This window comes from Silene latifolia, chromosome 2 (assembly GCF_048544455.1).
Source record: "Silene latifolia isolate original U9 population chromosome 2, ASM4854445v1, whole genome shotgun sequence".
NCBI classification, from domain to species: Eukaryota; Viridiplantae; Streptophyta; class Magnoliopsida; order Caryophyllales; family Caryophyllaceae; genus Silene; species Silene latifolia.
The window spans coordinates 69,467,971-69,540,059 of NC_133527.1; the positions used below are offsets into that span (position 1 = coordinate 69,467,971).

The 72,089-nt window shown below is 40.9% G+C and overlaps 1 protein-coding gene across 1 annotated transcript; it reads left to right on the forward strand.

Moving 5' to 3' along the window:
* Positions 1-28,422: 28,422 nt before the first annotated feature.
* Positions 28,423-55,348, forward strand: LOC141640937 (uncharacterized). The gene is made up of 2 exons (XM_074449615.1): positions 28,423-29,547; positions 55,229-55,348. The coding sequence occupies exons 1-2, from the start codon at positions 28,423-28,425 to the stop codon at positions 55,346-55,348; spliced, it is 1,245 nt and encodes a 414-aa protein (XP_074305716.1).
* The last annotated feature ends 16,741 nt before the right edge of the window (positions 55,349-72,089 follow it).

Sequence of the window (72,089 nt, forward strand, 5' to 3'; positions counted from 1 at the left end):
TATTGAAGACAAAGTTGCAATCTTTGATTAAATAGAAGAATAATCTTCACCAATATTCAATTAACAACCCAATACTAAATGTAAACAATTGATGACAACTAATTCTAAGCTAATCTATGAAGTAAAGATTAAGGAAAGATTAAGGATTTGATTAAGGGTTTGCATAAGATTAGGGAAATAATTTCAGATCTAGGGTTTTGTGTACAAATGATTAAGGGAGGGGGTATTTATAGGTTACACAACAATTAGGGTGGAAATTACAAAGAGGGTATAATGCGGAAGAGGGGCTCCCAGCTGGCTGCCGGTGCCTTGCCCGGCTCGGAGTTCCCTGGAAGAAATGAGCTTGAAATATATCATCAGGTGCTTCTGGCTGGTGGACCGGCTGCCGGTGTTCCACCGACTGGGAGCTCATTTGACTTTCCTCTTGTTTCGTTGACTTTGCTCTTCATCTTGTGATCCCAGCCGGCCGGCCGGCTGCTGGTGCCTTGCCTGGCTGGGAGTTCGCTGGAACTTCTTCACTTTCTTCCTTTCTTCTTGTCCTCGCAGCCGGTTGGCCGGCTGCCAGTGGCCTGACCGGCTGGGAGTTCTCTGTAACGTCTTCCCAAAAATTGCTAATGCTAAGTGAAGGGTGAGTCCCAGCCGGCTGACCGGCTGACCGGCTGTCGGCCTACCGGTTGGGAGCTTCTCTTAGCACTTCTTCCTCATATCTTCATGCTAAGTCTACCAAACTGTCCCGCTTACTCCGATTTCTCCATTTCCGCTGCAAAACCTGCAAGACAGACATAATATCATAGACTAGGGAATCGGAGTACAAAATGCAATGCAAGACATAGAAACCGACTCGAATTGAGTCAGAATGCATGAAAATAGGAAGGAAGTTGGTGTAAGTGAATACTATATCAATAGTCTCTCCAGGTCCTGGCATATCATAATATTATCAACAATCTCCATCCCCTTTATAAATGCACTCTAGTTCTCACTAACAATATCAGGCAAGCTGCCCCAAGTTGTATTTTGTATTCTTGCAACTCGTTTTTAGGTGTAATTTTCATATTTTTATTTTTGTCTTCTTCCTCTTTTAATTGTAGCCATTAGATTTGCTTTTAGGTGAAGGGCCAAGATGTATTGAGAGTCTCTATTTAAAGAGCTCATATCCTTATGTAATTTTCAGATTTGGAGAAATGAAAAATTGAGGTTTTTAGAAACCCTTTGTTGTAACACCCCCACATACCAAGGTACCTTGCCAAAGACCACCCTAACATGTGAAGCTGCTACCATCTCGGTTGCCCGAGGTTAGTATATCAAAAGTAACCATTCAGAAACATTTATTAAAGTATAATGTTTAGCTATTACAACGTCTCAAACAAAACCAAAACGAAAGTGTATAAATCTCAATACATTAAAATCCAAAACATCTAAACTCGTAACAGCGGAAGCTAGACTCAAAGTGATGACATCCCATACTCGTCCCCACAGCTAAAGGTAACCATCAGCTGTCACAATCTGCTCACCATCCCCGAATGGATCACCACAGTTTTATAAAACAACAACGGGGTCAATTCACTGAATAATCAAGATAAGCAATACACAAGAAACAACCACGATAACAATTATACAACCCTTCTCCAATTCCAATCATGTCTCACATCCGACTACACACTTAAGTGTGTAGTCCTGCCAGATTACCCATCGCAATAGATAATCCATACCGCCAGTGGAGGGACCGTAACCTTTCCCACCTAAGTCTCGCTCATCGCAACGAACAATAACCCATGTCCATTAATGTGCACATCCCCCCTTTGTGACGGGAAGCACAAGGGAAGAATCAAGGGCGTGAAGCAATTCCCGAAATTGACTTCACTCAGCCGAGGACGCAACTCACCAATATAGTCAATCCACCACCACTCCAATAATCAAGAAAGACAAACCAACAATGATACTAATCATGCCAATACAATCATAATCATCTTAAATTAATTAAACAGACAACTGAGCAGGGAAACCTTACCTTAACACTGATGCGAAAACAAGTCTACAGCGGAAGCTAGAAACGCTCTTCTACAAATCCTTCACCTAACAATAATCACAACAATACTAATCACAACATGTCGATCAACCATTCCCCCAAATCTAGTCATTAGGGCAAAACCCTAAGAGATAATTCTAATCAAAAGACACAATACTAGTGGCTTATCGACGAAACTAATGCGAAAAAGATGAACGAAATATCACGAACGATCAATTGCCTTGAGAGTGATTAAGGGTGATTAGAGGAGTGAAGAACGTAGTTTATGTTTTGGTAAAATGAATTAGAAACTGTTAAATGAGGTTTATATAATCTTTAATCACCCTTAATCAAACCGTAGAACTTAATCCCGTCAGACCGATTACTCGGTCGAGTACCTGGAGTACTCGGCCGAGTACCCCTTACTCGGCCGAGTATTACACTACTTGGCCGAGTGTTCCTGGACAGTAGCCTGACCAAAAAACACACGACGCCTTACTCGGCCGAGTTAGCCCTATTCGGCCGAGTAACCTAGACTCATAAAACCGTGGTATTACAGTCTTTCCTCCTTAAAAATGAACTTCGTCCCCGAAGTTCACACTCATACCTACATGGCAAGCACGCACACCACTCCACCAACTATCACCGCACAACTCTCATCCTTTATCCTCGGCACTAACGCCCCCAACAACGCCTAACGCCTACCTAAAAACGCAGCTCACAACATAGCATCAACCATAGAGTAGCCCACCTAACTCTATAACTCTATTGAATACCAACAACACAAGTGTAACCAAGTTTGTCTTACTTCGATACTGCTCACTAGCAATTCCAATATCACCACCATCTACCAAGCGAGTTGGTACATTCTTCCACCCTTAAAAGAAATTCGTCCTCAAAGTTTACTCATACTCACTCATAAACGTCACCACCCAATATTGTCAACACTATCGTTACCATACTTACCTACAACCTTACTCCATAACCATACACATAAAATACATACTACAAGCATAACCTTTATCTTTCATAATATTAACCGCAAGTCCATCCTTTATTCCACATTAAGACTCAACACCTCCAAATATACCACCGTACCATAATCATCAAACTCTCTTTGTCGCATCCTACTCCTCTTAAGATAAATGTTACGTCCTCGTAACCCAACTAGTACTAGATCCTTAGTTATTCATTCTCCTTATCACCGTCTCATGTCACTGATAATCGACTATAACCTTAACACCGATAACCATTCCCAGTTCCAAGGCTCTCTCTCTCTCTCTCTCTCTCTCTCTAATTTTATACTCCTAATCATTCCGCACACCACCTAACATATACCACAAAATCCTCAACATAACCACTAGCACAAGTCTCTCACATTACCGCAGAACCACATTATTGTCTATTCATGTACCTATCCCCACCACCTAACTCACGACCCAAAATTGTTACACACCTACTTGATCCTCAAATTCCCTTTTTATTGTCATCAAACCCGTCCATAACTTGACATGATACTAATTCCCAAACACTTCATATTTACTGTTTCGATAAAAGACTATGAACCAACTATAACTTCCAACTCAGTACCTACATGTTCCGCTAATTACTTGCCACAACTATGTCAACAAAAGTCTCATCTAACATAAGATCAAAAGTGTTCCAACCACCTCCCCAAACTATGTTTTTTTTTGGTGAAAGGTTAGCATTCCATTAAAATCAATGAACAAACTATTACAAACTACCAACAAATGGTACAATTTGAAGAACATGGATCATTATAATTAGGAGATAATCATAATTACCCATGCCTTGTCTCGCTTTTGTGGGATTTATCTGTATGCATCCCTTTAACTTTAAGGATTATAACGAATTTATTGTGATGATAACTAGTCATAAAATAAACTGCATAAACAAAAGTAGAGAATGAAGAATCAACCTTCGGTCCTAGAAAAATCGGGCTAAGAACAATATCGCCATGATATTCACCTATCAGTTGCACCCAAGATGATATGAGATATGCCCTTTGTGTTCTTGCTAGAATCGATCCCCAATTTCTGTAAATTGCTTAGGGTTTTCGATTTTTGTGTTTTAGATGAGAGGCAAGAATAGGTTAGAAAATTAGGTTAGAAAAATTCACCTCTTAATCTCCTTTTAAGCGTGTATTAGGAGTGATTAGGGTAGAATTTTCTCTTCCTATTATTCGGCCCATACTGACCGAAATTAGAGAGATTAATTTCTCTTTTTTTTCGGTTTTTTCTACTTACCCAAAATAAGGAGATTAAATTTTCTTATTTTGGTAGTATGCAAAATGTATAAAATGTATTAAATATAAATTGTCATTTATATTATTCCGCATTAACAAGTCTACACACAACAGCTTGCGGTTGATTTATTAATACGGGTCAATAATAATTTATTATGACAATATCGTATAATTATCATTTGCTGATTAAATATAACCGATTAAATTTAATTACGAATTAACATATTAATTCGTCCAAGCTAACATTATATACATTAATTAAATATAACTTATTATATTCAATTTACGAATTGACAGTTAATTCGTCTCAACTAATATTATTTAATCGGCATTAAATAATTGTCTCATCAACACATTGACTAACTGTTTAGTCATATAAGGCATCAATGTGATTACATTTCCATAACCACATCTCTCAAACATATCCTTTAGGTGTGACTTTTAGGGACCAGTTGATCACCGCCATCAGTATGATAATAACGTCAAACTTTCTAGCAAGCCAACCGTTATTAGGTAATCGTTAATTAACTGATAAAATACGAAGTATACCCTTGTGAACCTATAAGAGATTTATAAATGTTATCACACTAATTTGTGGAGGACACAAGCTCCAACAAACTCCCATTTGTCCTCGCAAGTGTATGTGCGATAACCGATTCTCATATCCTAAAATTTCTCCCACTCAATGTAAAACAATTTGCAAAATCCGTATGCACAAAGGTCGTATTTTACAAGTGATATGTATCAAGAGTGGTTTCCCCGACTAGAGAGTAATTTAACTGATAAACGAATCATCATTCGAGCATGGCCATGCATTTCAGTTACAACTCCTCGAGTGGCCCTGGGAAATAACTATACCTGATAAGGGTTGGATATTTTCCTCAACTGGAATCCTGCAGATGTAAGCACAGTATGAAATGACCCAGAAGAAATCTACTTAGCCTCCAGTTACGGCAGACCGTGAGAAAGAAACCAAAGTCACACAAAAACTGCCTTAATCTCAAGAAACAGTCGATAGTCAAAAGAATCGACTCTAGGAACACAATGGATGTCCTATCCACGACCTGGCACCGAATGTATTTAAACATTTAGGACTCCATTACGTTGTCACAAAAAATTTGTCCTACGAGGTATCGTTATAATCTCGCATTTGTGATCGATCAGTCAACCGTTAGACTTATGGCTCGTTGAACCACCATCAATCGACTGCACAATATAATAGCCAGAGTTATCAGCTCATATGGGCGATTACAGACCAAAACAAATATAATGTAATTCAGTTCACTTTGTGGCGTTTAATGTTGTCAGTACAATCCACATGAAAAACAAAATATTATATTAAAACGATGAAGTTATAAATAGTATATGAAAAAGATAATGTATCAAATCCATAATCAACTACTACAACTCAGGAGCGCGTTTAATTCCCATGGAAATAACGTGCCCTTCATGCTTATCAAAATTCAACGGTTTAGTGAGAGGGTCCGCGATGTTATCATCCGAAGCTATCTTGTCAATCACTATCTCTTCTTGCTCCACGTAATCACGGATCAGGTGAGCTTTCCGATGTACATGTCTAGATTTGTTGCTAGACATTGGCTCCTTAGCCTGAAAGATGGCACCTCTATTGTCACAATAGATGGTGATCGGGTCATTCGAACTAGGAATTATCGTAAGTCCTTGTAAGAATTGACGCATCCATATAGCTTCCTTAGCTGCTTCTGAAGCGGCATAGTACTCGGATTCAGTAGTAGAATCTGCTACAACACTCTGTTTGGAACTCTTCCAGCTGACCGCAGCACCATTAAGAGTGAAGACGAACCCGGACTGAGATTTTGAATCATCTCGATCCGTTTGGGAGCTAGCATCTGCGTAACCGATTGCGCATAGCTTAGTATCGCCTCCATAAGTCAATACCCTATCCTTAGTCCTCCGTAGGTACTTGAGGATATTTTTAACAGCTATCCAGTGTGTTTCACCTGGATTCTTTTGGTACCGACTCGTCATACTCAATGCATATTCTACGTCTGGACGTGTGCATATCATGGCATACATGATTGATCCTATTGCAGATGCATAAGGAACACGACTCATGCGCTCAATCCCTTCAGGCGTCGTGGGTGACTGAGACTTGCTCAACTGCATCCCAGACGTCATTGGAAGGTTCCCGTTCTTGGAGTTGGTCATGCTGAACCTCTCAAGAATCTTATCCAAATAAGACTCCTGACTAAGTGATAACATCCGTCGTGATCTATCTCGGTAGATACGGATTCCCAAAATGCGTTGTGCCTCACCCAGATCTTTCATCTGGAAATGGTTCTTCAACCATTCTTTAACCGAAGATAGGAGATAAATGTCATTCCCAATCAAGAGTATGTCATCGACATACAATATCAAGAATACAATCTTGCTCCCACTCGACTTGATATATAAGCATGGTTCCTCGACCGATCGAGTGAAACCATATTCTTTTATCACCTGGTCGAAACGATGATTCCAACTCCGAGAAGCTTGCTTAAGTCCATAAATGGAATGCTTAAGCTTGCATACTTTCTTAGGATGTTCAGGATCTATGAAACCTTCGGGTTGCACCATGTACAACTCTTCCTCCAAATAACCGTTTAAGAAGGCGGTTTTCACATGCATTTGCCAAATTTTATAATCATGAAATGCGGCAATCGCTAAGATTATCCGAATGAAACGTAGCATGACTACAGGTGCAAAAATCTCATCATAATGCAATCTGTGCACTTGAGTGAAACCTTTTGCCACTAGTCGTGCCATATAGGTATCTGGTTGCGCGTCTACAGAACGCTTTGTAAAGCCATTTGCACTGTAGAGGTTTTACCTTATTAGGTAAATCAACAAGATCTCATACGTCATTCTTATACATGGAGTCCATCTCGGATTGCATGGCTTCGAGCCATAGCTTTGAGTCGGAACAGGCCATAGCACATTTATAGGTAGCGGGTTCATTACTCTCTAGGAGTAAAACGTCATTTTCCTCGACCATACCAATGTATCTGTCCGGAGGATGATAGACTCTACCCGACCTCCTAGGTTCCTCAGGAATATTAACCGTGTCATCAGTTGGAGGAACAACTTCCTCCATCCGTTCCTCGGTTGTTGGTTCTGGAATCTCCGACAGCTCGAAGGTTCTATTATTTGTCTTATTCTCGAGAAATTATTTCTCTAAGAACGTCTCACTAGCCGCAACAAAAACTCGATGTTCGGTAGGCGAATAGAAGTAATGACCAAATGTTCCTTTTGGATAACCTATAAAGTATGTCTTGACCGATCGCGGGCCGAGCTTATCCTCGTGTCTCCACTTGACATAAGCCTCGCAGCCCCAAACCCGAATAAAGGACAAGTTAGGGACCGTTCCCTTCCACATTTCATATGGAGTCTTGTCGACAGCTTTAGTCGGACTTCGGTTAAGTATAAGAGCAGCTGACAAAAGAGAAAAACCCCATAATGAATCAGGCACTACCGTGTGACTCATCATGGATCGAACCATATCAATTAAGGTTCGATTTCTCCGTTCGGACACACCATTTAATTGAGGTGTTCCAGGTGGAGTTAACTGAAAAACGATTCCACAGTCTTTAAGGTGTTGATCAAACTCATTTGAAAGATATTAGCCACCCCGATCAGAACGGAGTGCTTTAACCTTTCTACCCAGTTGGTTCTCAACCCTATTCTGGTATTCCTTGAATTTCTCAAAGGACTTAATTTTATGCTTCATTAAGTAGACATATCCGTATCTACTCAAATCGTCCGTGAAAGTGATAAAATATCTATAGCCATCTCTAGCGGTAATTGACATAAGTCCACAAACATCAGTATGTATGAGTCCTAATAGGTCACTAGCGAGCATTCCAACACCTTTGAAGGAAATTCGATTCATTTTGCCAATGAGACATGATTCACACGTGCCATATATAGAAAATTCGAATGCGGGAATAGTCCCATTGTCGACGAGTTTCTTTACATGTTTCTCATTTATGTGTCCCATTCGACAATGCCATAGATAGGTTTGATCTTTGTCACCAACCTTTAATTTCTTATTATTCACGTGTAATACTTCCGTGGTTTGATCTAAGATGTAAATTCCATTCATGGAAACTGCTTTGCCATAAATCATTTTATTGAAAGAGAAAATACAGCTATTATCCTTTATTAAAAATGAAAATCCGTCTTTATCAAGTACGGAAACTGAAATAATGTTCTTAGACAAACTGGGTACATAGTAACAGTTATTTAAAAATAACTCAAAACCACTAGGGAGTTGGATTACATATGTTCCCTTCGAGACAGCAGCAACTCGGCTCCATTCCCGACTGCAGTCCACATCACCCTTTCCGAGAGGTGTGATGTTTCTTAGGCCCTGCAAATGATTACACAGATGAGAACCACAACCAGTATCAAGTACCCAAGTTCCGAAACTTACATGGTTAATCTCAATCATATGAATATAAGATTACATACCAACATGAATGACGCGGCCTGCTTTAATGTCCTCACGGTACACGGGACAGTTCCTCCTCCAATATCCAGTCTTGTGACAATGGTGGCACTCAATGTCACCGCCCTTGCTCTTTGCCTTGCCCTATGAGCCACTAGTCTTACCAGGCCCACTCTTACCATTTCCTGGCTTCTTAAACTTTGGCTTACCTACAGTTAGGTCGCCTGGAGCTTTGCCCTTACCTTTACCCTTGTTGGAAATCATGAGAACATCCTGCTTCATGCTCCCACTCAATTTCATATCCTTCTCGGTTTGTACGAGAAGTGAGTGTAGCTCATGAGGACTTTTCTTTAAGTCATTCATGTAGTAGTTCGCCCTGAAAAGGGCAAAACCATCGTGAAGAGAATGAAGCATTCGGTCAATGACAATGCTCTCACTGATTTTGCAATCAAGTGCCTCCAATTTCTCGACATTCTCAATCATGTTAAGAATGTGTGGGCTAACCGTTTGGCCCTTTTGGAGTTTCGCATCAAAGAAGCGACAGGTATGCTCATAAGTAACGATCCTCGGTGCTTTTTGAGAACTCGTTAGTGAGCATGGTGAAAATCTTGTTCGCACCTTGGGTAATGAAGCGTCTCTGCAAATTGGTTTCCATTGCAAAGATGAGTATGTTCTTTATCGCACCCACTTCCATAACGAAATCACTATAAGCAAGTGACTCGTTAACTCCCGCATTGGGTCCTGGGTTTACCGGTAATGGCTCAGTTAAGTACTTGAGCTTACCGTCAGCAATGGCAGCATTCCGTAGTGCTGCCTCCCGGTCCGCAAAGTTGGACCCATCATTCTTCAGTCGCGTGTATTGATTCATGTTGTCCATAAAAACTTTCCGCCAGGAGTTGCGTCCAAGTGTGGCACTTGGCATTGGGATTTCGTTATTTCCAGCCATTTGTTGTAACAGTAATATAAACGTGTTCTACACTGCGAAAAGAAGAATAAATAATAAGCATGTGCATCGATTTTAATTTAAGTCTAATGCAATACTGTTATAACGCGAAGACTCGTGCATTTATACAATTGACCTTCCTCAAGAATTATATAAATGATCCCAAGACTCAATTATCTGTAAATTGATAAGCCAACCTTTTGGCTAATTCTACTGTTAGAATTCTTGGTCGATAAATTTCTGTAAATTCTATCTTTAGTCCATCATAATCACAAGAAACTTTTCGGACTATAATTTTAAGATAAACTAAGTCAACATAAACTACTTACCCAACGTAGAAGGGGTCATATTATGCCTACCGACGAAGAAGGGATTCATAGTTGTTTGCCCTTATAAAGACTAATCACAATTTCCGTTTTAGAGGAAGATCCCATCAACTTTATTTTAATTCATTTTAAGTGAACTAATATCTAGCATGCGTGAATGAATAAACTAAGGTGATGGCTTAATAAACATGTGACATCTGTATGTCTATGAAAACTAACATACAACCTATATGTGTCAATTTTCATGCATTTTAGTAGGTGGTTTGGTTTTAGGCGGAATATGATGCATTAACTAGCATGTGAATGAAAAGCAATAAGAACGTTAAAACGTAAAACAAAATAAAGTCCTAGTGTGGCCTATCCTATCAAAATGAACATAAATACAACTTTGGAATCCATCCTTGGACCCGAGAAGCTTGTCTTGATGTTCCATCTTGATCGATGTAGCGGGAGTGAGCTCCAATCTCCATCTTTAGTCTTCTCAAAAATTAAAATTTAAAAATTACATAATAAACCTATTTACATTCTAATTTCAAAACCGTAATAAATAAAGAAAACCAAAACGGAGATACGAGATCTCAAATTACATTAAAAATTATGTTCCCATCATTACGAAAACATAATTTGACTAAGGCCACACTAGGTATTACACTACAAGAAACACGCGTTTTTGAGACCGCCTGTAGCGGTTTCAAATGTAGGAAAAGCGGTCTCAAAAGCGCTTTTGCGACCGATTTTTTATTTTTGAGACCGACATAAGGCGGTCCGAAAAGCTGGTAACAAATTCATTTTTTTGGATCCGGTTTGCTAGTGGTCTCAAATTAGCCACCAACAAATGTGGTCTCAAAAGCAGTTGACGGTCCCTAATTTGAGACTGTCTTTGGTCTCAATTAGTCTTCATAAAACAATTTTAAAGTGGTGTTGAGACTGTTTTGGCGGTCTCAAAAATGAACCTCCAGTCTCTATTTTACAACCAATTTGCGGTCTCAAAATTTTAATTGTTGGTCTCAACTTTAACAGATTGTTTGAGACCACCAACGGTCTCAATATGTTAAATCGTAGTCCCAAATCTGTGTTTCATGTTCCAGCAGCTGCCGTTTTTTTCCCTTACCGACCCTGCATAAAATCAATATCTAGCTACCAACACAAATCGGAAGGCCACCAATAAAATTTCAATCCAAAAAGTCTGATATTATAACTAAACCAAAATAATCCATACACTTAGATACTACATATACTTGGCAACTAATCCATCCGTCAAACATCATATAGGTCTACTAATCGAACACTTAACACATAGTTAACGTCTAATAACTTCTAACTCACTTGCATTGTAGCACCTCCATTACCACCAAACGGGTCCTCATCGGGGTTAGGACGGGGAGTAATGTTGTTGTGGCAACTAAATTGTTGTTGCATTAGTTGAAATGTTCCTCCATTTTCTTCATCATTTCTTCTTTTTGTGCTTCCAATCTTTGGTCAAAGAGTAAGCGGTCATCTTCACGCGCTTTCTTTATTTCTTCATTCGCTTTCTCTAATTGTTCACGCGCCTTCTCTGACTGTTGTACTCGTTCCTCTAATTGCCTCACCACTCCAGGACAATAGGAAGTAGCAGCCATAGATGATGTGCGTTTGTTTCTTGTCGTCTTCTTATAGAACAATTCATCAGCGCACCCAAGTCCGTATACTTGTCCTTTCTTTCGCCCACCAACAGCTTTCAAAAAGACTGCATCTTTTTTTACATTCTCTGAAACTTGATTATCTCCGTTTTCATTCTCTGTGTCTGCATTCTCTAGCTCTCCGTCTTCATTCTCTCCGGCTTCATTGAGCTTCTCATTATATTTGCCCTACGAAAACGCATATTAATAGGTATATAAGCATAATAAATATAAGGCGATAAATAAATCTCAACAATTTAAAGGCGTACTCACATAAACTTCTTTGTCTTTCTTTGATTTTAGTTCTCTTTTTCCAGTTGCAGCATCCACTACGACACTATGAATACGAAAGAACAAGTCTGGAGCAGCAGGTAACTTCCCTTGGTTTGCTTTAGTCTGAAATGTAGTAAACAAATAATTGGCCAGTCATTTATTTGTTAACTATCAGGTCTGAAACACTCTTACAAATCGCAACATCAGCCAACTCTTACAAATCGCAACATCAGCCAGGCAATTCTTACAACCGATTGCAAAAAAATACGTAAATAAATCCATTCAACGATTCATTCAACTAAAATAAAATGCATCAACTAAAAACAATTAAACATACAAGACATAATTCTTTAATTATGTAGATTAATTTTATCCAAACCACCTATTTAATTGATCAAATTAAGTGACAATTCCTCAATTAATCACATTAAATTTAATCTTAATTCATATTAAACTTGTAATATGAATTTAATCCATCAATATTTTAAATTTCTTTAAAATAATTAGGTATCTTAAAATTGTGAACCGTTTCACAAAAATTAATCATACATTGTAAATGTAATGTATAATTAATATTGGCCAAAACAAACAAAAACAACAAAAACCCCTTTTTTTTTGTCTCGGCAAAACAGTAAAAAAAAAACAATTTTTTTTTTATATATATTTCCAGCTCGGCTGAAATAAAAACAGAAAACCAAAAAAATTTCCTCCTTCGGCAATTCTGCAAAAACCGAAAGGAAAAACAGTTTTTTTTTTCTTTTTTTTCTTCTTCACGGTTTGAGCCAAATAAAAAAACAGAAAAAAAAAATTTATTTTGGCAAACCCTAAAAAAATAAAAACAGAAACTTTTTTTTTCTTAGGAGCTCTCGGCAAACCCTAAAAATGCCTCTTTTTTTTTTCTTTTTTGCGGCAAAAATGCCCTAAAACAAAAATCAATGAAGGAAATCGTCTATAGTTGCTATTAGAACATGATTAGCATATGAATTAATGAAACATGATTAACCATATATGCCAAAAACTATATAGCAAAACAATTTTTATATCATCAACATGATGATTCCATTTACATTTTAACTTAATCTGCATTAAATCAAAATCTACCAATTCTTCATATGATAATTTTAACTGATTAAAACAAAAATATGAAAAATTAAAATGGAAATAGATCATCAAACAAAGGAAAAAAAACGGCTGAAAAAAAAAACAATTCTTCTCGGTCAAAAAAAAATTTCTGTCGAACCAAATTTTTTTTTTTTTCGAAACCCTAATTTAGTTTAGATCCAATTTTATGAAAATCATCAAAATAAAATTCGTGGCCTTGTCTCTAATACAACTTGTGGGATTTATCTGTATGCATCCCTTTAACTTTAAGGATTATAACGAATTTATTGTGATGATAACTAGTCATAAAATAAATTGCATAAACAAAAGTAGAGAATGAAGAATCAACCTTCGGTCCTAGCAAAATCGTCCTAAGAACAATATCGCAATGATATTCACCTATCAGTTGCACCCAAGACGATATGAGATATGCCTTTTGTGTTCTTGCTAGAATCGATCCCCAATTTCTGCAAATTGCTTAGGGTTTTCGGTTTTTGTGTTTTAGATGAGAGGCAAGAATAGGTTAGAAAAATAGGTTAGAAAAATTCACCTCTTAATCTCCCTTTAATCGTGTATTAGGAGTGATTAGGGTAGAATTTTCTCTTCCTATTATTCGGCCCATATTGACCGAAATTAGAGAGATTAATTTCTCTTTTTTTTCGGTTTTTCTACTTACCCAAAATAAGGAGATTAAATCTTCTTATTTTGGTAGTATGCAAAATGTATAAAATGTATTAAATATAAATTGTCATTTATAGTATTCCTCATTAACAAGTCTACACACAACAGCTTGCGGTTGATTTATTAATACGGGTCAATAATAATTTATTATGACAATATCGTATAATTATCATTTGCTGATTAAATATAACCGATTACATTTAATTACGAATTAACATATTAATTCGTCCAAGCTAACATTATATACATTAATTAAATATAACTTATTAAATTCAATTTACGAATTGACAGTTAATTCGTCTCAACTAATATTATTTAATCGGCATTAAATAATTGTCTCATCAACACATTGACTAACTGTTTAGTCATATAAGGCATCAATGTGATTACATTTCCATAACCACATCTCTCAAACACATCCTTTAGGTGTGACTTTTAGGGACCAGTTGATCACCGCCATCAGTATGATAATAACGTCAAACTTTCTAGCAAGCCAACCGTTATTAGGTAATCGTTAATCAACTGATAAAATACGAAGTATACCCTTGGAAACCTATAAGAGATTTATAAATGTTATCACACTAATTTGTGGAGGACACAAGCTCCAACAGCTTTGACATTACATTTTGAAGCCAAAACAAAGATCTAAGTTTCATTATGCTAAAAATATCATGGACAACCCTATCAGGATGAGAAAGGGCTCCATCAACAAGGACTATATTCTGCTGTCGACACACCATGTAATAGGCTACTTGAATCCAGGCTATATAGTAACCATTTTTTTAACCTTTGACCATGGCTTGCTATGAACCCATGGTAAAAGAGCAGTTGTGGGGAAACTAATGCAAAGCTTGAGACTAATCATCCCCAGAATTCTTTTGGCGTACTGACACTGGTGAAACAGATGCAAATGAGTCTCAGTACACAGTCCACACACCAAGCAATCCTCATCTTACATATGCCCAAATGAAATAATCTGTCCTTCAACCGCAGGGCCTCTCTTGCAATCAACCAGTTGATGAATGTGTGTTTTGGCACACACCAGGAGTTCCAAATATACTTGTACCAAGTAACCGTTGGATAATGCTGCCTAATCCAATGGTATCCACTAGATACAGAATAACCAGCAAGATTTGCAGTCCACACACCAGCATTAAAACCCAAAGAAAACTTGTTTTTGATTTTGCAGATTGTCTTCCAACTCCATGCCACATCTGGTTTATGGGTGTAGGAAGGCCAAGCAGCTCATTTGATGTAAATATGATTGACCCATCTTGTCCATAAAGCATCAGGTTTAGAGTGGATCCACCAAGCAAGCTTGCCAATGGCAGCAACATTCCAATAATAGTTGTTTCTAACTCCAAGCCCTCCTTCACACTTGGGAGCACACAATTTATCCCAGCTGACTGGAGGTGACCTCAAATATTCTGTAGAACTATCCCAAAGATAATTCCTACAAAGTGCATCAATCCTTCTGAGGACACCCTTGGGAATAACAAAAATAGTAGCCCAGTAGCTGTACAAGGATGTCAGTACAGCATTAACCAAAGTTAGCCTGCCACTATAAGAAAGTTTCCTTGCACCAAATCCTCTGATTCTGGAAGTAACATTATCAATAAGGACTGTACAGTGCTTGAGAGTGAGTATGCCGGCAACAATAGGCACACCTAGATATTTGAAAGGCAGGGTACCTTCCACAAATCCAGACACCTCAATAATATCTGCCTTCACTGAATTTTGAACTCCATTAAAATATATGTTAGACTTCATAGAGTTCATTTGCAACCTAGTGGCTACAGAGAAAGTGGCAAAAGCTCTCAATAAAATTATGATTAAATGAGTATCACCTTTGGAAAAAAGAAGTAAGTCATCAGCAAATAGAAGGTGAGATAATTGAAGATGACCACACAAGGGATGGAATTTGAAAGGCATTGTGGTGGTTTCATGGTCTAATATCCTGCTCAAATACTCCGTAGTAATAGTGAATAAGAGAGGGGAGATGGGGTCCCCCTGTCTCAAACCTTTTGCCCCTTTGAAGTACCCAAAGTTCATTCCATTCAAAACTAGGGAGTAAGATGCAGTTCTTACACAAGTCATCACTAAATCGGTAAAAGTATGAGGGAAATGTAGAGCAGAAAGCATTTGTTCTTACACAAGTCATCCCCAAACTATGTTTCTTCAACAAGGTATCACTGTAACTATGACAACATCGACCACATGTGCAACTCTCTTCCATATTATACTCTAGTAATCAGAACAACAATCTATATGCTTATACTAGATTGACATAATCTTTTAAAAGTTCATCTCACAAGTACCCCACCTACTTCGCCACAACCGATGACGGCATCGCAACACTACCACCAACAGTCGCACTGCAGCGCGAAAGTACCCGCATCGCAACACAGAGTACCGTGCCCAAAGCACAACCCGGAACACAACAACCACATTAGTAAAAAGTAGTCCTGACACAGCGATCATCTCATGACTCATCTAACCACCCATTACCCTTTTGTCGATATCGTCTTACTGGATCACAAAACAACACGTATTACACGGAACAACCAGATCACAACTTTACGAATATCATACCATACCACTACTCATGAGGTCAGAACCTCACACAATTATTTACACCCATCATAAACCCATAAACAAATCTAACTAGTTAACACTAGTAGAAAAACATTAAATTGCGGCTCTTTATTTGAGGCATTTTAGCCAAACACCAGCAAATAGAAATTGAATTTTAATTTTTTTTATAATACAGAAAGTTATTTGAGGCGTTTTTTGAGAAAACGCCGCAAATGGAACAATATGAGGCGTTTTCTTCAAAAACACAGCAAATAAAGACTTTCACCATTTTTAAAAGAAAAGGCAACTCGCTCATTCAATCATCTGATGGGAGTGGTGGGATGCAGGGTCAGCAGGGGAGGAGGTTAGGTGTTGGTGGTTGGCTTGTTGGGGAGGGTAGTAATCCAAATCAAGAAATGTACTTTAGTGTGGGGGAAGACTTTGAGGGTCCTAGGGATCAGGTTGCTGGTGTTCCTGGTTTGTTGCAACAAGTGCAAGCAACTGATTCATATGTTATTTTCGCTGGGATTAGTCGTCAAAGGAGGACACTGGATCGTGATTTAAGGCTGCAGGAGGCAATTTTGAACCGTGTGGAAATTGATATTGAATGGGCAAGGGTTCTTGATGATGATCGTGGATATAATCAGACGTTTGATCCACCATTTGAGGGGATACCCATAACATATCATTATCCGGAGGTTTTTTTGGGTGAGAATAATGTACCTGTGGGAGGTAATTTGGACCCAATGATTCCTGATGTCGCTGGTAATAGCCCAAATAATGCTATTGTCATAAGTTCTGACAGTGAAGAGGAGAATTTTGGAGGGGAAGGGGAGTCTGACTCTTACCCTAGTAGCTGGATGATACAACCAGGTGATGGGAGAACTCCCTCTAATCAATCCTCTCCCTTTCATCATAGCTCTGCCATTAATATTTTGAAAAGCTCTGAATATATGGAGGACGTGACTGGGGATGAGGTAAATACTGAACTGTGTCTCAATGGTCTCCCTCAATCTGTGGAGGGGGATGCGGAAGTTGCAGACCAAGGTGAGGCGACAGAGGTGGTTCTCTAAGTTACTCCAGCAGCAATCATCAGGAAGGACAAAGAATTGGAGGCCCAATTGGCTACTGTTAAGCCATTAAAAGAGATTTGGAAGGACGTGCAAGGTGGTCACCTGTCTGGTTTGGATGCTGGTGAGGGTTCAGTTTTGAAAAAAGTAAAGTTGTTTGATTTCCCGTCTTATGGAACGCCTTCTGCCAAGTTAATTGCTAGGATGGATGATGGTCAGAAGGCTGCCGGTATATCTGATAGTTTTCTGGGTTTAGCAGACTGCTATGCTAAGACTGATGTGGAAGGGGATTATAGGGAGGCAATTGTAGCTGCGAGGAAAAGAAAATGTTGTTCAGAGGTTAATGATGGACTGGTTCCTGAAGAGGCAGTTGAGACCTTAGGTAATGCTAAGAAGTATCTTTATCAGTTGGCTAAAAAGAGATGTTTTGGTGAAGCGTTGCAGGTTCATGAGGCAGTGGGTGTTGGGGGTTTCAGAGTGGTTGTTTCTGATATGGAAATAGAGATTTCAACTGATTCATCGTATGCTAGTAACACTGGTGGTTTTGCGGAGGTTGGACCAAGTCAACCTCCTGGTTCGGTATGATTGGACTCACTTGGAATTGTCGGGGTCTCAATAATGCGCTCGTCCCGACAATTCCCAAATTAAGGGCGCTAATAACTAATAAGTATTATGATTTTGTTTTTTTAGTTGAAACTAAATGTAATGTTGGTTGTATTTCTCCTTTGTTTAGGCATTTTGGTTTCCATAATAATGTAGGCATAGATGCCAATGGAAACTCGGGGGGGCTTTGGGTAAGGTGGAGGAAAGAGGCGAAGATGCGCCACATTTTGACTTATAATAATTTTATCGTTTTATTAGTCGAAAAATGTAATGGTCGTTTATGGTACTTGGTGCTTTTTTATGGTGCCCCTTCCTTTCATTTGAGACAGCCAGTCTTTGAGGATTTGGAGGAATGCTTGTCTGCACTTGTTCATCCATTCCTTATTTTGGGAGATTTTAATCAAGTCGAGTTTGGAAGTGATAAACTAAGTTTAAACACAAGACCGATTAGTGGGGCAGTGGAGTTCAATCATTGGAAAATTAATAATCAGTTGGTGGATATTCCATTTAAAGGACCACGATTCACTTGGTGTAATAATCGTAAAGGTTCTAAGCGAGTATATGAAAGGCTTGATAGAGCGCTTGGTTCAAAGGATTGGCTTATGTTGTTCCTGGAAACGGGAATTAAACATTATCCTAAACAAATATCGGATCATGCACCGATTGAATTGGATTTGCACCTCGCACGAAATAAAAGTAACAAGCCTTACAAAATGGACGCTTGGGTCTTAGAGTATGATGAGTTTATTTTTTCCTCAATTATTATCGTACTGTTAATTACACATGATAATGATCTTAATGTTGGATTTAAATGTTGTTTAGGAATAATAATTCGTATTAATGGCATGCTTAGAGTGTTAGCATGTTTTGATTAATGTGTTCATTTCATTTAAATCGCAAGCATAATTTTGTAAAGATGATTTTATATGCTCATTTGAATTTGTGTTTTAATTTGGTCGATAGGAATATGTGTGGCTAGATCTACGTTTTAGGTTTAGTTTTAATCGATAAAGCATGAGTTTTTATTAATTAAGCATGTTTATTTAGTTTAATTCATATTAACTAGCATGTTTAAATCAATTATAAAATAATTTGTTTTAATCGCTTGATTAATCAATTTTCGGCTCTTTCTCCGCATGTCACGTTCTTTTTGTCAATTTAAGGTCAAGAATTGGTCCTAAATTGTGCATAATATGTTTATTGCCATGTTTGTTTGATTAATTATGAAGTATTTATTCACATTTGTTTTGTTTTAGATTTGCAACATATAAATTTGTGCTTTGCAGGTTTAAATTGTAACTTGACCTAATTAACTTGTAGAATGCATGTTAAATGAATTAGACATAATCACTTACGTCATACATTACTTTCATCTTAGGTGTAAATTAACTTCTTTAAATCTAAAATGAATTCATCTCCTCTATGACGATCTTTATCGCTAGTTAGAATGTTATAGACATGGGCCACATACCGGTCTGCGGGCGCGGGCCACCTACCAGTCTGTAGTCATGGGCCATCTGCACATCAAGCCAATATGTGGACATGCAGCGGTCTTTTGAAAGCCACGCTCGGTGGCGTAAAAATGCTTTTGACCAGATCATTTTAGATCGGTCAGTTTCGTCTCGGTCAAGGTCTCGAAACGATGCAGAGATGTTCAGAGTCGCCACCAAGCAATTATGGGATGCCTGGAAACCGTTCGAATCCACTTTATACCTAGGTCAATCAAGGAAAAAAGCGGTGCTTGCCATAGGTACTAAAGATAATGACTCGTCCCCCTTTAGCATCTTATCGCTAGAATGACTCTCGTACGCCCTAGATAAGGCCATCCACTATCCAAAGGTTCTGAGTAAGGGGTGAGGGTACGTATTGGGAAGCCCTTTAATCGGACACCCAATCCCGCCCGCGTTAGCGACCTCTACTGATCGATCGTGGTTGTTTAAGTGCAAGAGTTGATAAAACGGTTTAAATGCATGAATGCGCATTCAAAAACTTAACCTAACATGTAAGAATTTCCTAAGTCGGTTTGTTTATCCAAATATCAAGAAAATGATGTCGAGTAGGATTTAGATTGATTTGCATGTGAATACGGAAATTAAACATCCATTTACCAAATTCGGATTATGATGCTGAACACGATCCATTTGTTTGAAAGAGGGTGTCAAGTGACAAAGTATAAAATGCAAACTCGTCAATCTAATCCGTCACGTATTCGGGTTAACTGTAATCGGGATCATCCTAGACAAGTACCAAAACAAGACAGAACAGTGCCAGGCAGCCCCATTGGGGCGTGAGCCATTAAGCGAGGGCAGAGGGCCTGTCCAGGTTTTGAAAAATGAAAACAGACGACCTCTTAGGGCGTGAGTTAGACGACGACCCAAGGGGCGTCCCCTGGTTGTTAAAAAGGTTGTTTAAAAATGCTTTTGTGATTAAATTATTTGCATGACTCGGAATAATTACTATTATCTTATATTCGTTGTCGTATTTGCAAGTTTCAAAAGTATAGGTTACAAATAAAAATGTTAAATATTTGATATGAACTAATATGTAAGTTCATTTCTTTGTAGTTAGTCAAGTTTGTCATCGAACTCGGATTAAACCGGCATGGTATAAAAAACCAAGGATGATTATGAATTATGACTAATATGTTTGCAAGTGTAAATAAATCAGAAAAATGGTAAATAGAAGAAAAAGGGGTTAAAACACCCTTTAAAATGTATTTAACCAAATAATATCACCGAGTCACGGATAAAACCGTCATGGTATAAGGAACCAAGGGTGATTACGATTTATGGTTAAAAAGTTTGTCATAAAAATGAATTAAAATGGTAAAACCGTAAAAAAAATTAAAGGAAAATGTCGCGGAAAGATGAACAAAAACACGGCTGGATTAAGGCCAGAGAGGGCATTGAGGCGCGAGATCCCCTGCTACGCAAGTGGCCCCTGTCTCAGGCCAAAATCCGGTTTTGGTTCATTTTCCTATTTTTGGATCGTGTTATGCATTGTTCATGCTTATAAACTCATAAAAACAGCAAAGACATGAAATAAGTGGGTTGTTTACACCCTCAAACTTACGTGTATTGATGTTTGCGAGGTAGACGTGTAACACCCTACGGTAATTGAAGATGTCCATTGATAGGCTTAAATGATTAGTGCTTAAGGGATTGAAAGTACTACTTATATCAAAAAGTGCACTTTCTTTTATGGTCATCCATGCGAGAGAACTCCAAAGTTAAGCGTGATTGGCTGTGAGTAGTCTTAGGATGGGTGACCTCCTGGGAAGGTTTTCGGGATGCGCATGAGTAAGGACAAAATGCACTATAAAGGACCCGTGTTGATCTGTGGGCCATGTACACAGCCTAGTGAGCTATCATAAGTAACCGCTCCCGACCCGGTTTGGGCCGGGGTGTTACAAGTGGTATCAGAGCAACCCTGCGGCCGTGTGGTGATGGGAGGCAGTTGTTATACGCTCCTGGAGGCAGTTGTTATACGCTCAATTGTGATCACCCACTTAGCGGGGGAGGATTCTGGGTTAGCGGTTATGCTCCTAGACGCAACGAGGACGTTGCGTTCGTCAAGTGGGGGCTATTGTAACACCCCACGGTAATTGAAGATGTCCATTGATGTAAAACGTGATCGAGTAAACGTAGCTAAGTATCGTGAGTTTGTGTGATTAAAGTTGCAGCGGAAATTTGTTATGTTTGTTGTTGTAAATCGTGAAAACAGAATAGAAACCGGGATATAATAGCTAAATCTTGTTCTAACCTCGCGAGGTTATAGCTCGATTTGCTATAACTCAACCTCGCAAGGAAGAGTCCTAATCTAATCTCGGAAGATTAAACACGAGTTTTACCTAAATGTAAACTTCTTATTTTATTTCTGAATAATCTGAAAAATAACGCCACAATCGGTCCTTATTTATAGTCCTACTCGATGTCACAATCTGACTCGAGATCTAATTCCTCAACTTGTCTTCCAAGCTATCTTTCCTAAACTAACTAAGAAAGCTTATTTAATTATAACTAAGCTACAACCAGATTTGTGGAAACTAAATAAAACTAGAATTAGGAAATAACATAGCTTTCCTAAACTTATTCGAAAACTAATAACAGTATTAAATTAATTAAGCTAATTCTACACAGTTTAGGAAAACTGTGTAACATACACGGCTGGAATTCCGCGTTTCCTACACGGCATTGGAAATCGTGCCTTCATTGCTTCCTCCTTTGTTTCACTCCCATTTCAGCATTGTCACATAACTCGAACCTGTGATGCTCGGACTCGGATACGAGGATCCGACACGGACACGGATCCGAGGGTCCGATCCTTGAAATCTCAAAAACGAGGCCTCGGATACGAGGATCCTAATTTGAATTTGGACTCGGCTAATGCTTTATTTTTTTGAAAATAAATTGATTATTAGTTAAAAAAAAGTCAAAGAAAAGAAAGGAAAAGTAGTTTTTTCATGTTTAACATGAATGAAGACTTTATTACAACATTAAATTCATGTCAAGATCACTCTTGATATAGGGCCGCTGTACAAAACAGACGTTAAAAACAAAACACTCTCACACCGATTTCTCATAGAAGGATCCGTCAAGGATCCATGTCCGGATCCGTGTCCGGATCCTGTCCACCGGATCCTCAGGGTCAGGTGAAGAGTCCGAGCATCACAGACTCGAACCCATTTTGAAATCTTTTGTTATTTGAGTTACATTTCGACTAATGAGTACCTCATTTTCGTTATCTTCCAATGCTCCCGCATCATTCATTCCCTCTTTTTTTTAAAAAAAATTTGACCTCAAATTTTGAGCCACCTGGATCAAAAACGACCCACAGAAACTTATCCATGACTGTAATTGCGACCCTAAGTAGTGTTCCTTCCAGCTCTTTGATGGCAGTACCTCCCTTGCATCGGATATGACTTTTGAATCTCGTGTCTTTGTGCCTTCCACCCCACCTCCCTCCTTGCACAAGTGTAGAAAAACTGAAACAATATTTGCTTTTGTTAGCAAGACCACTGTGAGCTTCCACAAAAACCGAATTTAAAACCAACAATGCTGATAATCTTCAACATATAGCTTCTTGTTAATCGCTTTATCAAGCGGAGATTGATAAGGTTCTTTGTCGTGAAAACTTGAACAATCATTACCATCTAATAATACCTTACCCAACATCAGATTAGCTTTGTTAGGTTCATGAATAGACGGATTTGAAAATTCCTGAAACGAGGTTACATTAACCTTATCCGAGGTTATAGTACCCTTGGTTGAGGTTTTAACCTCGGATAAGGTTATAGTACCCTTGATCGAGGTTATAGTACCCTTGGTTGAGGTTATAGTACCCTTGGCTGAGGTTACATTAACCTTGAGTTGTTCATCCCTGCCTTCTATGTGCTCCTCGCGTTCATGATTATCATCATCAAAAGGCTCAATTGGACCATCTTGAAGATGCATATTTTGAACCACTGCTTCTGGTTGGTCATCGTCACTCATTGGATCGACCTTATATGTGATAAACTCACCCTCTCCTTTGGTTTCATCGTTCTGGATTTTACACTCTACTGGACTGTTTGGTAATACAAAACAAGGCAACATCTCACCCAATTCTTGTAGCATTCTTAGGCTCCGTGACCACACTCTTCCCCTTATCCTTAGGCTCTTCTTTTTGTGGTCCACTCGGGCTCATAGTATGATTGTTATTTTCGAACACAAAATCTGATTTCTTAGACCAATCTTGATTTCTGTATGCATTCTTACCCTTGTCATGTTTTTCGAATTTATGAGCCAGCCTGCAAACATCGTTAAATCCATCATAATTCTGGATTTCCACCAGTTGTGCTAGGCTCGAATTGAGGCCACGAATAAAACGCACGGTTCTCAATTCTTCCTTCTCTTCCAAATCGCAAACAATGGACATCTTTTCAAATTCCTTGATGTAGTCGGTTACAGACATACTTTCTTGCGCTAAAGATTGGAGCTTTAGGTAGTTTTCTTGCTCGTAATCTTTGGGCAGAAACCGTTTCATTAGATGCTTCTTCAACTTAACCCAAGATTTGATCTTTGGTTTTCCTTCCTTTTCCTTTGTTTCTTTAGATTCTCGTACCACAAAGAAGCGTACTTTGTAAGTTTCAGAATTGCTACTTTGAACTACTTCTTGTCGCCATATTCTTTGTACTCAAACACCTTCTCGGCTTGTCGTACCCAATCTAAGAATTTTTCTGGATCCATGTCGCCATTAAAATCAGGAATATCAAGCTTTAAACCTCGATCATCATCGCTCTTGTTCCTCGATTTTTCTTTTGGCTGCTCATCCTCTTCAGATCCGGATGGACTGTCTGAATCCCCTTTCTTCTTTCTCTCTTTGTTCTTTAACATAGCTGTTATCTCCTTTAAAACATAAGACATCTGAGCCATCCCCGTTTTTAACTCGTTATGACTATCTTCCCATGTTTTTGGAGTACCATCTTTGTCGTTAACCATAATTAACGACTTCCCAAGACAGATCTATTAAGGAATAAATCTGAATCTTGCTCTGGTAACCAATTTGATATAGAATTAGGTCGTTTAGAACGAACGAATTAGGGTTTGTAAAATTTGCAGCAGAATAATATTTAAAACGGATTTAAAATCTTGAAAACTAATGAATAACAGGCTGTTTATGTGAGGATTTTTGTGTGGATGATTGGAAACAAGAAGTAGATTGAATGATGTGCGTGAATTGGAACAAGATAACCGGGTAGGATAATGGATCTCGTTCTAACCTCGCAAGGTTATAGTTCAACCTACTATAACTTCAACCTCTCAAGGAAGAAATAAAAACTAACCTCGCAAGATTAATTTGACAGCTCACAATATGTAAACTTTTATTAAAAACTCATAATATGAATAATCTGTGGAATAGGCAGCGAAATAGCTCCTATTTATACTATTACATGATAGCCTACTCTTACTTGAATAATAAGAAAACCCTAAATTCCTAAACTAGCTAGGAAACCTTATTTAACTAATAATTAAACTAACAACCAGATTTTAAGAAAGCTAACAATACTAGGATTAGGAAAATAACAGTTTCCTAATTTTATTCGAAGACAGTAAATAACAGTTTCCTAATTTTACACAGTTTAGGAAAACTATGCACAACTCACGGGCTGGAAGTCCGTGTCATTCAGCTTCATTGCCTTCGTCTTCTCCGTTCCATAATGCTCCCGCATCATACTCTCCTTTTTTTTAAAAACAATTTGCCCTCAAATTTCTTCCACCGGGATCAAAAACGAACCACACATGTTTAATTATGATTGTAATGACGATCTTAGGTAGTATCCCTTCTACCTCCTCCGTAGCAGCAACTCTTAAGCATTATTTATGACCTTCGAGCCTCTCGTGCTTGTGCCTTCCACCCCGCCTCCCTCCTTGCATAAGTATCTTAAAAACAAAATAACACTTTCCAGCAATAGGAATACCAAGAACCGAACTCAAATGAGAACAGCACCGATAGTCACCAAGCTTCTTGTCAATCGATTCATCGAGTGGTGATCGATAATTTTCTCTACCTCGAAAATCTGAGTAATTGTTGACATGTTGTAGTTCATTACCCAAAATCAGATTAGAACTGTTTGTTTCACCCTTGGATAGATTCGGATTATTAACCAGACCCTCTTCAACCTCTGTCTCGTCTTCTTTAATAGCAACATCGAAAGACTCGATCTTTTCTTCTCTAATCAGATCAGCCTGGTTTTCTTCCTCTTCTTCATTGACTACTTCGAATAACTTCGGATCTGGTTCAATCTTTACCTTTGCGTTCTTTATTTCACAAGATTGAATAAGTCCACGTTCAAGATTGTCTAAATTGTATGAAACACGATTCAGCCTTTGTGCTAAATCTTTCAATAATAAAAACATCTCAAATTCCTCGCACTCCTTCAAAATTTGTTTGAACTTTCTTCGAGACATGGCAGCACAAGTGGCAAAAGATAAACCCTAGGACCGTCTGGATTAAAGGAAATCAAGAGCCGAAGCTCTGATACCAATTTGATATAAAACGTGATCGAGTAAACGTAGCTAAGTATCGTGAGTTTGTGTGATTAAAGTTGCAGCGGAAATTTGTTATGTTTGTTGTTGTAAATCGTGAAAACATAATAGAAACCGGGATAGAATAGCTAAATCTTGTTCTAACCTCGCGAGGTTATAGCTCGATTTGCTATTACTCAACCTCGCAAGGAAGAGTCCTAATATAATCTCGCAAGATTAAACACAAGTTTTACCTAAATGTAAACTTCTTATTTTATTTCTGAATAATCTGAAAAATAAGGCCACAATCGGTCCTTATTTATAGTCCTTGTAGATACCCGTATCCGTCGATATTGGAATTTATAGAGAACCCGACAAACACCCGATGATGATAGGACACATGTATTCTTTAGTTGTCATTGTCATTATTTGGGCTCGTTTTACGATGTAGAATGAGCGTTGTCGACGAAGTATTTTATTAATTTAAATGATATTTAAATTAAATGTTTTTTTAAAGTGAATTCATTTTATTGTTTTAATTTGAATTTATTTTCTTAAATTTATTTTATTGAAAATAAAATATATTTTTTGATTTGAAAAATCATTCTTTATTTATTTTATTTGAAAAATCAATTTAAATCGTTTTATAAATCGTATTTGAAGAACTCGTTTTTTACGACGATTTTATACGCGATTTTGAGCTCGTTTTCTACTTGATTTGGGCTCGATTTTCGACGCACTTTCGACCCAACCTCCTCTCCCATAACCCGTGTTTGATTCTTAGCCAAAGACTATCCCGAACCCTTTGTTTAACCCATCCAATCCCCGTCCAAAAACAGCCCATACAAACACCCCAACCCGCGTTAGCTCTTCCCCTCCTTCAACCCGTTTTGTGTGTTTCAAAGCTTGACCCACACCCGCCACAACCAACCCAATTCTTGCTCCTCATTACCCAAAACAACCCATCACTAAACCCACCACGAAACCCATCCAATTCTCGTCCCAAATACTCCATAAACAGCCCGCAAATAACACAAGCAGCCCCCCTGTTTTGCGTGCTCAAACCCGAGTCCAAAACCCGCTCCAAACACCACCTAAACCCGTGCCCATTAACCCTACACCATACCCTAGTATCCTACCCATATTACCTTAGCTTAACCACCATGCAAACCCCCCATACAAACCCTAAAAACCCCACGAATTAGCTGATGGACAGCAGCTATGCAAAGGGAGCCCGACTGCTTGTTGCCCTATCAAACCCTACTTTAATTCCCTATAAATACCCCCTCTCCACCATACATTCATTCCTCTAAGTTCTCCATACATACTACCGTCACTTACAAGCTTTAAAATCCAGAAACAAACCTTAATTGCCTCTCAAAAACCCTCGATAAAACCGACACACAAAACTGAGAATCAGTTTGTGTGTCCTCTTTGGAACCCTTCGTTCAACCCTCAAACCTCCATCAAAATTCGAGTTTCTTGTTCCTAATTAACCACACAATATCCATCTACATCTTAGACAAATATTCACGAGCCAAATTGCCCTTGAGAGTACACGAATCCCCTCGAAAAACAGAGTGACATACACTCTGTTTTCGCGGCTTTTCATGTCTGTCCAGTTCTGTTTGTGCTCGTTTTTTGTGCCCAATAATTCAAAACGAGCAGGGAGTGTTTTAAGATCTTTGTTCTTCTCTATTTCTAGTTTTCAAAATATCTTTTAAATCTAATTTTCACCGTGAAACGAGTGAGAAACTGCAGTTTGAAAGTTGCTGTCCAGATTTGCAAAAAAACGTGTTATTGCTTTGTTCCTTCGTCGACGACGGCCTCTCGAGATAAAATCTACGATCGATTACGACCCAAGACGGTGTCAACGATACATGTAGGTTGAGGGTGCATCAAATCCTCCTCTTCTCCCTTTTATTTCGTTCTTTTTATGTTTGTTTTTTATCGTTTCTTTTTATTTTGTTTATCGTTTTTTTATCGTTTGATATCGTTAACTACGAAATTAGTTTAGTCCGAGTATGAGTTAAAGTACCACCATGAACACCCGCGTTGACTTGAGATGGGAAAGAAATCCGCCACATCGGTCGGTCGTATCTCCCGTCTCATTTACATATCCTCGTGTTCAAGGTAGGGCATTAATAAAACGAATTCTAACTTCGTTCCTCGCTTTTGACCCCTCGTTTTCTTCGTTCAATTCGACCTACCCTAGGACCCGTTGCATGTTAGTTCGACCTCTTATTGTTAACATATGACTTATTTAGACGACATTAGATCAATTAAATAACCTAATTAGACATGTTAGGTGGCTTCGACACAAGCATTAAAATCGGTTAACAATTCTTTAATCTAATTGAATGCATCTCGCCTCTTTGTAGGAAGCTGAACCTTACTCACCTTTGCTTTGCGGATGATCTCTTAGTATTTTGTAGAGGGGATTGGGATTCCATGATAGCTGTGATGAGAGCCATTTCTACTTTTACTGCAGCTTCAGGTTTACATATGAACAAAATGAAATCAAATGTGTATGGCAATGGGTTGGAGAGTGGTTTGCTGGAGAAATTTGCTAGTGTTACTGGTTTAAAGATAGGTAAATTACCTTTCAAATACCTTGGGGTGCCTATTTCAGCTAAGAAATTATCTACTCTTGATTGTAACATTTTGGTGGATAGGATTGTGGATAGAATTAGAGCATTGGGGGCTAAGAAATTATCATATGCAGGTAGGCTTGTGTTGATTAACAGTGTGCTTGGTACTCTCCATAGCTACTGGGCAAGGATATACATCATTCCATCTAGTATTATGGCCAAGATAGAGAGTACTTGTAGGAGTTTCTTATGGAAGGGGGATGCTCATTCACACTCTAATGCTCTTGTGTCTTGGAAGCAAGTCTGTTTGCCAAAAGAACAAGGGGGGTTAGGAGTGTGTGATATCAGAAGGTGGAATGTGGCTGCAGTAGGAAAGTATGTCTGGTGGGTGATGGATAAAAAAGATCACCTATGGGTAAAGTGGGTGCATTGTACCTACTTAAAAAGTGTGTCCTGGACTGATTATAAACCTCCTCAAAGTAGCAGCTGGGCTTGGAAAAGAATTTGCAGAGTTAAGGACCTTCTTATTTCTGGTTATATACAGCATGACTGGTTAGAAAAAGATGCTCCTTACTCGATTTCTAGTGGTTATAAATGGCTAGGTACTGAAGCTAGTAATGTTCCCTGGTATAAGCATGTCTGGATCACTGCAGGTATCCCTAAGCATCAATTTATTAGTTGGCTGTATGTTCAGCAGAGGCTTCTAACCAAGGACAGGGTTCAAAGGTTGTTTCACAGCAATGATACAGAGTGTGCTCTGTGTGGTGAGGAGGATGAAAGTCATGATCATCTATTCTTTCATTGTCCTTACAGTAGAAAATGCTTGCAGCAGGTACAAGAATGGAGTAACCTGGCAATTCCTGAGAGGCAAGTGGTGAGCTGGTGGCAGGCTCATGACAAGAGTAAGGGGGTATTCACCTCCTTGGTAGTGATGGCTTTGGTGTATCATATCTGGTGGGCACGTAATCACTGTAGATTTCAACAGGTGATATGGCGACCAGAGGTGGTTGGAACTCGGATTAAACTGTTGGAGCTTGTGTCCTCCAGTTAGTGCGGATAACGTCATTGCACATACACTTGTACGGACAAGTGGGAGCTTGTTGGGGTTGGTGTCCTTAACAGTTAGTGCAAGGACTTATAAACCTCTAAAAGGATCAAAGGGCATACTTTGGTATTATTATCAGTTGATCCACGTTTATCAATAACGGTTGGCTTGCTAGATAAGTTTGACGTTATTGTCATACAGATGGCGGTGATCAACTGGTCCCTAAAAGTCACACCTATAGGATACGTTCGAGAGATGTGACGGTATGAAAATACTGTCATGTAGATGCCAAAATTGACTAACCAGTTAGTCCGAGTTATTTGACTAAGTAATTAGTCAAATACGTGATGTTGAGATATTATATTTAATACGGATTAAATATCATGGGCTAAGGCGAATTAACCAGTTAATTCGTGAAATTAAATATACGTGATTTATATTTAATTAAATGTATATTAAAATAATTATACAATACTGTTTTTGTCGGACACGTATTAATAATTCACTAACCCGTATTATTAGCGATGCCTTAATTTCCGATAACCGATAACGATTTATAATACAAACCCGTCATATACATTTTAGTAATTAACGAACCGGACCTCGAGTTAAAACCAAGAGGAAGTGGAAGCCCACTTCCCTGTGGGGGTCACGGTTCTCGGCCGAATAGGAGAACAAAAGGAGACCTCCTCCTTCTGTTAAACCTAATCATCATTTGAGAGAAAATTAGGGTTTCGAAAGAGTATTCTTCTCTGTAGAAACCGAGATCTCACATCTCGACAAAACTCACAACAGTTCTCCCTATATTGCAAGGCAATCGGAGAACACTGTTCTAGCACAAGGGCATATCTCGGACAAAGTCTTGGGTGCAACAATTAGGAGGGAATCTTGCTTGATTTCTGTCTTTACGCCGCACTATAAGGACCCGAGGTTGATTCTAATTCCTTATCGTTTCTATGTTTTGTATTTATGTTTTATGACAATACTCGCATGTTAAATTTTACGTTATAGTCCTGCAATTTAAGGGGTAGTATACGGATATTAACCCACAAGTGGTATCAGAGCGAGGCCACGTAAATTTTTATATGTGTTTTTCATAAAACGATTTTTGAAACGATGTTTTTGTGCTTGAAAACCCGTGCCCAGTATACACGGCAGAATTTGTTTGAAACCGTGTCATGTATTACACGGCAATTTCATCTTTTTCGTTTTGTTTTTGTTGAAACCGTGTCATGTATTACACGGTTTTATCATCTTTCTCGATTTGGTTTTATGCATGTTGTTGTTTTATACAGAGATTATAACAATATGTCATGTTTTATCAATTATCAAATTTGTTTTGATGCGTTTTGATCGAAATTTCAATTGATTTTGTCTCGAAAATCAGTTTTCACGAGGGTTTGGGATTTTTCAGAAATTTTTGTACTTGATCGAATAAAGTTTCAATCGATCGAGTGTTTTTTCTGCTTGTTTTTGCTCGATCGAGTCCCTGTTGTACTCGATCGACCCTGTGTCATAAACCTTTTCTCGATCGAGTCCCTGTTGTACTCGATCGACCCCTTTTCTAAACCCTGCTGCTCGATCGAGTTGTCCTCGTACTCGATCGAGTAGTTTTGCTGATATAGGTACTCGATCGACCTCCAGTTTAGTCGATCGAGCACCTCCTGATTAGCATACCTCTCGATCGACTTGCAGTTCAGTCGATCGAGCTCCCCTGTCCCTCGATCGAGCACTTATGTTCCTGGATCGAGGGATTTCGTCTTTAACAGCTTTGAAAATTTGTTTCTTTTGATTTAAATTTTCTTTTGGCTTAAATATGTACTATATCCGAATATAGTACACTCGCTATGATTGTGAAACGGTTCACACACGTACCTTTAAGTTATTTTAAATTGTATTTAAAGTAACGGATTATAATGGATTAAAATTAAATGATAGAAGCGGTTTTATCACACGAATTTTAATCATTAAAAGGTGGTTTGGATAAATTTAACATAATTACAGAATTATGTCACGAATGAATTTGTTTTAGTTGATGCATTTTTATTTATCGTTAATTTATGAATGCCGTGAATGCCTTTTAATTACGTATTTAATTTTACAAGCGATTGTAACTTAGTGTGGCCTTAGTAGAACGTGTTACCGTAATGATGGAACACGGTCTTGGTTGTATTTTGAGATCTTGTATCTCCGTTTTTGTTTTTTCACTTGTAATTACAGTTTTAATTAGAATGTAAATAGGTTTATATTTTGTAATTTTAATTGTAATTTTTGAGAAGACTAAAGATGGAGACCGGATGCTCACTCCCGCTACTTGGATCAAGATGGAACATCAAGACAAGCTTTTCGGGTCCAACGGTGGATTCCAAAGTTGTATTATGTTCTTATACTAGGATAGGCCACACTAGGAAAATTTTATTTACGTTTTTGCATTCCTTTATTTATTTTCGCAACGATAATTTGCATCATATTCCGCCTAAAAACCAAACCACCTAATTTATTGCATGAAAACTGACACATATAGAGGTCACGAGTTAGTTTTCATTGACATTCTCATGTCACACGTTTTAAGCCATCATCTAAATTAATTCATTCACGACAGACGCTAGTTATTCGTTCACTTAAAAATGAATTATAATTTAGTTGATGGGATCTTCCTCGTATAAACCAAAATTGAGAACAGTCTTTATAGGTCAAACTCCAATGAGTCCCTTCTTCGTCGGTAGGCATACTATGACCCCTTCTACGTCGGGTAAGTTGGAACTGATTGACCTATTTTATCTCAACACTATGGTCACTCGTACGATCCTGTGATCATGGTGGACTATAGATAGGATTTACGGAAATCTATCGACCAAGAGTTCTTCCGGAAGAATTAGCTAAACAGTTGGCTTATCAATTTACTGAAATTGAGTCTTGGGATCACTTGTATCATTCTTGAGGGAGATCAATTATACAAAGTGCAAGAGTCTACATGTTTAAAATGAATTTTAAAATAGACTTAAATCACCTCGATGAGTTGCTTATTTCGTTTTGTTTTTCTTTCTTTTTCAGTGTAGATCACGTTTTAAATCGCTTAACATCAAATGGTCTGGTTCAAGTGATAACCCAATGCCAAGTGCCACATTGGACCGTGAGTCCTGGCTTAGGATCTTCATGAATCGGATGAATCGGTCTACTCGATCAAGAATGATGGATCAAACTTCGCGGACCGGGAGGCGGCATTACGGAATGCTGCCGCTGCCGACGGAAAGCTCAAATATCTACTTGAGCCCATGCCGCCACACCCGGTTCCCACGGCCGGAGCTAACGAGATCGCTACTTATAACGATTTCGTCATGGAAGCGGGTGCGATTAAAAACGTGCTCATTTTTGCAATGGAACCCAATTTGCCGAAACGCTTCATAGCCCAAGGTGCAAACAAGATTTTCACCACGCTCACTAAGGAATTCTCGAAAGCACCGAGAATCGTGACCTATGAGCATACCACTCGCTTCTTTGATGCGAGACTCCGAAAGGGCCAACCGGTTAGCCCACACATTCTCAGCATGATTGAGAATGTCGAGAAACTGAGACCTTTAATCAGAACATCAGCGAGAATATTGTTATCGACCGTATTCTTCACTCACTCCACGATGGTTATTCGCAATTTCGAGCGAATTACTATATGAATGATTTGAAGAAAACTCCCCATGAATCGCACTCCTCCTCGTACATGTACCGAGAAGGACATGAAGTGCAGTGGGAGCTCAAACAGATATTCTCGTTGTGTCAAACAAAGGGAAAGGTAAGGGCAAAGCTCCGGCAAAAACCTAACGAGGGTAAGGCGAAGTTCAAGAAGTCGGGTTCAGGTAAGAGTGGTCCTGGTGAGTCGAGTAACTCATCAGGCATGACAAAGAGCAAGAGTGAAAACATGGAATGCCATCATTGCCACAAGACTGGGCATTGGAGACGCACATGTCCTGTTTATCATGAGGACTTAAAGGCAGGTCGTGTTAAACCTGTTGGTATGTCTTCTCTCTCTTCTACTTTTATTCATATGATTGAGATTAACCACGCAAGTTACGGAACTTGGGTACTTGATACTTGGTTGTGGTTCTCATCTCGTGTAATCATGTGCGGGGGCTCAAAACATCGAACCCCTCGTAAAGGGTGAGGTGGACCTGCGTGTTGGGAATGGAGCAAGAGTAGCTGCCATCTCCAAGGGAACATATGTGATCCACTTCCTAAGCGGATTTGAGTTATCATTATATGATTGCTATTATGTACCCAGTCTTTCTAAAAACATTATTTCTGTTTCTGCGCTTGATAAACTTGGTTTTTCATTTGTAATAGAGAATAATTCTTGCATTTTCTCATTACACAATATGATTTATGGCAAGGCAGTCTCCATGAATGGAATTTATGTTTTAGATCAGACCAACGAAATATTACACGTAATGAATAAAAAGTTAAAGGTTGGTGACAAAGATCAAACGTATCTATGGCACTGCCGTATGGGACACATTAATGAGAAACGCGTAAAACAGCTCATCAAACATGGAGCTATCTCGGCCTTTGATTTTCAATCATTTGGCACGTGTGAATCATGTCTCATCGGTAAGATGACTCGGATTTCCTTCAAAGGTGTTGGAATGCGCGCTGCTGACCTATTAGGGCTCATACACACGGATGTATGTGGTCCTATGTCAATCACCGCACGAGAAGGCTATAGGTATTTCATCACTTTCACGGACGATTTGAGTAGATATGGCTATGTCTATTTAATGAAGCACAAAAGTGAATCCTTTGAGAAATTCAAGGAATACCAAAATAGGGTGCGAACCCGTTGGGTAGAAAGATAATAACACTGCGTTCGGATCGTGGTGGCGAGTATCTTTCTCACGAGTTTGATCAACACCTGAAGGACTGTGGGATTGCCCTACGCTTAACTCCACCGGAACACCTCGGTTGAATGGTGTGTCCGAACGGAGAAATCGAACACTACTTGATATGGTTCGATCCATGATGAGTCACACGGTTTTACCTGATTCATTATGGGGTTATGCTCTTATGTCACCGCTCTAATACTTAAATCAAGTCCGTCTAAATCTGTTGACAAGACTCCATATGAACTATGGAAGGGAACGGTCCCTAACTTGTCCTTTATACGGGTTTGGGGCTGCGAGGCTTATGTCAAGTGGAGACACGAAGATAAGCTCGGCCCGCGATCGGTCAAGACATACTTTATAGGTTATCCTAAAGGAACACGTGGTCATTACTTCTATTCGCCAACCGAACAACGCGTTTTTGTTGCGGCTAGTGCGACATTCTTAGAGAAGGAATTTCTCGAGAATGCAAAGAGTGATAGAACCTTCGACCTGTCGGAGATTCCAGAACCAAATACCGAGCAACTATTGGAGGAACCAATTCCTACAATCCCGGCTGCGGTGAATATTCCCGAGGAACCTAGGAGGTCGGGAAGAGTCTCTATTCCTCCTGGACGACATCGGTATGGTCGAGGAACATGACATAGATGACGTTCTACTCTTAACGAGTAGTGAACCCGCAACATATAAAGGTGCCATGACCAGTTCGACTCAAAGCTATGGCTTGAGGCCATGCAATCCGAGATGGACTCCATGTATGAGAACAACGTGTGGGATCTTGTTGACTTACCCGCTAAGGTTCGTCCCCTTCAATGCAAATGGCTTTACAAGATAAAGCATTCTGTGGAAGGTCAACAAGATATCTACAAAGCACGACTAGTTGCTAAAGGTTTCACCCAAGTGCCAGGTTTGCACTACGATGAGATTTTTGCACCCGTAGTCATGCTGCGTTCCATTCGGATTATCTTAGCGATCGCCGCTTTTCATGACTATGAAATTTGGCAAATGGATGTGAAAACCGCCTTCTTAAACGGCTTTTTGGAGGAAGAGTTGTACATGGTACAACCCGAAGGTTTCATCGATCCAAGTACATCCTAAGAAAAAGTGTGCAAGCTTAAGCGTTCCATTTATGGACTTAAGCAAGCATCAAGGAGTTGGAATCATCGCTTCGACCAAGTGATAAAAGAAAATGGATTTACTCGATCGGTCGAGGAACCATGTCTATATATCAAGTCGAGTGGGAGCAAGATTGTCTTCCTAATATTGTATGTTGACGACATACTCCTGATTGGGAATGACATACCTCTCTTAACTTCGGTGAAAGTATGGTTGAAGAACCATTTCCAGATGAAAGATCTGGGAGAGGCACAAAGAATTCTTGGCATCCGTATCTATCGAGATAGATCACGACGGATGTTATCTCTCAGTCAGGAGTCTTACATAGACAAAGTCCTAGAGAGATTCAGCATGACTAACTCCAAGAAAGGGTTCCTTCCTATGTCTCCAGGGGTGCATTTGAGCAAGTCTCAGGCACCAGAGACACCGGAAGAGAAAGAGCGCATGACACGGATTCCTTATGCTTCGGCTATAGGATCAATCATGTATGCCATGATATGCACACGTCCGGACGTGGCATATGCATTGAGTATGACAAGTCGATTCCAACAAAGAACCAGGTGAACCACATTGGCTGGCTGTCAAGAACATTCTTAAGTACCTACGGAGGACTAAAGATTGGGCTTTGACTTATGGAGGCGAACAAAAGCTATGCGCAACCGGTTACGCAGATGCTAGCTTCCAAACGGATCGTGATGACTCGAAATCTCAGTCAGGATTCGTTTTTACTCTTAATGGCGCTGCGATCACCGGAAGAGTTCGAAACAAACTGTTACAAAGAGATTCTACGACGAGTCCGAGTACTATGCCGCGTCTGAAGCAACAAAGGAAGCGATATGGATGCGTCAATTCTTACATGGACTATCTGTAGTGCCTAGTTCGAATGACCCGATCACCATCTATTGCGACAATAGTGGTGCCATCTTCCAAGCTAAGGAGCCAAAGTCTAGCAACAAGTCTAGACATGTACAACGGAAAGCTCATCTAATCCGGGATTACGTGGAGCAAAAGATAGTAGTGATAGAAAAGATTGCTACAGATGATAACATAGCAGATCCTCTCACTAAAGCATTACGACAAGATAAGCATGAAGGGCACGTAAATTCCATGGGAATCAAACGTGTTCCTGAGTTGTAGTACTCTTTTATGGATCAGATTCATTCTCCTTTGTACTCTATACGACATCATCGTTTTGATATTTTATATATATATTTTGTTTTTCATGTGGAATTGTACGACAATTTTGAACACCACAAAGTGAACTGAACAAACATCATATCTTGTTAGTCCTTAATTGCCCACATGAGCTGATAACTCTGGCAATTATTCTGTGACGTTGGTTGATGGTGGGTTCAACGAACCATAAGTCAACAAAGTTGATGACCAATCACGAGGCGATTTATACGGATATTTCGTAGGACACAATTGTGACATCGACGTGGAGTCCTAAATGTTTTATAACATTCGTTGCCCGGTCGTGGATAGGACTTCCATGGTGATCCTAAGAGTCGATTCTTAGACTATCGACTGTCTCTTGAGACTACGGCAGATTTTGGGTGACTTTGGTTTCTTTCTCACGGTCATCCGTAACAGGGGGCCAAGTAGATTTTTTCTGGGTCATTTCATGTTGTGCTTAGATCGGAAGGAGTCGAGTTGAAGGAAATATTCAGCCTTTATCGGTACTCGATATTTCTCGGGGCCACTCGAGGAGTCAGAATCGAAATGCATGGCCATGCTCGGATACGGATTCGTTTTATCAGTTAAGTTACTCTCTAGTCGGGGAAACCACTCTAGATACAGATCGATTGTAAAATACGACCTTTGTGGATCCAGATCTGCAAATTGTTTTACATTGAGTGGGAGAGATTTTAAATGAATATGAGAATCGGTTATCGCACCTACACTTGTTCGGACAAGTGGGAGTTTGTTGGAGCTTGTGTCCTCCAGTTAGTGCGGATAACGTCATTGCACATACACTTGTACGGACAAGTGGGAGCTTGTTGGGGTTGGTGTCCTTAACAGTTAGTGCAAGGACTTATAAACCTCTAAAAGGATCAAAGGGCATATTTTGGTATTATTATCAGTTGATCCACGTTTATCAATAACGGTTGGCTTGCTAGATAAGTTTGACGTTATTGTCATACAGATGGCGGTGATCAACTGGTCCCTAAAAGTCACACCTATAGGATACGTTCGAGAGATGTGACGGTATGAAAATACTGTCATGTAGATGCCAAAATTGACTAACCAGTTAGTCCGAGTTATTTGACTAAGTAATTAGTCAAATACGTGATGTTGAGATATTATATTTAATACGGATTAAATATCATGGGCTAAGGCGAATTAACCAGTTAATTCGTGAAATTAAATATACGTGATTTATATTTAATTAAATGTATATTAAAATAATTATACAATACTGTTTTGTCGGACACGTATTAATAATTCAGCTAACCCGTATTATTAGCTGATGCCTTAATTTCCGATAACCGATAACAGTTTATAATACAAACCCGTCATATACATTTTAGTAATTAACGAACCGGACCTCGAGTTAAAACCAAGAGGAAGTGGAAGCCCACTTCCCTGTGGGGGTCACGGTTCTCGGCCGAATAGGAGAACAAAAGGAGACCTCCTCCTTCTGTTAAACCTAATCATCATTTGAGAGAAAATTAGGGTTTCGAAAGAGTATTCTTCTCTGTAGAAACCGAGATCTCACATCTCGACAAAACTCACAACAGTTCTCCCTATATTGCAAGGCAATCGGAGAACACTGTTCTAGCACAAGGGCATATCTCGGACAAAGTCTTGGGTGCAACAATTAGGAGGGAATCTTGCTTGATTTCTGTCTTTACGCCGCACTATAAGGACCCGAGGTTGATTCTAATTCCTTATCGTTTCTATGTTTTGTATTTATGTTTTATGACAATACTCGCATGTTAAATTTTACGTTATAGTCCTGCAATTTAAGGGGTAGTATACGGATATTAACCCACATAAACATGAGGTTATGGCTCGCATTGGGAGCAAGAACAAATCTAGGAAGAAATTGATATGGACTTCTCTAAGTAGTTGAGTTTTTTGGAGTCAGAAATTGTGGTGAAGAGATGCAATGTGCACTCTTAAAATTGTTGTTGAGTTGATAAACTAGTGTGTAATAGCTCATTATTATTAATAGAATTCTTACATTCTACCAAAAAAAAAAAAAAAAAAAAAAAAAAAAAAAAAAAAAAAAATTGAATGCATCTCTCTTTTCACATGATTTCTCGCTAGTATAAGAGTGCGTGATTAGCACCTTCTTATTAACACTCGACGAGTTAATTTAATTAGCGAACTTGACCTAATTAGACCCTTTAGGCCGTGTAGAGCACTCGGTTTTAGGCGAAGCCTTCTGACCTCTTTTATAATCGTTTTCTAATGTACATCCCGTATCGCTTTGCAAATATATCTAACCTAATGAATCTAACCTAAGGATTAGGGTAGGCTAGGATATGTAGGTCGTGTTTGGCCGTGTTTTTGTAGTCCTTTTCTCGCTTTTTTATCTTTATCTCATTATTTCGTATCTTGTAATTATTTTTGTTTATCGAGTCGTGTTTTGTAATTTGTTTGTAATTAGGTTTCCGCTATCGAGTCAAATGATTTCTAAAAAACCTTAGTCTTGTTTGGTTAGATGGTTGTGCTCCAATTCATGTAAGAGCGTAGTAAATCGCATGTTGTTTAAAGCGACATGGCCCGATTTATGCTAATGCATGCTTTGGTGTGACCTAATGTCTAATTCGATAAGATTAAGCGAAAGCACGCATTACGAGGAGTGACCCAAGGCCGTGAGTCATGTAAACCGTGGGCCACCCCTTTGTGCACGTTTTCCTAGGCCGAATGGCCATGTGTCATGTATGGTGTCGTACATAGCAATTGTATTTAGATCGAGTTGTATCTCTAATTTCTCGTTGTGTCGGCATGAAATGCCTGGGTTGTAATAGGGTAGATCCCAACGGCTCCCCCATTCCCCTTAAGCCTTGTTTGCTCTGTTTTGTATGTTGTTAGATCAATCAACCCACATGCTAAATTACAACTTTGACAAAGTGAGTTTAGTTGCATCTAAATCGACATAGAAACCTCACATGTTAGGGTTTTAAAACGATGTTTGCATATCATATATCGTAGTAGCTACGACCTTGTTTGAAATCCGATACTTGACTTAGTAGAGGCCGTTATTGACGGGCGGGGTTAGGTGTCCTTATGGGCTTCCTAACGCGTACCCTCACCCCTTACTCAAGATCTATGGTTTGTGGATCCGTCTAAATATCATTGGATTACGAGAGTCATTCAAATCGAGTGATATAGGGTACAAGTCTTTATCTTTAATCACTCGTAGTCGATTGGCTTTATGCTTTTCGATGAAAGGTGTAAAGTTGACTTGAACGGTTCCAAGTTCTCATAAAACTTGGTGGCGACTCTAATTTGTCTTAATTCGATTCGAAAGAACCTCGAGTTGATTATGCCTAGTGTGGATCCCGCGGACGCAGTTCCCGCGGGCGTTGTCCACAGTTTGGCGACTCTGCTGGGGAAAAGAGGACTAGTTACACTTTGTTTCTAGGGTCTTTTCCTCCGAGGTGAAACTTGAAAAGAAAGTATTGGAAAGTAAAACATTACTCATAGTGCTACGATTCATGCATAAACCCTTAAGGACTTTCCCGGGCCGTCCCAGCGTTTCTTTGGGATGCGTGGGGGGCGACGTCCCACTATGCCAGGAACTCGCACATTGCTTGCTTCCGCTCCGCCTCGTCGTGGTTCTTGATGGTGGGGATGCTCTTCTAGGTACTCTACCTAAAGGCCCTTGCTCTATAAGACCCAAAAAGGATGGAGGGCATAGACCTTCTTGTAGAATACTTGCCGAGACTTAGAGATGTCTAGGAGCATACATCCTTATAATATGAGAATGACAATGTGCGAAATGAATTTCCCGAGTCTTTTCAAATTTTCCGTATCGATTTCAAAACCGAACTTTTGAACAACTTACTTTCAAAATAGCATGGTTTTAAAAACGCGGAATGCTACCCTAGTAGGACTAGATTTTTCGGCCCTAAATAAGCTTTTATAGCCGGCATGCTGCCCATTTTAAATCTCATTTTCAAATCGATTATTAGTTTTTTTTCAAATTCAATCCAAAATATTTCTCGAACCTTAACCAAGCATGAAATGCGTCGAGTCGTGTCTGGGTCCTGGCCGTGTTAGGCTAGGCGTGTTTTGCCCCGAGAGTCTAGAACACGACCTCGTTGGGTCACCCAAGCTCACCTCTTGGGCTTCGAGTCATGTGGGTCGACCAATTGGTCTAGGATAGTCCACAGAAACGTCCAAGCTAGGCCATTTAGGGCGTTTCACTTAAACCTATGGGCTATGTTAGTCCAATCAGGGGTTTAGTCACACCGAGTCCAGTTTAGACTCGAGCTATGACAACTTGAGTCATGTCGTCTTGTCGAGTCTAAAATGAATCGAGGTCTAAATCCAACCGTGAGTCGAACCTTTTGGTTAATCAGTCTTAAGTCGAGTCTTGACTTGAGTCAAGTTGGTGTCATGTCCTTAAGTGTGCAGGGGCTCTTACTTTTAAATATTGACTCGGTTCGGGGTTTTCTTGTAGAAAGGCCGCCAAAAACCCGACGTCAAGCAATGGAAGATGCTGTTAACAAACTCACTGAGTCCGTGAACCTCATGATGACCAGAATGGATGCAATCGAATCTAAGCTGGGTGAAGATTCCTCTTCATCTACCCCACCTCGATCGATCCGGGAGAAACGGTTCAAATTCATTGAAGACCGTCTGAAGCTCTCCCAGGGGAAGAACATCCACTACGAAAATGCTAGGGCCTATGCCCCAGTTCAGGATAAGTTGCCCATAAACATGGTACTCACTGATATCCCAATGTTTAAGGGCACATAAGATCCAGTCCACCATGTTAAGGCCTATAAGGGGTACTTAGTACTGAAGGGAGTACCTGCTGACATGCTCTCTGAAATTTTCGCCCAATCTCTGGATAAACACCCGAAGGCGTGGTTCTACAATCTGGACCTTAAGAACTTCCCCACTTTCGAAGATATTACGGTGGAGTTCTGTAAGCACTATGCTGACAATGTCGAGATTCAAACCAACATAAGAACATTGGAGGTGATGACACAGAAAGAAAAAGAAAGCTTTACTGAATTCCTTGCAAGATGGAGCGTTGAAAGCGTGAAATTAGCCAAGAAGCCTGACGAAGTTGAAATGGTAGATAAGTTCGTAAAGAATCTACGACCTGTTTATCGTAATGCTCTGAAATACCAGAATTTTGGCTCTTTTAAAGAATTGATAAGAATCGGGATAAAGGCAGAAGATGATGTCATAAGGGCAGAGGCTGAAAGGCCAAAAGGATACCAAGGGGCCTCGTCATCTAAGACAAAAGCCCCAGCAACGACCCATATTGATAAAGCCATCAATCTCTTAGAAGGGCAACGAAGAAGTCGCAGCGCCAAACCCCAAGGGCATTCACCGATATCGGATGCACTTATACATACGCTCTCCAAAGGCTCATAGCCCAAGGAAAGCTGAAGCCTATTGGTCCGACTCCGGACCCTCCCGCTGATCAACAAGGTAAATGGTATAAACCAAATGCCTACTGTGCCTTTCATCAAGGGAAAGGCCATGATACTGAAAGGTGCTATCGACTGAAGCACGAAATCCAAGACATGATTGAGAATGGAACACTCCCAATCCCAACTGTTAAACCCAATAACATCACCAATCCATTTAGCGATCACGCCAATTTTGTTTCTGTCGAAGACAATGTCGATTATTCCCATCTTATCCGCCCATGTCACTTAAAAGGGGTGTTTATCATGAAAATATTTGTGGATTGCTTTGAATTCTTGCCAAACCCGAAGAATGAAATTCAAGTCGGGAGTCTTGCTCTAGAATGTACTCCTCTCATTAACAAAGTTAATAAAGGACAATTCGATTCACCAACCTACATCACTGGCGTAGATCCTCAGAGGACTACCTCGGGATGGAGGCAAACCATCACAGGGATCAAGGACAAGAGCCGAGCATCTAAGTTGACAACTGAACAAGGGAAAGCTCAAAACTAGATTTGAAAATTATGAGTCGGATCTGTTTTCTTATCTTAGTCGAGTCGAGTCTAGGACTTTCTTTTCTTGAAGTTGAGTCGTTTGTTCCGCGATGACCTAGGGTGTGTCCTAGGAATCGTTCTTTCGAGTCTGTTAAGCTTTTGCCATTCCAATAAAAGGTTGCAGTTTCGTTTCCCAATATGTCTTGTTTTCAATCCTCAATCATTCTGAAAACATGATAAAATGCACAACACACTCAAAGGCATCCCTGGGGTAGAAATATGTCCCGTTTCAAAAATCTAAGGTACACTAAGATCCCGTGTTTGATTCCTTTACCTATTCCATGTCTGGCGTTAGAAAACCTCCATCAAAACCAGGCTTATGACAGGCTTTTAGATGATTCTAGGACGAACCCGGACTAGCTCCTTGTTTTCCATATCGATGACGGAAGGCAAGCCTTTTTCCCACAGAATCATCCCCTCTCGAAGAGAGAATATATCAACCCGTTCTAACAAGGAATTGTTAGTTCTTACCCAAATTAGTTGGCGAAGCCCAGTTTTCAAGGTGTATCCATTTATGACTAAGAGAATGAATAGAAGATCATTTTCAAAGAGAAAAAAAGATGAAAAAAAATGAAAAATTGAGAAAAAGAGAAAAATTGGAAAAATGAAAAAAAATGAAAAAATGAAAAATGAAAAAAAAAAAGATGAAAGAAAAAGAAAAAAAGAAAAAATATGTTGAAGTTATTGCGGAATGCTTTTTGGTTGAATGTCGAAGTTACGGAAGCCATAAGTCAAGTCAAGTACCCATAGTTAAAGTTCAATGGGCGAAGCCCAAAAGCTTAAGTAGTAACCTCTTTACCCCTAAGTCCTTCCTGAGACGATTCTGGGGATAGTCGGGAATTTTGAGAATCATTCCGCTTGTGTTGTTATACCTAGCCTTTAGGGTCCAGACATGGAAATTTGAACCCACATCATTTTTCAACCCGTTTGCACTCGTGGTTCATCAAACCCGAGACACCCATTCCAACCACATCAGCAGCCATAGCCCTTGGCCTTAGCACCACAAAACAAACCTTCAGAATGATGGTTAACCATTCCAACTTGCTATTACCAAGCTCCACATCCCAAAAGATCCAAGCCTTTTACACCTAACCCCAGACACGGGATTTAACGGTACCTTACAGGCTAGAATGGGATACGACATGATACCTTAGGTGAAACCTTCGAGTGTGTACACACAATCAATATGCCAAGTTTATGCACCTTGATCGAACTACGTCGGATTTGATTTCGCTCCACGCGAATACGTGGCGATCCTTGAAATAAGGGATTCAATCCACCCATCATCCAAGTTGTCATCTTGTCGGTTTCTTACGGGTCTTAACCAAGTCCAAATGAAGCCACCTTTGTTTGAGTCAGTCTTAGCACTCGATGTAGGCTAGGATAAGGATATAGGTTCGGATGAATAGTATCAAGTCTCAGAATGAGCTTTATTTAACGGTTTAGGCAAAGATGCTGAGTCACATAGATGTGGGTTTTTGCTGGGAACAGAAAATATGAAAAACCCGCTGAAAAGAAAGAAGGCGTGGAAGAAAATTAGTAAAAGCCCTCTGAAAAGAAAGAAGGCGGTGGCAAGAAATGATGAAAACTCGCTGAAAAGAAAGGAGGCGAGGAGAACAGTGACAGGATGTTCCCAACAATAGTGATGTGTGATGTCTAAGTGCTTTCATAAGATCAGTCTGTGTTTAGTGTCGGGCGAAGCCAACGTTGGTGCTCCGTGAGTTTAATCCACCTTATCAATGCCAAGTGATCTTGATTCCCGTGTGCCCTCGGGAGCGCGGCCAAGCCATACGATATCTCCGTCCCAAGTCCGACAACCTTGTGATTCCCATTTGCCATCTTTTGGCGCCGGAACGGCCAATTTACATTTTTACCCCCAACAAGTCCATAATTGAATTAAAACCCGTGCACACTTAGGGTTTTATTTTCCTTTTTTGTTTTACGGTAGCGGGCTACGCCCACGTTGTTTACGGGTCATACGGAGTGTCTGAGTCGTATTTCATGCTCACCCATCAAGGTTCGATTTCAAAAAATTTCAAAATTTCAAAATTCCAAAAAAATTTTGCGAATTATGGATAGATGATCCAAGTAGTGGAATCTTTTCGGATCGATGACCCCAATCTTTCGAAATTCAAATTTTAAATTCAATTTTTGAAGGGTCGATGGCCCAACATACCAAGTGATGTTAAATTTAAACTTCGGGTCGATGGCCCAATTATTCAAAATTTTCAAATTAAATTTTCGGGTCGATGACCCAATCTTTCAAATAATCCAATTTTAAGATCGATGATCCAAATGTGCTTATGTGATGATTATTGCTAGTACGTTTTTGTGTTTCAAATATAGCAGGATATGCTTCAACTGGGGGCTCTAAAGTCTTCGACTTTAGAGCCATTGCAAATCAGGGGCTCGGCCGTTGGCTTCGAGAGACCATTATCAAGATGTAAAGGATGACATCCACCAAGAATTCAATTCGATACAAGAGTATGAAATGGAAGAATTCCGTAGCTGAAAGCAAATGATGAAAGCGGCGGCAACCTCCTTGGAAAGTCCCGTCCCATTTAGGCACCTGCCAGCAGATGATAAGCTTTGGGCAAGTGTCAACAGATGATGAATTTCGGACAAATGCCAGCAGATGATAAACTTTGGGCAAGTGTCGCAGTTGCCGAACTACGACGCGGGTTTGATTCCGTCAGAAACGGATACGTAGGCGCCTAAGGATAAGGCTCAATCCATCATATATGCAACTTTATGGGTCGACGACCAACAACGGTAATTTGACAAAAAAAAGCATGAGTCAATCCCCAGCGAAGTTTCAGGTATGATCTCTTCTTATGGCTGGCGAGCTTATATACGCAAGTCTAATGGACTATAAACGACCCGCAGAATCCTCAGGTCGAGAGGGACCTGGGGTATACTTTGACTTTCGCCTTGTCCAAGCCTCAGTCAAACTGGGGGCTCTGTAGATACCCGTATCCGTCGATATTGGAATTTATAGAGAACCCGATAAACACCCGATGATGATAGGACACATGTATTCTTTAGTTGTCATTGTCATTATTTGGGCTCGTTTTACGATGTAGAATGAGCGTTGTCGACGAAGTATTTTACTAATTTAAATGATATTTAAATTAAATGTTTTTTTAAAGTGAATTCATTTTATTGTTTTAATTTGAATTTATTTTCTTAAATTTATTTTATTGAAAATAAAATATATTTTTTGATTTGAAAAATCATTCTTTAGTTATTTTATTTGAAAAAATCAATTTAAATCGTTTTATAAATCGTATTTGAAGAACTCGTTTTTTACGACGATTTTATACGCGATTTTGAGCTCGTTTTCTACTTGATTTGGGCTCGATTTTCGATGCACTTTTGACCCAACCTCCTCTCCCATAACCTGTGTTCGATTCTTAGCCAAAGACTATCCCGAACCCTTTGTTTAACCCATCCAATCCCCGTCCAAAAACAGCCCATACAAACACCCCAACCCGCGTTAGCTCTTCCCCTCCTTCAACCCGTTTTGCGTGCTTCAAAGCTTGACCCAAACCCGCCACAACCAACCCAATTTTTGCTCCTCATTACCCACAACAACCCATCACTAAACGCACCACGAAAGCCATCCAATTCTCGTCCCAAATACTCCATAAATAGCCCGCAAATAACACAAGCAGCCCCCCCTTGTTTTGCGTGCTCAAACCCGAGTCCAAAACCCGCTCCAAACACCACCTAAACCCGTGACCATTAACCCTACACCATACCCTAGTATCCTACCCATATCACCTTAGCTTAACCACCAAGCAAACCCCCCATACAAACCCTAAAAACCCCACGAATTAGCTGATGGACAGCAGCTATGCAAAGGGAGCCCGACTGCTTGTTGCCCTATCAAACCCTACTTTAACTCCCTATAAATACCCCCTCTCCACCATACATTCATTACTCTAAGTTCTACATACATACTACCGTCACTTAAAAGCTTTAAACTACAGAAACAAACCATAATTGCCTCTCAAAAACCCTCGACAAAACCGACATACAAAACTGAGAATCAGTTTGTGTGTCCTCTTTGGAACCCTTCGTTCAACCCTCAAACCTCCATCAAAATTCGAGTTTCTTGTTCCTAATTAACCACACAACATCCATCTACATCTTAGACAAAGATTCACGAGCCAAATTGTCCTTGAGAGTACACGAATCCCCTTGAAAAACAGAGTGACATACACTCTGTTTTCGCGGCTTTTCCTGTCTGACCAGTTCTGTTTGTGCTCGTTTTTCGTACCCAATAATTCAAAACGAGCGGGGATTGTTTTAAGATCTTTGTTCTCCTCTATTTATAGTTTTCAAAACATCTTTTAAATCTAATTTTCACCGTGAAACGAGTGAGAAACTGCAGTTTGAAAGTTGCTGTCCAGTTTTGCAAAAAAACGTGTTATTGCTTTGTTCCTTCGTCGACGACGGCCTCTCGAGATAAAATCTACGATCGATTACGACCCAAGACGGTGTCAACGATACATGTAGGTTGAGGGTGCATCAAATCCTCCTCTTCTCCCTTTTATTTCGTTCTTTTTATGTTTGTTTTTTATCGTTTCGTTTTATTTTGTTTATCGTTTTTTTATCTTGTTATATCGTTAACTACGAAATTAGTTTAGTCCGAGTATGAGTTAAAGTACCACCATGAACACCCGAGTTGACTTGAGATGGGAAAGAAATCCGCCACATCGGTCGGTCGTATCCCCCGTCTCATTTACATATCCTCGTGTTCAAGGTAGGGCATTAATAAAATGAATTCTAACTTCGTTCCTCGCTTTTGACCCCTCGTTTGCTTCGTTCAATTCGACCTACCCTAGGACCCGTTGCATGTTAGTTCGACCTCTTATTGTTAACATATGACTTATTTAGACGACATTAGATCAATTTAATAACCTAATTAGACATGTTAGGTGGCTTCGACACAAGCATTAAAATCGGTTAACAATTCTCTAATCTAATTGAATGCATCTCTCTTTTCACATGATTTCTCGCTAGTATAAGAGTGCGTGATTAGCACCTTCTTATTAACACTCGACGAGTTAATTTAATTAGCGAACTTGACCTAATTAGACCCTTTAGGCCGTGTAGAGCACTCGGTTTTAGGCGAAGCCTTCTGACCTCTTTTATCATCGTTTTCTAATGTACATCCCGTATCGCTTTGCAAATCTATCTAACCTAATGAATCTAACCTAAGGATTAGGGTAGGCTAGGATATGTAGGTCGTGTTTGGCCGTGTTTTTGTAGTCCTTTTCTCGCTTTTTTATCTTTATCTCGTTATTTCGTATCTTGTAATTATTTTTGTTTATCGAGTCGTGTTTTGTAATTTGTTTGTAATTAGTTTTCCGTTATCGAGTCAAATGATTTCTAAAAAACCTTAGTTTTGTTTGGTTAGATGGTTGTGCTCCAATTCATGTAAGAGCGTAGTAAATCGCATGTTGTTTAAAGCGACATGGCCCGATTTATGCTAATGCATGCTTTGGTGTGTGACCTAATGTCTAATTCGATAAGATTAAGCGAAAGCACGCATTACGAGGAGTGACCCAAGGTCGTGAGTCATGTAAACCGTGGGCCACCCCTTTGTGCACGTTTTCCTAGGCCGAATGGCCATGTGTCATGTATGGTGTCGTACATAGCAATTGTATTTAGGTCGAGTTGTATCTCTAATTTCTCGTTGTGTCGGCATGAAATGCCTGGGTTGTAATAGGGTAGATCCCAACGGCTCCCCCATTCCCCTTAAGCCTTGTTTGCTCTGTTTTGTATGTTGTTAGATCAATCAACCCACATGCTAAATTATAACATTGACAAAGTTAGTTTAGTTGCATCTAAATCGACATAGAAACCTCACATGTTAGGGTTTTAAAACGATGTTTGCATATCATATATCGTAGTAGCTACGACCTTGTTTGAAATCCGATACTTGACTTAGTAGAGGCCGTTATTGATGGGCGGGGTTAGGTGTCCTTATGGGCTTCCTAACACGTACCCTCATCCCTTACTCAAGATCTATGGTTTGTGGATCCGTCTAAATACCATTGTATTACGAGAGTCATTCAAATCGAGTGATATAAGGTACAAGTCTTTATCTTTAATCACTCGTAGTCGATTGGCTTTATGCTTTTCGATGAAAGGTGTAAAGTTGACTTGAACGGTTCCAAGTTCCCATAAAACTTGGTGGCGACTCTAATTTGTCTTAATTCGATTCGAAGGAACCTCGAGTCGATTATGCCTAGTGTGGATCCCGCGGACGCAGTTCCCGAGGGCCTTGTCCACAGTCCTACTCGATGTCACAATCTGACTCGATATCTAATTCCTCAACTTGTCTTCCAAGCTATCTTTCCTAAACTAACTAAGAAAGCTTATTTAATTATAACTAAGCTACAACCAGATTTGTGGAAACTAAATAAAACTAGAATTAGGAAATAACATAGCTTTACTAAACTTATTCGAAAACTAAAAACAGTATTAAATTAATTAGGCTAATTCTACACAGTTTAGGAAAACTGTGTAACATACACGGCTGGAATTCCGTGTTTCCTACACGGCATTGGAAACCGTGCCTTCACTGCTTCCTCCTTTGTTGCACTCCCATTTCAGCATCGTCACGTAACTCGAACCCATTTTGAAATCTTTTGTTATTTGAGTTACATTTCGACTAATGAGTACCTCATTTTCGCTATCTTCCAATGCTTCCGCATCATCCATTGATAGGCTTAAATGACTAGTGCTTAAGGGATTGAAATTACTACTTATATAAAAAAAGTGCACTTTCTTTTATGGTCATCCATGCGAAAGAACTCCAACGTTAAGCGTGCTTGGCTGGGAGTAGTCTTAGAATGGGTGACCTCTTGGGAAGGTTTCCGGGTTGCGCATGAGTGAGGACAAAATGCGCTATAAAGGACCCGTATTGATCTGTGGGCCATGTACACAGCCTGGTGAGCTATCATAAGTAACTGCTCCCGACCCAGTTCGAGCTGGGGTGTTACAAGTACTTTAGAGATAGTTTTCTCGTTGTGACTACTCGGGATCAAAGAAGTTTAAAAGAGTGCCTTAAAAAAAGATTTTGTTTTGAAAATATGTTGTTGAAAAACATGTTGATTAATGTTGAGTTGGTAGAATGGGTCGGTCGAATGCACGGTGACGGTACCAAACAAAATTTGTAAGGCTTGTGTTTTCGATCGGTAGGTCGAAACCACGTGTCGATTTTGTGACTTAGGAAGTCGAGTCTAGAAGTTTAAGGGAGATGTGAGGGGGCAGACGTTCGTGTGAAGATTATGGGGTGTAAAGGTTGGTATTTATAGAGAAATGTGGGGTGGTAGGTCGGTTGAGTTTGCTTAGAGGCTAAGCAGGAAGCCTAAAGAGGCGCGAGCGACCCTGCTACGCATTGGGGTGCCCCGTCCTTTTCAATTTGGGCGTAGCCTTTCCCCTATCCATTGTTTGGTTGGTTTGATTTGTGGTAATCAAATAGGATGTCGTGTAACAATATGGGCATCTAATAAGATGATTTTGGGTGTTACTTGAGGTAGGTTTTTTGTGTGCTTCACTCGGGTTTGACCCGTGTGAGTTGGGATTTGAATTTTGAGTCGGGTTTTGGCCCGGTGTCAGTTTTCACTCTAATTAGGGTCATTTTAATGGAAATGACACGATAAAGACATTCATGGCATTATTTTAGACATTTGAGACTCGGGTTGACTCAGGTCAACTCGTGTTGTGGGTTTCTGAGTCGGTTTTGGGTCCGAAGACGGTTTTAGCACTAAATAGTGTTGTTTTGATGCAAATGAAGTTAGAAAACCATTTTTGAAATCATTTTTCATATCCGAGTAATGCATTAGACCATCTCATATATAGCCAATCCACGCACGCATATCAAAAATACATTATAGTCTGATATCATCGGGTGGTTTTTCGAAGGTGTAGATATTGGGTATCTACAGAGCTCCCACTTTGACTGAGGCTAGGACGGGGCAAAAGTCAAAGTATGGCCTCCAGGTTAATCGAAGATTACAACCTGAAGACCATTGCGATGTCATGGCGACTCAAAAGGGTTTGAGCCAAGGACCTGCCGTCGGGATGGGCGACGTCGAGGCGTCTCGGGGATGCGAGTCAAGGACCTGCCGTCGGGAACATTTTAGAGTCTATTGACTATCGATGCGTGTCGTTTAAAGTCCGTTAGACTACGTATAAAGGCTCGCCAGCCATAAGAAGGAGTCATACCTGAGGCATCTTCGGGATATGTCCTTGAATTGTTCGCACGCAAAGGCTCGCCAGCCGTGTTGAAGGTGCGTTTTGAGGCTCACCAGCCATGTTGAATGCGCGTTTTGATGCTCGCCAGCCATCGATGGTCGAATGATCGACTGTGGGAAATAGGCTGAAACATCGGGCTTATTTCAAGATATTGTCTGGTAGTGACTTCCAAACAGGTTGACATTGATAGGTTCGGCTAGGGAGCAACGAACTCCAACTTGCTGGGGTCCTAAATGAACTCCGTGGGGATAAATCATCTAAGCAAGGCTCTTTGGAAAACCATTTAGGGAGAGCGTTGCGTCAGGATCATGAACAATGTTGCGAGGATCTTTGAAAGACCTGTGTGACTACCGTTTGAAAATCGGCACTCGCTGAGGGGTTGGAAACTTCTCAGGACTCTTTGGGGATATGAGTTGCCGCTCGTTGGGAGGTAGCGTATGCCATGTAATCGACGGGGTTAAGGCCCTTGGATTTGATGGGTCGGCGTTTCTTGGGAAGAACCCAGTACTCAGTCGGAGTGCATTTTTCTTCTCAAGATTATCTGCATGGTTAGTGACAACACAAATTCGCAGTCGTATAGACAAGCATGTAGCACACAAACATATAGGCACATAAGCACATAAGCATGCGGGCAATTAACATATAAGCAACTAGCATATAATATCTCACGTGAGGGGAGATAGAAGTTTCGAAAGTTGTGAAGCATCCGTGATTTGATAGATTGGAGACACATGACCATTGTGACATTAACTCACATGGATGCAAAGTGACAGACAGACGGTCGTGAACATGACACAAACTTAGGTATCGACACGACACGGGGGTGACTCTGACAGACTTTGCTCATATAAGTGCAACTCCTAGCCAAGAAAGGACGACAACGTGCATCAGATCCCTGTGGTAGAAGGTCCGTTCGGCTGAGCAATATGAATTGATTATCTTCTCTAGACATCCTCGCCTTCGTTTGCTTGCTTGAGATCCTTTCTCGAGGCATGATGATTCGGAGAGCGGAACCAAGACCTTGTCATCGTCCAAACTGAGTGCTAGGGTAAAGGTTGTTTATTTTGGACTGTAGTTGAGACTCAAAAGATGTTTGATAATAAAGGACGGGTGGCGTCTCGAAAGAGAAGCTCCCAGAGTGAGAAGATGTGAATTTGGCAAAAGGAGGAATGGGCGACGTCTTAAGGAATAAGCCCCAAGTGAAGATGTATAGCTTTAATTTTTGCAGTTGGGTGGGCTGCTTTTGAGGATTGATGTTGATAATTGAGATTGAAAGGGGTATGCGGTTGTGTCCTTGTTAGAGGACTGCCTACGTATTCGCGTGTTTGCGAAATCAAGCCAGGTCGTAGTTCTGAGCTGTGTACAATGGGTTATAAATTGAAGGTTTGAAAATTAAATGTGTTTGGGGATGTGGTTGTGTCCTAGTAATAAGACTGCCTACGTATTCGCATGTATGCGAAATCAAACCAGATCGTAGTTCTGAGTGTGTGTTGATAATTGAAATTGAGGTGTATGGTTGCGTCCTTGAAGGACTGCCTATGTATTCACGTGGTCTGAAATCAAACCAGATCGTAGTTCTGCGTGTATGTTGATAATTGATTTTGAGGTGTATAGTTGCGTCCTTGAAGGTCTGCCTACGTATTCACGTGGTGTGAAATCAAACCAGATCGTAGTTCTGCGTGTATGTTGATAATTGATTTTGAGGTGTATGGTTGCGTCCTTGAAGGACTGCCTGCATATTCACGTGAAGTGAAATCAAACCAGATCATAGTTCTGAATGTGTGTGCCTAAGCTATCTATTAGGACCTTAAAGTGTGAGGGTCACGACGGTAAATGCCGTTTGGTGACTCGAAAATTGATTTGAGAGAATTTCCCTCGATCATGAATAGAAGAGGTGTAGTTTATAAAAATTTTCCTTATCATGTGACCACACTAAAAACTGGACCCTAAGGGTAGATTGGGTATGTCCTGTTCTCGGTAGCAAAGCATTCGAGGACTCCGTATGTGGACCAGGGTGAAAATGGCTTCGACATTATGGAATATGGAGCTTGGTAATAATAGGTTGTTTGACAGATAAAAATCTGGAGCTAAGGGTCACGACGGTAAATTCCGTTTGCTGACTTGAAAGTTGATTGGAGATAATTCCCTCTTGATCATGAATCGAAGAGGCATAGTTTGAAAAATGTTTCTTGTTACGTGAGCACGCTAAAAAGTGGACTCTAAGAATGAAATGGGCATGTCCTGTTTCGGGGAGCAATGTTTTTTGAAGACTTCGTATCTGGGTCAAGGTGAAAATGGCTTCGGCATTTTGGAATGTGAAGCTCGGTAATAAGAGGTTTATTTGACAGATAAAAATCTGGAGCTTATATTTGTGGTGATTAGGCCGATGGGTTACGGCTTGTAATGTGGTGCGGAATGGGGTCTCAGGCTTGATGTGGCCTAAGCAGGAAATGGTTGGTAAACAATATGGGATCAAAATCCCATGTCTGGACCTTAAAGGTTAAGGTGTGATATTACGAGCTTGAGGGAATCCTAAGAAGCCTAGATAGTTCTCCCTATAACAGTCTCTAGAAGGACTTAGGGGTGAAGCGATGTTGGATATGATCTTGAGGGGAATCCTCAGGATCGTAGATAGGTCTCCCCGTAGCAGTCTCTAGAAGGAGTTAGGGGTGAAGCAAAGTTGGTTATGATCTTGAGGGGAATTCCCAGGATTCTAGATAGGTCTCCCTATAATAGTCTCTAGAAGGACCTGGGGGTGAAGCAGTGTTGGGTTTGTTGTTAGTTGACGAGTCTTGAGCTCTTGTTTTAACTCTTTGACATTAGGTTTTGGTGTTTTTGTGTTTTGGACTCATCGGTCCGGGATTTGGTGTGTTGGACTCAATGGTCCTGGGCTTTGGACTCATTGGTCATGGACTTGGTGTTTGGACTCACTGGTCCGGGATGTTGTGTGTTGGACTCACTCGTCCGGGGTTTTGTGTCTGAAAAGTAACGGTTTTTAATTCCGTCGTTTAAGTATTAGTGAAGATAATGAATTTGAATTTCGCTATTTCATTTCTTGAAAAATGACGGTTTTTAATTCCATCGTTTGAAATTGTGGGAAAATAACGAATTTTGAATTCCGCCGTTCCATTTTCTTGAGAAATGACGGTTTTTAATTCCGGCTTTTGAAATTTGTGAAAATAGTGAATTTGAATTTCGCTATTTCATTTTTTTTTTGAAAAAGGACGGTTTTTAATTCCGTCATTTGAAATTGTGAGAAAATAACGAATTTGAATTTCGCTATTTCGTTTTTTGTTTGAAAAGGACTAACATTTTTGTTAGACGTTTGTTTGTGTTTTTAGGGATTGGTAGGCTTAGATCTACTCGTTCTTTGTTATCCTTCGTTTGAGGAAGGTAAAGGTGCAGACGGGGATGTACCCGGTGGTGAGAGGTCGATTCTCTGTGATAGGATGTTTTTGTGGGAAATGGGCTTGCCTTCCGTCATTGATCATGAACAAGGAGATGTTCTGGTTTGTTATTTGGGTTTGTCATAGAATCCCCTTGATAAAAGCTCGTTCGAAATTGGATGCTAATGAAAGGTTTCTATTGCCAGACAGGGAATAGGTAAATAAATGGACGTTGAGTTTTAGGGTCCTTTGGTTACTCGGAGTGGAACATCACTCGAGTGTACTCACGTTGAATTGGAACATGTTGTTTGTTTTAAATCAATTCTCAAATCGATTCTCGTTATCAACGGGAAATGGTAAAGGGGAGAATATATGATAGTTTGGAAATCGTGCTTTTTATTTAGATAAATAAGATGTTAGCACAGACTCGATGAATAAGTGTGACTCATGGGGACAGCCCCTAGTTTGTCACTTAGGAATAAAAGGATAGACACTAGGATAGAATGAGAAAGCCTAAGACTTGGACTCGGACTCAACCGTAGATACGGACTCCTAATCATCACTTTCCTCCTCGAAGGTCTCCTTCGCAGCATCCAGTGGCTTGAATGTCTGGTCTTGAGCATTGACCCACTTGAGCACTTCACTCTTGTTGTTTGGGACGATATGGGGACAATAGTCCATGAGACTTCCATCTCCTTGCAGAATTAGATGTTCATTAGGGTTGTTTTCATCACTTGGTTGGCTTAAGGAAGGAACTATCAGTTCATGGTTGTCGATCATATTTTGAATAGCATGTTTCAATTTGAAACATGTTTCAGTATCATGACATTTCCCCTGATGATATTGGCAATAGACACTGCCATCCCAGAAACGGGTTTTCCTGCATTCAGGCGGGTCCGGATTGGGCCCGATTGCTTGTAGCTTCCCTTCAGTCATGAGCCTTTGAAGAGCTGCGACAAGTTATGTCGAGATTAGTGAATGTCCTTTGAGAACGTTTGGCTTTGCTATTTGACTTGAGACATCCAGGAGGATTGTCTTGACTGCGGGGTGCGACTATGATTTTGCCACCTTCAATCATATCTTGGATGGCATGCTTGAGTTTGAAACAGGTTTTGGTGTCATGGCCCTTGCCTTGATGGCATTTGCAATAGGCATTTTCGTTCCAGAAACGGGTTCTTTTGTGTTCATGTTTGTCTGGAGTCGGACCAATGGGTTACAGCATTCCTTCTGAAGCAAGTATCTCCAAAGCAGTGTCATATGCTATTCCCAGATCTGTGAATACCCTTTGATGTTTTCCCATGGTTCCAACATTGGCGTTTTTTGGGGTGTTTTTGTGAGTTTTGTTTTTGTCAACCCTGAGCGGAAATAGGATTTGGTTGTTGTCAATGGGAAGTTTTTGGGATGTTGCTTGGTATTTTGAAGGGGATTTTGGTGAGGCAATTTCATGTTCATTGTTGGTGGGTTCATGGGTGTGCGAACCATTAGATGACTCCTCATTTTCAACAGTTGTTGGTTGGTGAATCATGGGTTGGTCTTGTCCTTGATGGTTAGCTTCATTTTCGGTATTACCCAACCTTTTCTCCAAATTAGCTACCCGGGTGTTCAAATCATCGATAGCCACTTGCAGCTTCGAGAATATGTTGTTGATGGAGACGGAGAGCATCATTATAGCGCTTCGTATGCCATCCTCATCAATTGCATGAATTTTCCCATCGCCGGGAGAGATGAGTGAGAGCAGTCTAGGGAAGATACCTAACCGTGTTCAATAGGGTTTTCTGGAGGGTTGTTCTTGTCATTTGTTGAGGGAGGTTATGGTAATTCGCCCTTTTCAATCATATCATTGATGACACCTTTTAGGGGGAGACACATTTGAGTGTCATGTCCGCGACCTTGGTGATATTGACAAAACAGTTTTCCGTTCCATCTACGTCCTCACTTATAAGGTAGACGGTCTGGAGTTGGACCAATCGGTTTGAGCATTCCTTTGGAGATTAGCCTTTCCAAGGTTGTGGCATAAGGCATACCCAAATCAGGGAAGGAACTATGAGGCCGTCTGGTTTTGGTTGGCGGAGCACCTAAGGAATTGGCTTCAGTGGTTTTGGTAGCCCTCCAACTGGGGTTGGTTTTGTCATTGGCAAGTAGTCGGCTTTCAAGGAGCTTAACCCTTTGCTCAATATCAGAAGAGGGATAATTATCGGTTATCATTTTGTCCTCAACTTGGGAGAGACGAGTGGTCAAGTTTTCCATGGTAGCTAGGAGTCAAAGGACCATGTTGTTGATTTCGGCGGAAATCATGGCGGATGTTGATTGATCGGCTTCTTGAGTTCCTGGTTGGCGATTGAGGCACCCAAGGGATTCCTAATTGACATAACGATAGGCATTATAACTTGTCTTGGCAAGGGATTGCACAAACAAAGGCAAGTACGACACATATGTATAAAAGAAAGTTATGTCGTGAAGACGCGACGCTGTGACTAGGTTATGAGTTCATTAAAGATCGTGAATGACCTCTTGTGTTTGAACTCAGGGTGTATGACGTTGAATTTAGACTCGAGTGTTGACTTTGGCATATTGATGCCTAGACAGACAAATTCTGACTCAGTTTGGATTTGCGTTGTTGGCGTGACGCCGTAGGACGAGACGCGTACACAAACTTGACCTTTGACCCGTAATATAGGGTAAATGCAGGTTTAAAACCCGAGATGTTTTTACTCTGCTAACGCCATTGGAGATGTCTCGACAATTAGGCGACACAACCTAGGCCAGAAGGTAGGTACTAACTTCGGCGGACACTCATCGTCATTTAGACAACTTGACTCAACTCGAGACTGAATGTAATACCTCGTATTTATTTAAGTATAACTAGACCGAACGCAAAACCCACTCGGCCGAGTGCTGATCCACTCGACCAAGTGGAAGAGCGAATACCCCAATACAGTAGGCTGGAAGGCCTGGAAAGTCGGTCACTCGATCGAGTGACCATCCACTCGACCGAGTTGAACCTCCACTCGATCGAGTGGGCTTCCACTCGACCGAGTGCCAGTCTAGTGAGTTTTATACGGGAATTTTTTGGTGAGATGTCGCTTTCATAAACCTATCTTTTTAGATTTCCCCCACCAAAACCTCATCCTAAACAACTATTCACCACTCTCTACATCCCCAATTATCTCTCTAAAATTACCCAACTTCAATCCTCTCAAAACCCTAGTCTTTCAAGAGGGGAATTCTTGCCATTTGTTCATCCACCTTTGGTAGTAAGTTAACCTAGACTCTAATCTCTTGATCTTGTTTTAATAACTTTACTTAGTTTAGTTGTCTGACCATAATTAATTAGGGTTTAAGAATTTAAGAGGGATAATTAAAGGGTTTAGTTAGTGTGTTTATTATAATAAATTGTAGTATTGATTATAGTAATTAATATGTGTACGAAGCTTCATTGAGGAGCATTTCTAGGGATTAGCTTGTGGAATTGTGAAGATAAGCACTAGGTAGGGTTTCCCTACTTAGCTATTGTGTTATGAGTGTTTAATTGTACATTTACTATCATTAATTACATTTATCTCATAGTAGTTGCATTATAACATGTGTTGGATAATTAAGGTTTGGTACATATTGTGGTCTCATAATGATTTTGGGAAGAATGAGCATGGTGAATGACTCTAGCATTAATTATCTTGCACTATAACATGTTAATGAACAATTAAAAGAAGAGAAAATGAATTAATGAAGTTATGAGCATGAATTGATTGTTGTATGAATTTAATGGCATGCTTGTTTGTTGATTATTCTTGTTGTTGGTGAATTGTTGACATTGGAGATTGTTGGAGGAGAGGGTTGGTGATGGTTTTGGAGGTGAAAGGCGGTTGGGAAACCGTCTTCCGCTCAAGTCTCCATTGGAGCTTCCCACTCCAAGGGAATGTGCACATTAGTACTTGGGTTATGGAGGGACCCATGCGGTGAGGCATGTTGTCTGGCAGGGGACTCGAGTCGCACTCGGGCCTGGTACCACGGATGTGTTTCGAGTACCTTAGTAGTTTATGTGATGTCGTGGGCGTGTCCCGATCACGGTTGGAGGAGATGAGTTTGGTGGATGTTTGTCATGTTACATACCTCATCAAATTAGTAAGTTAGTTGCATCTCTTGATTATTATTGAACATTCATATCATTGGCTAACACTTGGGTTTGAATGTCTGTGATGAACCATATGGTGATTTCCGCCCATATGGGGAGCAGTGTCGACAGGTGCATGTGTTGAGTGGCGGGCTTGGGAGCGGTCTACCTCGTTGTCGTCATTTGTTCTTATCTAGTTTTTGACATTTAGACTCCATTCGATTTGGTTGTATTAATGGGATGATTTTCATATCCCTCCCTTGTGGTCACTTAACTCTAGAACTTAACTATTTATGTTATCTAAATTACTTCTTTACTTGTTGTTCGCACTACACTCTTGGGAAACCAAGGCTTGTGATACCTCCATATGTTGGGAATTACCTAGAGGAAGGGTCCCGACCTATGGGGGTGTTACAAAGTGGTATCAGAGCGACGGTTTTGGAGGCTAACCAATGAACCACTGAACTAGGTGAGGCAATTTAAAATGAACCCGGTTTGAGTTTTAGAGGGTTTGTGACAAGCTTGCGAGACGTCTCAAGGTTGAGTACTTGCCCTCTTAACTTAAGTCGGTCACTACGCGTGGGTAATGGGACGTGTTTGGTGCATATGATTGTTGCATACTTCTTGCTTGATGTTGTGAAATTTAGTATGCTTGGTGATGTCCTACATGATAATATGCTCAATGATGGTAAACTTTTGAGAAAGATATGTGGGATGTATAATAGTTAGTATACGTGTTAAGTACCATCATACGTGTGTCATATGTGGTGCATATGTCTATATTCTCTTCCGTGCTTGCGTATAGGAACATGTGAATAGGGTTATATGTGGACTTGTGTGAGTTAGAAAGAATAGATGACCCTTATTTAGTGTACTCGGCCAAGTGAAGAGAGGAACTCGGTCGACTAGAAAGCACTCGACCGAATGCCCCTCCCACTCGACCGAGTGGATGCCATTCCAGAATCAAAGAGCTCCTGTAATTTGCCACACTCGACCGAGTGAAGGTCTCACTCGACTGAGTGTGACCTACTCGACCGAGTATTATGGCCACTCGACCGAGTGGATTATGGGAGAATTCTGGAAACCTTCTGATTGTTGTGGCACTCGACCGAGTGAAGGATTCGCTCGACCGTGTGTATCACACTCGACCGAGCTGTGAGACCACTCGATCGAGTGGACCCCTGGGGATTTTGGGAAACCTTATGATTGTTGAGACACTCGACCAAGTGGGACACCACTTGACCGAGTGGGCTTGCTACTCGACCGAGTGACTTCCCTCACTCGACCGAGTGGGCCCGTATAGTGGTCAATACCTATTGGCTCGTGTTTTGAGACATGTATTGACGTTTGTTATACTTATTGAAGAGACATTATGCCAAGACCCCGTGCAAGGACTCCTTCCCCTATGCCTCGTGTGTCCTAGGAGGAAATGGAGCGGCTCATTGCTCAAAATGAGGCCCTCACCGAAGCTCTAAGGAATGTCACTCGGGAGAGGGATGCGGCAATGGATGCCTCGGCCGTAAGCACCGCCATCTCACGCCACCGCCCCACCAAGTACCTTGGGGTGGGGGATCCTTGCCTTTTTTAGTGATTCGGTAAGAGAGATGGAGAACGTGTTCGAGGTGGTGAGGTGCCCGGAAGACCTTAAGGTGGAGCAAGCCGCCTTCTACTTGGGAGGAGTTGCGGGAGGTTGGTGGTACAAGGAACGGGAAGCTATGAAGAACTTATATGAAGAGAGGGGCGAAGCCGCCATCCCTTGGGCCGATTTCAAGATGGATATGAGGAATGAATTCATCCCCGAGCACGTGAGGTGCAAGCTTCGAGCGGAATTCGACCGGTTCGTTATGACCGTGCAAGATTACTACATCCGCTTTTCTGAGCTCGCTACTTATATGGAGGACCTTCACCATAGCCAATCTCACTTAGCTCTCAAGTTTGAGGGAGGTTTGACCGTCAAGCTCTTGGAGAAGCTCCCTCCCGAAGATTTTTCTAGTGTAAAAGAAGTCTATGCTAGGGCCGGTAACGCGGAGAGGCTACTCAGTGTCACCAAGGATGTTAAGGAGAGGTCCGGGGAGAAAAGGAGGAATGAAGGTGAAGGAGAGTATCAATCCAAGAAGATTACTTTTAACCAATCCAAGTCGTACTCGGGAGGAACCCAAGGAAATAGCTTTGGTGGGGCAAGAAACTATGGGAATAGGGCCGCTAGTGAAGGAGGAGGGTTAAGATTTTATAACTGTGGTGGCCTCGGTCACAAAAGAGTGGAATGCACTAGTGCTCAAAAGGGAAATAACCGGAGATTTGGACAAGCAAACTCTTACCACACCCCTTCCCAAAGTAGAGCAAGCAACCGGAACTTGGGGGCTTGGGGTAACCCAAGGAATGCAAATCCCAACTTCAATAACGGAAACAATCGAGGGAACTACAACCGAGGGACCCCATCAAGGCCAACAAGCTATGCGGGCGGTAATACTTTCGGGGATAGGCCAACTCAATCGGCTAGCACAGTCCAAGGAGCACCCAAGACTAGTGGCAAGCTCTTTAATATGGACAAGAGGAGTGCCCAGGAAGATGCCCACGTTGTATCCGGTACATTTCTTGTTAACTCTCACCCATGCTTTGTTTTATTCGACTTGGGGGCCACACATTCTTTCGTGTCTAGGAACCGTGTACCGACCTTAGGATTGGGGGAGGGCGAACTAGCCAAAGATGACGTGACTATACCTTCGGGGGAGTCTATTACATGTTCAAGGATTTACAAAGAAGTACCCGTCTTAATTCATAAAACAAATTTCCCGGTAGATCTTTTAGAAATTCCTTTGGAGGCGTTTGAGATAATACTAGGAATGGATTGGTTGAGTAAGCACAAAGCCAACATAGATTGCTACCAAAAGAAGATTGCTTTGAAAGGACCTAAGGGTATTAGGGTGTCATAAAAAGGTTATCTAGTCAAGCCTAAGGTAAAACTAGTTTCGGTAATGACCCTAAAGACTTGCCTAAAGAAGAAGTGCCCCATGATTTTATGTCACATGTGGGACACTAGTGTGGAGAGGCCTCAAGCTAGGGATATACCGGTGGTGGAAGAATTTGAGGATGTATTTCTGGAAGAGTTGCCCGGATTACCCCCACCGAGGGAAGTAGAGTTCAGAGTGGACTTGCGACCAGACGCGGGACCAATTTCTAAGGCCCCGTACCGGATGAGTCCAAAGGAGCTACAAGAATTGAAGAAATAACTCCGGGAATTGGCAGCCAAAGGTTACATTAGGCCGAGTGTTTCACCTTGGGGAGCACCGATTCTATTTGTAAAGAAGAAGGATGGGACGTTAAGATTGTGCATTGATTATGGGGAGTTGAACAATGTTACCATCAAAAACAAATACCCTCTACCGAGGATTGATGACTTGTTTGACCAACTTAGTGGAGTCAGAGTGTTTTCAAAGATTGACCTACGTTCGGGCTATCACCAATTAAAGATCAAAGATGAAGACATCCCAAAGACCGCTTTTAGATCAAGATATGGACATTATGAGTTCGTGGTAATGCCGTTTGGACTAACAAATGCACCGGCCGCTTTCATGGATCTTATGAATAGGGTGTTGTGGACAATGGGCCCACGGGGGCGCTTGGGAGAACAAGCGTTTGCATTTGTGGAGTCGCCACCAATTTATTGTAGAAAATTGGAAACCGTTCAAATACCTCGTGCCATGTCAAGACACAAAGTAGTGACATAGACACCAAGAACTCGTTACCCTTAGCATTCTATGTCTAGAATGACTCTCGTGGATGCCAATGAACACGGATGTTCACAGAGATCTGGAGTAAGGGGTGAGGGTACGTATTAGGAAGCTCTTTTGATCGAACACCTAATCCCGCCTGCCTCGATAGCGGCCTCTACTAATGATTAGGGAAAATCGTCTATACTCGATATATTGTCGATTATATGCATGCAATGCAACATCCAACGTCGGTAAACAATTAATTTAACATTTCAATTGGGTCAAATTTGAGATTTAGGATCGATTACATGTGAAGGCATACAAGCAATAAAAAGGTACAATGATAAATACAATAAAGGAAATTACAATAATGAAAATTACAATAATTACATCGGGTTTAATGATTTATGTCGAAAATACATCTAAAACGGATGATTTGGAAAAAAAAGAATAAATAAATTAACGAACAGAAATTAGGCGATGATACGATTAATAGTAGATTAATACGTAATCAAATAAACTAAGTCAAGGCAACACGGGAGTTCAGAGACAGAAATCAGCCAGGAACAGGCACAGCAGAACTGCGCCCTCTAGAAGAGGCGCAGTAGTTGCTGCGTCTGTTCCTTGGCTCAGTTCTGGCTGTGAAGCCGGAATTGCAAGTTGTTAATGTTCGTTGGTTAATTTTAATGATTGATTATATTATTTGACTCGGATGAAAGTGATTAGTAGATTATTTACATGTGATTAAGGGTCATGAAAGCAATAAACATGGGTGAAACTGATTAGGACGAATTATATACAAGATTTATAAGGATTAATTAATAGATTAAACAAACTAACTAATTAATTAGGTTAATTATATGGATTAATGATGAATATGATAATAAACAGGTGAGAATATATCAAAGATCGAATTCCAGAAACCCAATATGAATGAATCGAATTTCTACAACCCGGAGTTGACTTTAGTGACGAAAACCCGCAAATATTGATTACTTGGGATTTAAGTGGAATTTAATGACGGATTATATGTTAATGATGAACAATATGTTAAATTATCATGTGAACGAAATAAGAACGAACAAAGACGAAAACAAAATCAACAGAAGACGAAGGAGGAAGAAGAGAAGCAGGAACGACGGCAACCTCAGGAAGAGGCGCAGCAAGTGCTGCGTCCTTTCCAAGAGGCGCAGCAGTTGCTGCGTCCCTTCTCGATGTCTGTCTCCTGTTAATCCGTAAAAAGGGTTTAAACAAAGGGTTTTAGAAATCGGTTTTAATTGTATTTTCGACATAAATCTTACAATAAATGAAGAACAATAAATAAAAGAGAGATTTACACCCTCAGACTTACATGTTTGATGAAATGAGATGAACTAAGTTAACGATTAGTGATGCTCGACTCGAATGTAACGAAAGTGCCCTCGTAAGAGGAATTAAAACAGATGGATTAAGTTGATTATGGTGGAGTTGGTCAAATTGGTCGGTCATGCAAAACGAGGCTAGTACTCAGAAGGATCCGAGCTTACGTGGTCGAAAGTTCAAGCACGTAGACGCCAAAAAGTTAGAACGTGGTCTAGAATGCAAAGGGAGAAGAGAAGGGCGGACACTCGCGTGAGAAATATGAGGGACCGAAGGTCTCTATTTATACTACTCACGTGGAGGAAGTAGGGTTTTCGGAGAGACTTTGGAAGTGAATCTCGAAAAGATATGAAAAGATACGAAAAAATACGCAGAAAAGGACTTGGGAAGAGGCGTAGCAGGCACTGCGTCTCTTGGAAGAGGCGCAGCACCTGCTGCGTCCTTTCCCAGGTGGTTTCCTCCTGCGGAAGAAAGATTTCCGTGTTTAGTTTATGGAATAACGGAATAATTTGGTTTTCCTTAATATTTTGTGTGAATATTACGGGAAATTGTTTACCAAAGACTAAAAGATTTATAAAATATGGAATAGAAATATCCGGAACATTCCAGAACATTCCGACTCGGCATTTTAATGGCTGTCAGAAAATGAAGACGGTTTTAGGCCCGGACTCCAAATGTACTCTAAATACTGTCAAAACGACCGTATCGGCGCATAGATGACAATTAAGAGGTAGGCATAAATGTTTGAGCGATCACTTGACGATAAACTTACGAACTGTCACAAATCGTTCTGCATACCAAATATGCGGCCCAATCATCACCGGGTGGTTTGCAGGAGGTGCAGAAATGAGGTATCTACAGAGCCCCCACTTTGACTGAGGCTTGGACAAGGCGAAAGTCAAAGTATACCCATCAGGTCAATCGAAGATTACAACCTGACGACTATGGCGACGCGATGCGGCTCAAGAGGTCTGAACCAAGGACCTGTCGTCGGGAACATTTTAGAGTCTGTCGACTATCGGGGAGGGTCATTTAAAATCCATTAGACTACGTAAGGAGGTTCGCCAGCCATAAGAAGAGACCATACCTGAGATACCCCGGGTGAAACGGGACTGAAGACGCTTCGGCGAAACTCTTTGGTCTGAAGATTACTTGGTGTCTGAAGGCATTAGGGGTCACAGGGATTCAGAAGAAGCTTCTTAACACTTTCTAAGGCTAACTCTGAAGGCTATCTCTCACTAAAGGAAAGGTTGAAGGACAACTCTCTCTAAAGGACTGAAAGAGGACTTAACTGAAAAGGGGTTATCTGAAAGGATACTGAAAGGATTATCCTGAAGTGTCTGAAGAAATAAAGGATTATCTGAAGGCAGGATTATCCCAAAATTTATCTAAAGGGTTGCCTGAAAGATTAAGGTTAGTTTCTGAAAGATCTGAAGCGCTTATCCTGAAAAGAGTTACCTAACGGGATGAAGGATCGCCTGAGGGATAAAACGGTGATTTTGGGAAAGACAGCAGGACACAGTCTGGAACCGCTAGGTGAAATTTGCTTGTGTTCAGCTTCAAACAAACTTCGGAAGAATTTGGCGTCAATGTTAATCTCCATGTCTCGAGAGGAAGTGACTGTCGGTCGTGAATTCTCGCTGAGGAACTTAATCGGGAACTTATCTCCATGTCTCGAGAGGGAAAGTCTATCCGTGTACTCTCACTGGGGGAACATAATCGGGAACTGATCTCCATGTCTCGAGAGGGAAAGTCTATCCGTGTACTCTCGCTGGGGGAACATAATAAAGGCGTGTCGAAACACCTGTCAAAGAAGGAACGCTCGTTGTGACAAGCTAAGTCTTGGATAAGAAAGGCGATAATTTGTTGTTGGCTTGGAATATGTGGATCCGGGTGAATAACATACGTCAAACGGACCAAATACGCGACGTAGCATCAAGGAAGAGGCGCACCAAGGATGGGCCCACAAAATAAGGAACTCATAACGAATTTTTGAAAACTCATATGAAGGGAAGCTGAGGAAGAGGCGTAGCAAGATCTGCGTCCCTTGGAAGAGGCGCAGCACCTGCTGCGTCCATTCCTGGGTGTGGCTTTTCTGCGTAAAACCCCAATGAAACAGGGGTTTCATTTCATTTATTCGAAACACAAAATCTCAATTACTCTCTCAAATTCCAACCATTTCCGTCGAAATTTGATCCAAAATCTTGCATTTGCCATGACTAATCGAGTTATGTGTATCAATCTTGCATTTATCTTCTGTATTTGATCAAATGGGATCGACAAAATTAGGGTTTTCGACCCTAATTAGTCGAAAATTTGGGGCTTTTCCCCTAAACGACTTTGTCTTGCGAAATTGACTTTGTAAATGGCAAATTGGTAGTATAAGGATCATAACCATGTATTTGTTTCGAATTGTTGTTGAGTTTTGAGCATTTGAGTGAAATTGAGACGGTTTCACAGCTAAACCGTAAATTGCTTCGAAAATGGCTTTAGGATTGCCCATTTGTGACGAAACTTGATATCTGGAATCCTTGTGTGATGGTTAAACTTCCTACCATCTCGGAATTTTGGTTTGTGATGGCTTTTTCAGGACACTTCTTAGGGCATAATCGCCGTTATAACGAAATGCTGCCGAAATTCCGACTCAAACCCATGACTAGGCTTCAACTTAGGCTTGACTTGACCCAAATTATCACATGAGCGGACAGGTTTGTGGGAAAATTGCCAAAGATGGCAAGAAAAGAGCGATTTCAGAGCTCCGAAAACTCGAAAATACCCTAATCAAGGCTTGTTGTCACTTGACGCGGCCTAAATTCACTTTAATTTTGCAGGTGATGAGGCTTCTACGTCTGGGCGGGCTCCCATGGACATAGACATTGTTGTTGACCCTTCTCAGGTGCTTGAGGAGGCTTTAACCGCTGCGGTGATGGCTGTTGAGGACGAGGTCCAGGAGGAGGAGGCTGCTGAGGAGGAGGAGGCCCCGAGACGGGCCAACATTGGACGAGGTGGTCGCCAGCTGAGGAGAGCACCTGCATGGGCTGAGACCTGGGACAGTAGGCACCTCCTCTGGGCTGCGGAGGGTCACCTGTTCTACAGGACGGTGAAGAGTTTGGTAAATAGGATTCATAACTCTCCATTCATCTTCTTTCATTTCTGTTTGTCATTCCTTTTCTCCTTCATTTGAGCTAAAGATAGCTTTTGTTTCAAATCAATATAGGAGGCCGGGAACATCAGGTCGTTCTCGGGCTATACGACGGCGATGGGGTGCTACGAGAGGCTGCCAGCTGAGGAGCAGGCCATGATCGAGCGGGGAGCATTCGGCGCCTTGGTGCAGGCCTGGAGGGATATTGCGAGGAGGAAGCTTCGGGCTAACCTCAATCTCGTCCGAGCGTTCTTGGACCGGTTTTGGGACACGACCTCCACGTTTCACATGCCTTTTGGTGAGGTGGGGGTCACACTGGAGGACTACGGCATGATTTCTGGTCTGCTGTGTGGGACTGAGGTGGTGGAGTGGCCAGAGACGGACATAAGGGGTTACTCGGCGGAGGCCAGGAGGCTGATCGGCTGGAATTTGGCGCCGAAGGCGGCTGCGGTACCTGGCTTGGTGCCTAGTTCTTACGTGCGGGACTACTTCGCGGGGAAGACCCTGACGTTGGTGGTGATCGAGGGGAGGGAGACAGCTCCTCCTCCCTGCACTGTAGAGCAGAGAGTCCACTTGTGGCTCTGGTGGTTTCTGTCTTCGATTTACCTCGGAGACAAGGGCGAGAGGCTTTCGACGAAGCTTCTTCCCTTTCTTTCTGACCTGAGCTCCCTAGGCCGTTGGGACTGGGTCACTGTTGGTTTTGCGGTCCTCATCCGCTTCGTGAGGGCCATGGTTCGTCCGGAGTTAATGGAGAAGGGAACTTCTCCTGCTGCTGTCGGCCCTGGACTACTGTTGGAGGTATGAACCTTCACCTCTTCTCATGAAAGATCATTTCCTTTTCTTATCAAATCACGAAAGATCGTTGTTGATTATCTTGATTTACAGGCTTGGGTGTACTCCTACTTCCCGAGCCTCGCGCCAAAGAGGACGGAGCCGGTGGAGAAGGCATATCCCGTCGTGAGGGATTGGGTGATGTGTCGTACGAGGAGTCAGCGTTCCTTCCACGACGTCTGTCGGCGGGAGGTGAACGCTATTCAGCTGGACGGCGTGAGTATTTCACCTTACATTTTTCTGTGTTTCTTTCTCCTTCTTTTAGAACTGATCATAAGAATGACCTTTCATTTGCTTTTCTAGTAGGTGCCCAGGCCTTGGGAGGAGTACGCTGGCGCTCCTCCTTTCGTGGCTGAGGTCCTTCGACCTAGGAGCTCGAGCCGGCTGCTGCTGAGGACGTCGATGGTTCCTGTATGGTACTTAGGCGAGCGCCTGACTCGACAGTGCTCTCGAAACGTCTTGACGGTTCCCATCGATCCTCCTCGGACGATGTTTAGGGAGCCTTCTGAGGCTGAGAGGGAGGCTGACTTGGCTGGCGTCGGTGGTGACGCCCTCCTTCTTCCTGGCGAGGACTACTCGACGTTCCTCTACGGGAGGTTGGCGTACTGGCCGGTTGTGGTAAGTGCTTTTACCCTTTTTCATTTTTGATTGTTTGAGCATATGATGAAAGATCATCGGTTAACGGTAGTCATCTGATCTTGCAGGAGGTCGAGGCGGCGGGCATCGAGCCCCTAGAGTACCCTAAGACCCTTGAGTACACCGACATGACAGAGATGACGACGATCTCCGAGCTACGTGACTTTGACGTGGCGGTGAGAGATGCTGGCTTGGACGATTGGAAGCATCTGATTCGGAGGGTGAGTCTTCTAGCTTGTATAGTTTTTGTGTAAGAACACATATGCTCGACTTTGCTCAGTTGCTACACATTTTCCTTTTGAAATGCAGGTCGCGCCATCCCGGTTCGTGGCTTTGTGGAGGTTAGCCAACCGGCGGCGGGCTACTGCCGTCGAAGCACTTGCTGGTGGCCGAGGACGTCTGGTGAGAACCTTCCGTTTACTTTATTTTTGAGTTTTCTAATTTTCCTTTATGCTTGAAATGATTGACATGAGTCAGCTTTGTTGTTTGCAGAGGGAGCGCGAGCTGGAGCGAGAGCTTGCCCAGTCCCGAGAAGAGACGGCTCGCTTGTTGAGGGAGCTCGATGTTCGTGACGCCGAGGTTGTTGCTCTCGAGGCGAGAGTTGCTGAGCTAGACGGCGACCAGCAGTAGCTTCCGCGTTGCTTTTGGCTGTATTTTTGTACATTTATACTTTTTTGGACATTTGGATCTTGTTTCGGGGCTCGAGCCCCCAGTTTGGTGTACATATCCCTTTTTTGGTTGTATATATGATGGCCTGAGTGCCTTTGCTGCTGGGTTGCTTTGTTTTTACCTGTAGGTTAGCTTTGAACAGGTTTGGTAGATGACGGTTTACGCCGTCATGCTACCGAAATTTACAAAGAAATCACACAGAACATATATTTGTACAAATGGCCTAAATAAGCCCAAAACAATGACTAGAAAATGCAAAAGGTATGACCAGAAATGAAATGCAAAAATTTGGTCGGAAATGGCAAAAATTTGGTCGGAAATGACCAGACAGTAGGGAGGGTTACCCCCTAAAAAAGAAAAAAAGAAAAACATTTAAGTTTGAAATGGAGAGTGAAATGATTCTCCCCAAAAGGAAAAAAAGCAAAAGAGAAATGTAAAGTTTGAAAAAATGATATAATTAAATATCAAAATGTAAAAAGAAACCAATGAAATTAAATTGGTGAAATGATTCCCCAAAAATAAAATTAAAAAGAAATGTATAAGTGTGCTAAAACGACAAAAATGTCGATATCGTCTCGAGATGCGTGCCCGCGGATTTAGGAAACACGAAATATGGTAACTTAATGCATTTACCAAAATAATAACTCGTATGAATAGGAAAAGAGTTGAGGAAGAGGCGCAGCACCTGCTGCGCCTGTTCCCCAGTGCGTCCGTTCTGACGGATTTTAGGAAACAACTTTTAGTATAAATAGAGACGTCGAAGGAGGTTTTATCACATAATTCTTCCGTCTTTCTTCGTCTTATTACACAAAAACTCCCAAAATAAGCCTACATCATGAATACTCTTGAAATTCGTCTAAAAGAGTGGACAAATGAGTTCTCTAGTGTGGAGAAGTATGACATGGGTGCTTATAATTTTGGAGCACTTTTGAGCTTGAAATTGATCAAGGTAGTCAAACCGTTTCTCGATGCTTGTCTTGACTATTGGGACGCTAATCATCACGTATTTGCCTTTCCTGGAGGAGGCATTTGCCCATTTCCTGAGGAGATTGCTGCGATTGGTGGTTGGGATCCGGAACATTTGCCTGCTATACCCTCCACTTCTCAAGGGTATAAGAATAAGTTTAGAGACTTGCTTGGATTGGCCAGAGTTGATGTTGACCGTCTTGTGGCCTCTAAGGGAGTGCGAATGTTTGATTTCATCGATCGCTTCATCAATAAGGCTGATCCTACTGTTTCTTATGTTGCAAGGCGAAGGGCATTCGGGTTTTGCCTACTGCATGTATATGTCCTTCAAGGGCATGTTGATGAGGACATGAGGGGCGGCCCTCGTCTTTTGAGCCTGATTGAGCAAATGGAGCTGCGCAGGAGCCCAGCTTGTCTGTGTTTAGGAGAGATCCTATTGGGCTTGGATAACAGGAAAGCCAACCGCGACCTACCGTATTTGGGAAGTCCCATTATTTTGCAGGTAAAAGAGTACTTTTCTTTATTTTATTTTATTTTCGTTTTTTTTTTTTTTTTTTTGCTAACACCCGCTTTTGGTAGGTCTGGCTTATGGAGCGTCTTCGATTGATCGAGCCCCCAGTTAATGTTCCTGCTTATCATGCTCGTTCGATTGCAATGAGGACCAGGCTTTACATGGTGGACTTCACTCGAGTGTGCAATTACTGGGAAAACAAATTGAAAAGTGAAGATGGCCCCTTAATTAGATGGATCGTACCATGGTGGCACCTCAAATCTGTTAATGGAGTATCTTCCCTGGATCCTATCTGAGCTGTTCGCATTCCCGGCTTGGAGTTTATGATGTGCATCTTCCCGGAGAGGTTAATGAGGCAGGTTGGATTGAAGCAGATGATCCTAAAGCTTGACACTGTCCCGCAGACTGCCGTGGCGCTTACTACGGAGAGTCGAAGAGAATGGGCCATCAAATGCGCTCAGAGGAACATTTGGTTCTTGAATTCTTCTGTCAATGCTCTATGGGTGTCAGATTAATATATGCGGTGGAGGAAGGCTGCTACTCCGAAGGAGCGCGAGAGACTGAGGAAGTGTGAACCAGCTGACTACAAGGTTCGCGAGGTGGAAAAGGAGAAGGAGAAGCACCTGACCGAGGGAGGGAAGAAGCCGGGTTTCGAGTTGTTCATCCTTCGAAGAAACCAAAGATTTATCCTGCCGTCGAGATGGTGGTTGGCAAGAATGGCAAAGCGAGACCACGAGAGAGACCATTGGTGATTAGGTCGGAAGTGGCGCAGGAGCGTCCGGCTCGAGGTCGCGACAAGAAGTATGACAAGAAGGACAAAGGCAAAGGGAAAATGGAAGAGTAGCCTATGTCTTTTATTATTATTATTTATTATTATTATTATTTTAATAAGAAGGTGGGGTTTTTAGAATATTAGCCTATTTATTTTTATTATGATTTTATTATGTAACGTATTATTATTATGAAATGAAATAAAAGAGGTTAATTGGTTATGAAACCGTTGTGGTTTTCTTTTCATTATTCTTGTCTAATTTCAAATGCATTTGCAAATGTTCTTCTATTTACATTTAAAGCGATTAAGTGGGTTGTATCCCGTGAAGGATTGCCTACGTATTCATTAAAAAAATGAAATCAAACCCTTGCGCGTAGTTCGAGTAAATGTAAAAGAATAATTGTTCTAAGCAAGAGCTTGTAATGAACTTAGAAAAATAAGCATGTGCTTTACTTACTCTGAAAATGCAATTTAGTTTATTTGATGATATGACAATGACAAATTGTCAAAATGCAAGAACAAGATGACATTAGCTTGATTCAGCTTGGCCAGGGGCCGTTTATTTCGTGCCACGAGAGTGACACGTGAGGTCACGCGAGGCGCGTTTTTTGCTCCTATTCTAGACATAGTAACGTTTCAATTGGTCAAGGTTTGTTGGGTTGGTAAATTTGTTCCCGTCTAGGTCTGTGATCCTAACCGCACCCTCTGGAAGTATGGACTTGACTAGGAATGGCCCGACCCAACTGGGTTTGAATTTTCCTCGTGGATCGACAGGTAAAAGAGCCCTAATGGACTTGAGGACCAAATCCCCTTCTTTGATGTTCCTTGGCTTAACCCTTTTGTTGAAGGCTCGTTTGATACGCGCCTGATATGTTTGCACATTATGTAATGCACATAACCTTCGTTCATCCAGGAGGATGAGTTCTTCGTATCTATCCCTCTTCCAATCGGCTTCGGGTATTTGACTTT

What these genes read in the sequence shown, in the direction of transcription:
- LOC141640937 (XM_074449615.1), top strand. Translation starts at nt 28,423, where the DNA reads ATGATAGCTGTGATGAGAGCCATTTCTACTTTTACTGCAGCTTCAGGT. An exon ending in ATCACTGTAGATTTCAACAG is followed by an intron (nt 29,548 to 55,228) that starts GTGATATGGCGA and finishes AACATGTTTCAG; the next exon opens with TATCATGACATTTCCCCTGA.